The 72,089-nt window shown below is 40.2% G+C and overlaps 2 protein-coding genes across 3 annotated transcripts; one reads left to right on the top strand and one right to left on the bottom strand.

Annotated features, from left to right (window-relative positions):
• The first annotated feature begins 24,507 nt into the window (after positions 1 to 24,507).
• On the top strand, positions 24,508 to 25,421 carry LOC131218819 (protein MIZU-KUSSEI 1-like). Its single transcript, XM_058213651.1, has one exon. It carries the CDS (start codon positions 24,571 to 24,573, stop codon positions 25,237 to 25,239), a length of 669 nt encoding a protein of 222 aa, XP_058069634.1. The 5' UTR covers positions 24,508 to 24,570; the 3' UTR covers positions 25,240 to 25,421.
• A 6,038-nt stretch (positions 25,422 to 31,459) lies between these two features.
• On the bottom strand, positions 31,460 to 66,928 carry LOC131218807 (protein DETOXIFICATION 33-like). Of its 2 annotated transcripts, none has more exons than XM_058213638.1 (10): positions 66,582 to 66,928; positions 57,694 to 58,235; positions 56,267 to 56,353; positions 51,619 to 51,675; positions 41,338 to 41,576; positions 34,000 to 34,118; positions 33,717 to 33,807; positions 33,512 to 33,574; positions 33,008 to 33,073; positions 31,460 to 31,736 (listed from the first exon to the last, which is right to left on the bottom strand). In XM_058213638.1, exons 1-9 carry the CDS (start codon positions 66,834 to 66,836, stop codon positions 33,054 to 33,056), a joined length of 1,473 nt encoding a protein of 490 aa, XP_058069621.1. In that variant the 5' UTR covers positions 66,837 to 66,928; the 3' UTR covers positions 31,460 to 31,736; positions 33,008 to 33,053. The 2 variants fall into 2 exon arrangements, with proteins under 2 accessions (XP_058069621.1, XP_058069611.1); XM_058213628.1 differs by lacking the exon at positions 31,460 to 31,736 and adding an exon at positions 32,388 to 32,880 and having other exon boundaries at positions 66,582 to 66,927.
• Between the last annotated feature and the right edge of the window lie 5,161 nt (positions 66,929 to 72,089).

Here is a 72,089-nt window from a genome sequence, read left to right as displayed (position 1 = left end):
GAGCTAACCGAACTCGCTCGGTTCGTGTACACCACTATGTAAAAGTGATTTTACGATGGACACTGATCCATTGCAAAAACAAATAAAATCCGTTGTTAAATGGTTTCAAGTTTGATTTTGGGTGGTATTTTGTGACGGACCAAATCCGTCTCAAATCTCGTTTTAGCAACTCTTTCTACCACAACCACCATAATTTCCAATAAAAGATACATGTTACGGACTTTTCTGTTAGAGACAGACCAAGTCCATCATAAATTTACGATTTTCATGAGCAACATATCTTAAGAGGAGCGGTTGAAATGAGGATTTTAAGAAGCATTGAGTGGAAGATGACGAAAGACAAAATAAGAAATGAATTCAATGGAGGGAACATAGAAGTTTTACCAATAGGAATAACATGCTGGAATGTTGGCTTAGTGTGCATTTAGTAAAACTTAATTTTATAATTTATCATTGAAAAATGCTATTTTCAATTATTTTGGTAATTAGAACTATTTGATAACCAAAAGACATTCAATACTTAATTGGAAAAACCACTTAAAATTTAAGAATTTTTTTTCATCCATCACAACATGACTTCAAACTTACTGCGGGAGTGCGGTAAGTCATTGCCCTTTAAATTTTTTATTAAATTTTGACCAAAATATCCTTGTGAACTTTTCAAAATGATAAAAATACCCTTTAGATAGAGTGGTGTCACATCTCATTGGTCCACGTCATGGCCAATGACTCAAGCTACCAAGATACGCCGGATTTCTCTCCCAAATCATTAGCGTGCTACACAACATGACTTTTAATGTGTGAAACTTCTTTAGCTATAATGATTTGTGTTTTACATCCACTCTCCAATGATTTATGTTTTAGATCCATACCGGCCATCAAATTTTTACATGTCATTATAGAGCATGATCCCAAAAATGAGGCACATCGAAAGTTCAAGTGGGCCACACCATAAAGTAGTGGAGATTGAACAACTACCATTGAAACCTTCCTAGGGTCCACTATGAGGTTTATTTGCCATCTAACCTCTTCATAAGGTCACATAACCCAAACGAAGGGAAAACACAAATATCAACTTAATCAAAGTCTTTTGTGGCCTAAAGAAATTTTCAACAATAGGCATCTAATTCTTACTATTTCTATATTGTGGCCGATTTGAGTCTTGGATCTTCATCATTTTTTGTCTCTTTCATAAAATGGTATAGAAAAATAGATGGACTATGTGGATCTGATACACATTATGATGGGTCCTATGGAAGTTCCACATGTTAACACTTCTAGTTTTCTTCCCTCGACCTATAATGTGCCACCCCTGAGGGTGCAGGCACCCTTACCGTGGTGCTCAACTTGACTTGTGTATTCTATATCCACTCCATTCATCTGAATTTTTAGATGACTTTAGGGCATTATCCAAAATTGAAGTGGATCCAATTATCAGGTGGACCATACCATAGGAAATAGTGGTGATTGACCATTAATGGGCCACAAAAGTTATGGATCAAGCTTATATTTGTTTTTACTCTTCATCCAGGCTTACATGATCTTATAAACAGATTGGATGGCAAATAAAAACCACCTAATTAAACATTAAGGTGAGCCCTAAGAGTTTTAATGGTAGGGTGTTCAATCACCACTGTTTCTTGTTTCCTGGAGTATGGTCCACCTGATAATTGGATTTTCTTAATTTTTTGGTATCATGCTATAAAATGATCCGAAAAAATGGATGGATAGAGTAGATACAAATACACACATCAAGGTGAGCCCCATGGTATGCGCTGCACCGTCTTAGGTGAGGCTAGGGTCTCACCTAATCTGCTCCCTGCACCACACGGCCAGCAATGATTTACATTGGCGCTGCTACGCTGATGTATTTCTTAGATCCACACCTTCCATCCATTTCAAAAAAAATCATTGTAGGATAATGTGAACCCAAAAACAACATAGATCAACTACCGTATTAATACAAAACTTCTGTCTCACCCAAGGCGTTCAATCCCCATTGTTTCTGTGTGGTATGGCTCACACGAGTTTTGGATCTACCTGAATTTTAGACTCATGTCCTGTTATAGACTTGCAAATCAGATGCACGGAGTGGATTTTCCATGTACATCTCTATAGGCCGCACACAACCTCGGGCACCAGAATATCTATTTCGAGGTCATGGGTAATCCGCGGAATGGGTGGCTAAAGATGGATGGCTTTGTCACGGGATCTTTGGAGCCACTGTAATGTATATGTTTTATCCACGATGATGTCCGTCCATTTTGACAAATCATTTTAGGGCATGAGCAAAAAATGAGGCAAATTAAAGCCTTATGTGGACCACACCTCAGGAAGTAGTGGGGATTAAAAGCTTACCATTGAAAACTTCTTTGGGGGCTCAGAAGTTTTGGATCAAGCTGATATTTTTCACTAATCCAAGTCTGTATGATCATATGAATAAGTTGGATGGAAAATAAAATTTACGGTAGACATTAGGAAGTTTTCAACCATAGGAACTCAATCTCCACTACCTCATGTGGTGTGGTCCATTTGAACCTTCAATCTACCTCCTTAGGCTCATGCCATTAAATAATCCGATGATCCAAAAGTTTTGTGGCCCACGAAAAGTTTTTTTTAGTCCATGACCATTGTTTCCTGTGGTGGCCTACATGTAATAAGAGATACCATATAATATTGGGCGAAGATAACATTGCCATTTGTACAAGTGAGACGACCCATGATCTAATGATGAGAAGCATTTGTTTGATAGGACATTCACCGGTGTGCCTAAGAACTTCGCATTCAACACTTCCATTCTTATAAATGTGTCAATTTAGAGAATATCCCAAGGATGCAAAAAAAATAAATATATATATAAATAAATAAATAAATATTTTTTAAAGATGGTGCAATTTTTTGTTTAATTCATATATTTATTTAATTCAATAGTACTTGGTGCTTGATATCATCAAAGGGTTATAATTATTCTATCAAGACGAGGACAGCACATAGTCTATTAATTGAGAGGCTATGATTGAGAGATATGTGGATGGAGCATAGGTGTGCCAAATTTGGTGGCAAAGCAATAGCATGTTTTGTTTCATATTCTCCAAAAGAAAGAAATTGAAACAATAGAAGCAAATATGATAAGTTGTCATTTATAAACATTTGTAGTTTGGTAAAAGGTTTTTGTGAAAATAATACTTATTTTTAGATATCATAGGTTTTTTAAACAAATTACCAAACAGATTTTTCAGTACTTCTAAGTACATAAATTCAACAGTTTAAGCTTTTAACAGGTAAATTAATTTTTAAACCTTATTTTTCAGTTTACCAAACAACACCTTATATGGTTTGATCATGTGTAACAAAGACTATACTAAAAGGACAATGGAAAGTAGGGCTGAAAGTTGGGCGGGTTCAACCCGACCGACCCGACATTGGGTTGGGCTCAGGCAGGATGTATCGAGTCCGATCTCAAGCTTGGGCTATACAAACACCAACCCGATAAAACTTGGGTCGGGCTTGGGTTGAGGTCTCGGGTTGCCCGACCCAACCCGAACCCGATCAATATGTAAGTTACTTATAAATTATAATTGAGTGTGGATCATCGGTGTTGAAGGCACGAGAAATTCTAGTGCCGTCGAGTTTCATTGGTACATATAGATTGCGTGCCACACAACACGTCTTTTAAAGGGGTAGTTGTCTTATATTTTAGCTTGTTTGTTTAGAAAAAAAAATGAAATTCTTTACAATAAATAACTACATATATAATTAATAAAATCATATATACAAAAAATAAGTGTGTATTGAAATATAATAGACGAATGTAATAATGAAAATACTAGCATATATCCACCCGACCAACCCAACTAACCTAACCGAGCCCGCTTAGGTTGGGCTTGGGTTGAGAATTTCCAACCCGAAGTTGGGTTGAGTTGGGTTGAGGTACAGGATCCTTGGGTTGGGCTAGGGTTGAGCACCAACCCACCCGAGTTTCAGCCCTAATGGAAAGGCCCAAAAAGATATGAATAGAGATAATAACAAGACTTGATGACATATAGTCTTAACTGAACATTTGACCCTTGATAGAGTAGAATGGTTAAATTATAGGATTCAAATAGAGTTAATTAAGATAAGGTTTAAATGAGTATATTATATATTCCCTTACAAGAATAAGTTTTGTTTGGCCATGTATGCATGCCAAGGAGCCCTTCACGCACCACATGCAGCAAAGTGGCACGTGTGTGATCTAACCTGTCCATTAATGGGCCCAGCCTTGTAAATGCCCTTGTTGGACCCACGCCCGATCACGTACAAGTTCAATTCCTAAAGGCTGAGACCTGAACCCAAATGAAACGGACACAGCAAGACCCTGATTAAACAGAACACAACCCATTGACAGCCCTACTTGTCAGGTGGGCCATAGTTTACAAAACAAATGTACGGCTGAAGTTTTCTTATTCATCCAACTATACCTACCCTCATGGCCCACCCACAGTGGACGACGTTGTTATTATTATTATTATTATTATTATTATTATCATTTCGGCTGAAGAAACGTACACCCAGCCATGCACCCGCCATTAATAAAACATTCATAATCATTTGTTCAGCCCACTGAGAACTGGTTCACAAATCCAGCCCATCCATTATGTGTGTGCCACTTGGATGAGAGGTCAGACCAAGTTTCAGACTCATCCAAATTTCAGGTGGGCCCCACCAAGTGATTTTATATGTTTTAGCCATGTCTTCACATGATTTTAGATGGTATTGCCCACCTGATATGCTGGCAGGTGGTGGCATATACATGGTATTCTATGTACACGTGAGCTAATCAAAGCTCGAGTATAGGACCTTAAATTTTAGCATTTAGCCACATTACAAATCCCTCCGGCCGGGCCCACATTCGCCCACACGTTTGAGCACATTGCATCAATGGCATATAAAATTATTTTAATTAGTTAATTAATGATATGATGATATATGGTTTAACCGAAGAAATGATCTTTGATGGAGTGGAATGCCGAACTGGGTTCGTATATCCAACCCGAATTAGCTGACATAAGGCTGAGATGATAATGAAGAATCAATGACATGATGAGGCATGATTAGGATGTATCCCTATTCAATGATTTAAAGCTCTGAATATTAATTTTAATGTTATCTCATCTCCTCAACTAAAACATGTTGATTCGTAATACCATTTTCAACTCATGTATTCCTTCGACAAGGACGCTCTCAAAAACGTGTGCCTATAAAACCCACGTGTGAGGCTTCTCACCCTATCGTGTGCCCTTGGATCCATCAGATCCATCGGCAACCTAACTCAGATCAGACAAGTCACGGTCCACTCATCGTCGATCATTGATTGATGAATTCCAACTTGTCAAAAAAGATTAAGTGGAAGCTTTTGACCATTGAATACTAATAAATAGTGGTCCAAGCATATCTTAATGTAATCATAGGGATTACCCACATAAAACTACTCATTAAGAGATTTAAATAATCAGAGTAGGCTCTACGGTTCCTAGCAAAGGGAAGAACAGAAAAACTTTGATACTCTGGCAGAGAATGATGGTTGATACTCAGGCACTTAAAAAACTCTACAAATGAGATATAAATCACTTCAGATTAAACGATTCAATTTGGTGCCCCCAATCTAGATGGATCATAAACCAAAACTAATTCCATTTTTATTTGGTGGACATATAGTGGACAACTGTAATAAAAGTAAGTCGGTTACTCACGGTTGATGATCTATCTATTGTGATGCAGAGCGGGTCATGGACAGTTTCATGGCCAAGATAGATCAGAAAATGCCGGTCGACGAAGTGATCTGGACTGTCAGACCTTATATTGGGCCTATCACGCAATCCGGAATGAGTTATCGGACATAAAATAAATGATTTTGAGGTAGAACAAGCTACTTTAACCACTCAACCTGCTATGTCAAGTTGCACAAGCCGGATTTGCGAAATACCACCAGATTGATGATCGTTTCCTTATTTTATTTCTATTTTTACTATAAATAGTAAGTTTTAGTTTAATTATAACTCTTTATCCGATGGGCTTTAGGAGTTGCGCCCAACGTGAAAGTGCTTAGAATAATTAGGAGAACAGCTTGGTGAAGCCAAATAGGATACTTACTATTATTGGGCGAAAACCTTGCTCACTAGTAGACATTACGACCGTTTATAAATAGTAGGTTACGAATTTTAGGTGTCTTAATTGTAGTATGATTCTGAAATTTTAATTCATTTATCAATTAAATTACGAATTTATTAGAATTTATTTCTATTCTTCTTGCTTTCTTTCCTTGTGGATTCGAAAAGTCTCTATGAGGAGTTTAGAGAAGTTCCGTGGATTCAGAATAGTCCCCTGCGGAAGACGGTGCTTGACCTCACGTCCTTTCCTGCATCACATTGGTAGTCCCATGTGTCCAATTTGAGTGTCTACGTCTCAACAGTTACACCATGCTATAGAGTAACAACTCCCAAACAAAAAATGTTACAGTGACATTAGTATTTTATCTGAAAAATCATGAGAGAAAGGTTAGAGAATAGTTGGATCATATGTGGCTTTTGAATACTATGTGAAAAAGGAGAAGTCCCTTTTGATAAGAAAAGGTTACAAAGGTTTTCTTTTTAAGGGAGGTGAGATTAGTGAAAGATATGTTGATGGCACATACCTACTGTTACGAGATCATGCCCAATACCTATCAATAGCTGTGTATTCTCGTGTGCTCATGTCATTCTCCTTCATTGGACCATGGCATGATTGCACCCATTAAACTCGTATATTTCTATTGCAATAGAAACATTAGAATAAGGAATTTCTCTTTTAAAAGTAAGTGGGTGGAGAGAGAGAGAGAGAGAGAGAGAGAGAGAGACTTGTATTTTGTTTCTTTCTTACAATGAGTAGACAAAAAAGCACACGTCTTGGGGCAGGAGAAGATGCATGAAAGAGGAACCTAAGTGGGTGACATGAATTATTAAATCAGAGACAAAGGAGAGGGCGTGCAAAACCTAGGTTTGATAATCAGTACAAAGGGTCCCACCCACAGAATTTTATGATTAGAGCTCATTCACACCCTTCTATTTTTAAGGGCTGGAATCTTCTGTACCACCTGTTTAACGCTGCGCCTGTTGGGCTTACCCTGTTGTATATGTAAAATCCACTCCGTCTATCAGGTTCTTTTCTCGATTCAAGGCCCCGTGACAAAAATCAGGGAGAACCCACAAACCACAGGGAACAATGATGGTGGGATGTCAACCGTAGGTTATATCTTTCATCAAACTCATCAATCAGGTGTAACTTACTAGAGTAAAGTGAAAATACAAAACCAGCCTGAGCCACATATCAGGTGGCCCCACACAGCATGAATTAGAAGTTTTATGAGCAAATTTACATGGTTCTCATTGTTATGGCCCATAAGAAAAAAATAATAATCTTGGGCTGATCTTTTGTATTATGGTTCACATAGGGTTTCTCACCTGATGAACGGAGTGGATTTAATATAAACATAGCAGACCCCACAGAGCGTGGGTGTTATATGCAGCTGTCTAAAGCAGGTGTTGTAGACTATTTGAGTTCTACCTTTTCCATGCATGCTCACCTGTAGAACCAATTTTTTGCAGTGCACCAGTACATTCAAGGAACTGATCTACTTGCAAAAGCATGAGAAAGGGGTGTTTGATTGATAAGTGAGGGTGTAAAAATCAGTTCTCTTTTGCTCATCCTCCTCTGTCAATGATGATACGTTGGAGACCCGAATCCCAAGCCTACAGTGGAAAAAATATGCTTAGTGTTCACATTCATGCCCAACAGACATGAATTAATACAAGAGACTGTTTCCTCTGCAAGTACCTATAAATAAGCTTATTCTATCAGGTGGGGCCCACTGTGGTGTGTGCACAACATCCAACCTGTACAGCAAGGTCATCCCGCCTTGAATGTTGGATGCCTAAATATTAGACCGATCGAACTATCATGTGAATTTGAAAGCTTTTATATATAGATGATTGTCACTTGTTTCCTATGGTCTTCCTATGGTGTGGCCGCGTAACGAATGAACAGGTGTCACTCACTTAATACACAGGCTGAATGGAATGCGTATAATTCAATTGCCCCGGCCCCTCCCATGCAATATAGTGTATGAATATAAGCAGATGAATAGACAGTTGAATAACCTTTTACACATAGTTGAATAACTTCTAGAATACGATTATTCTACAAGGACTCGTAGATGAAAAGCATTCACAATCAAGAGGCTAGGAATCTGACCAAGATTGATAAATTTAAATTTTAGAAAAAAAAAAAGGTTAGCATGTGTACTAGCTCCCGTGATGGAAATGAGGAACACTTTACAAGAATGAGGCAGTCGTGGGATGATTCTCATCGTTTAAATGTTATATCTTCATATATAATAAGCTGATAATTTGATTACACTGAGGACTAAACATATATATAAAAATTCATATATATATATATATATATATATATATTCATAACTTGATGTATTTCTTTATCCATTAATATATTTTGTACACATGTGGCCCACCTTATGACCATGTCAGCTTACTTTTGAGACATGGCAGTGATCACTTGATGAGTGGCTCCAATCTGGTACGAATTGTTCCTTGCTTTCACATGTCAGGATGTGCATTTCTCCTGCAGCCACTAACCAGCTCCAATCTTGTACTACGTGTTCCTTGTTTTCATGTTTCAGGCAAGTGCACTTTTCAGGCAGAGATTAGAGTTATTTGATACTCAAGCAGAGCATTAGGTTTGACATGCAAGTACTTAGAATTATACCCATTAACTAGTCCTGGTTAATATGAGTCGACTCAGACTCAGATGGACACTGGTACAAGTATTGTGGAATTGAGTCAACTTAGGTGAGTTTTCTATTGGTTGATTTGATTAATTGTATTTTGTATAGGAAGAGGAAAGCCTTTACAACAAGCCTGGACTGTAACAGTGAATAGTTTGCCTTGTACGTGAGCATTCTAATTATCAATATAGACCAGCTTTTTTTTACAGACTCACTTTTGCCAGCCAAATGGACAAAAATCAACCTCACAATGTTTCTCAGCTTTAGATGAAGGGCTTGCAAAATGAATGGTCCAGTTCAATTATTATACACGAGTGAGTATGGCACGTGTGGCACGTGGGAAGAGGAAGGGAGAGAGGATGACGAAAGAGATTAAAGGAAAAAAGGTTTGGAAAATAGAGAGAGAGAGAGAGAGAGAGAGGGTAACGAGAAGAGAGAGAGAGAGAGAGAAAGTAAGGTACAGACATGCAAGACAGGTGCAGGCTACTTTGCATCAAAAAGTCGTCAACACCGCACGCCGATTGCTTACTAACTCAGGCGTGCCGAGTAAAACTGTGTGGGGCCCACGGGACATATGTTACTGTCCATAAGTTCTTCCACCTCAGTTTCAAAGCATGACCCAAAAATTGATGCATATACAAATCTCAATTGGGCCGCGCCATGGAAAATAGTGAGAATTGATTGCCTAACATTGAAAACTTCATGGGACTGAAGAAGGGGAAGGGGCTTGCGTAGTAACTCACTAAGTTAGCATACCGAGTAAACTCTATGAGGCCTACATGATTTATGTATTCTATCCGTTCCGTAAATCCATTTTCTTAGATAATTTTAGGGGTTCGGGACGCGGATTGTGTCCTACCTCTGCCCAGACGGTAATCCGTCCGGCAGGGCTCTGTGGGGCCATCGTGATGTAAGTGTTTTATCCACGCCATTTATCGCTTTTCTCGTATCATTTTAAGTATGCATGTAAAATTGAAGCAAGTTCACAGCTCCAGTGTACCACGCCAGACGAAGCTGCGGTGATAATGTCACCAACAGTTGAAACCTTTCTAAGGGCCACCGTGATTTTTTTTATCATCCAACTTATTGATAAGGTCATGTACACATGGATGAAGTGAAAAAACAAATGTTAGCTTGATCCTAAACTTCTCCAGCTCACTTGATCTTTGGATATGCTTCTTTTTTTCTTTTTTTTAAAACACACGCACCTGACACACACCCACGCGCACACCCGTGTTGAAATTCCTGAGAGTCTACCACCGAGGACTCAAACCCTCTTTGGATATGCTTCAATTTTCGGTTCAACCCCTTAAATTAGATGGAAAAACGGATGGATGGCATGGATAGACCACATACATTCAAGGTGGGCCCAACTGAGTTTACTCAGTAGCTAAAGAGCCTACTGTGTTTGAATCGAAATCGGATTGAACTCAGTACGTGCTTATCGTACTGAGTCAACTCTGTTGGGCCCACTGTGAATGTATCTAGTCTATCCACATCATCTATCTATTTTTTCATCTTATTTTAGGGATTAAGACCAAAATTTAAGCACACCCAAAGATCAAGTGGACCATACAATAAGAAACAGTTGGAATAATGACTTCCACAGTTGAAACCTTTCTAGGGCATACAGTGATGTTTATTTCTCATCCAACCTGTTCATAAGATCACATAGACATGGATGAAGTGAAAACACAAATATAAGCTTTATCCGAAACTTATGTGGCCCCCAAGAAATTTTCAACGGTAGATGTTCAATTCACACTGTTTCCTATGGTGTGGTCCACTTGAGCTTTGGATACACTTCATTTTTAGGTTCAAGCCCTAAAATTATTTTATAAAATGGATGGACAGAGTGGATAAAATACATAAATTACAATGGACCCCACAAAGTTTACTCGGTACGCTTAGCGTGCACGCAATCCACTTCCCTTTGAATCAAGCTGATATTTCTATTTTATCTTCGTCCATGTTTGTGTGACCTTATGTGCAAGGCGACGACAAATAAACAAACACTGTAACCCGAAAGGTTTCAACAATGGACGTCATCATTCCCATTATTTCTAGTGGTGCGGTCTACTATTTTTCAATTTTAAGCTTATGGACTCATGCCGTAAAATGAACTGGAAAAATGGATGGACAGATGCCCTAAAATGAACTGAAAAAATGGATGGACAACGTAGATAAGACACATATATCATAGTGGGCTCCACATGCTTATATGGTGATGAGTTACACACAATTCCACATCCATCTACACCACTCTTCACGTGAGCGAATAAAATCTAAGTCATGCTTTCATGAGCACGTACAATTTACATATTCCCTAAATACCCTAACCTACATTGGAAACCGGCCCCTTCTAATGGTATTTAAATTTTCAAAGTGTAATTAGCTTATTTAGGGTAATAAAAGTAATATAGACAATTCAAATCATCATCTCAGCATATGGTCCCACATAGAGAGGTTTAAGATGCATGTATTGGTCAATCTTTGCACTCAGAGGAGATAAATGCGTTTTGTTCTTTGTGTTTGTCAATACAGGATTAGTAGATACATGCATTTTATGCTTGATCAATCCTATGAAATTAGTTTATATTAAGATGCATCTACTCTCCAATCCTAGACTGTCCAACATAAAGATCCAAAATGGGCCCTTAGTGTTATGTTGGTTGGGGGAACATGTCACTGAGTTGTCGCTCGGTGGCGGCCCCGCCATAGCAAAACCCCAACAAGAAGCCAACAAGGGAATTTCTTCACATCAAAGAAAATTCCATTTCTCCTGTAATTTCATTTCAGTTTCGCGAGCAGGCACTGCTAGATGATAATTCGATCGCCAGGTTGTTATCGGTGATATGCATCGTATGTGTTATGCAAGTAGGCATATCTACTACCAACAGACAGAAGCTGGTATTTTTTTATATATAAAATGTAAATTTTGAAACATAATCAAAGTGATTTGTAATCAATTTTCATGCAATTTCTCTTCCAAAACTACACCTAAAGTTCTTCTAATGCAGCTGACAATGGGCTAGTGACACAGGGAGGGACATGATGAGTTCGATCACCGTCTTCCTCAGGGATTAACTACTCCGAATATATGGAGCTTTCTGGATTCCTCACAGATCAGATTCCTCAATCCATGGGAGATTTTTAAAAAAATAATAATAATTTAAAAATAATTTCTAATAAATTCAAAATAAACTAATTGATGAATAAAAATGAAATTACAATCCTTCAAATAATGAGCTCAAATCTAAGACGAAGTTTTAGACTCAAACTCTCCCTAAAAACGTATTAAACTTGCTATTTATATACTGTCACCGTTTCTATTAGACTTCATGGTTTTTGGCCAAAAATAATAAATGTCTAATTTAGCCTAATCATATTGTTCTCCCAACTTTTCTAAGCTATTTTCATATTGGGCACGAGTCTTATGACTCAAAGAATTAAAAGTTATATGCCAACTAAAGCTTACTATTTATTGTCAAAATAAAAATAAAATGGACTTTTGACCGTCGATCTGATGGAATCTCACAAATCCGGCACAGACAACCCAACTCCTACCCCCAAAGTCATATATGATAGGTTGAAAAACTAATGCTGGTCTATGAGATACAATTGTTTTAAGGTTTTGACGATCTTGATCATTTTTGCCTCTGATTGGGCCTTCTCTAGTCCATCTTCACATGAAAGTTCCCGCGCCGTGCTTTACATCAGCTATGCTCATGAGCTGCATGTCAGGCCTTTTGGGTCCATATCAAGTTCTATAGTCATCATTTGTTGTCTAAGCTTCAAGGTTTTAAGAAGTCCAATTCAATTCGTCCTACTTTACTCACATTTACTACCCGGTCCGGTTACAAATTACGACTTACGAGTCACCCCAAACTCAGTCGAGTTGTGACTCGATTCAGGGCCGGACTCGTCGAGTCTTAGCCATTCTCAGTTTTGACACCTCTATTGAGACCCAAACGGGTTCCCGAATCTGAGCCCGGTTAGAGCTATCTTTCATTGGGCTTGGGCCCGAATTCAGAGCCATCAATAACTGGGCCGAGCTTGAGCTACACGTGACCCCGTGCTATCGTTTGGCGAGTGACGCTGCCAACAGCCAAGAGGCTGGAGGTCGGTGCTATGTGGACCCATCATGGTGTTGTGTTTTATCCACGCCGTCCATCCATTTTTAAAGATAATTTTAGCGCTTGATAACAAAAATGAGATATATCTAAATCTCAGTTGGACCACACCATGGGAAAACAGTAGTGATTGAATGTCCACCATTAAAAACCTCCTAGGGCCCACTCTAATGGTTATTTGACATCTAACCTGTTTATTAGGTCATACAGACTTGGATGAACTGAAAAAATTTATATTATCTTGATCCAAAGCTTTTGTGGCACCCAAGAAATTTTTAATGGTAGCAGTTCAATCAACACTGTGCGGTCCACTTGAGATTTGGATCAACCTCATTTTTGGTTTTAAATCATAAAATGATCGGGAAGAATTGTTGGACGGCATGGATGAAACACATATATCATGGTAGGGCCCACAGAGCACCGACCACTAGCCACTGGCTAGTGGCAGGGTCAGTACCCAATCAAAGAAATAATGGACAGTTTACAAACATCACCGACGGTCCCAATCTAAGCGTACACGTGTTGCGGCCCGGAGATTCCCTTCTTCTCTAGCAAATTGACTTAATTAAAAGCAAATTCGACTTTTTGTAATTTGGGTGTCTGCTATTTTGATTGTATGCGTCCATTTCATGTCCATCAATCAGACAATTACGCTCATCCGTTCAGTGCAAAGTCCCGATCAGGTCACACGTACAACAGCCAACACTATTTCAACGGTTTCGATTGAGGTACAAATATGCCACGCGTCCGTTGGCTGTATGCATGCGTATGGACAATCATACTCTTTCAGCCTATCAAATAAATCCTCTCATTAAATATCAATCGTACAAATCACGAGAAAAATCAATATCATCTGCATAATCTATAATCATTCCCCCCAGGACTTGGGCCACGGTGCGTGGACCATCAAATCATGGGCTAGTAGTAAAAATGACAACACACCTACATTTACGGAAAATTACATATTAACCACTTGGAATTAATCCCTGGTTTAAACGTTTGTATCTAAATCAGTAATCAAGCACCCAACCTTGGTACTTATGGAATTTATGTAAGAGGTACGAACCCTTTATTTGTTGGGCCCCACAGTCGATGGACCTTGTGCTGAAAACCACATGGGTCAGATGATCCAATGTGCTGATTGAAGGACTTTTGCACACCAACACACGAACGGTCCCGATCCTGTATACGTGGCACATGTACAGAGATTATGTTCCCAAGATACTTTTCTTGCTAATTACTACATAAACATATAGGTCGACTGCTTGAGATTGAGGTTTCCCAAGCAGCACACGTGCAAAAGTAACATAATTGCGCTGTCCACTCATCTAGTGGGCCCCATGTGGATATAGAGATGGAGCATTCGTTGTAGTTTCTTAACCGTTCGATCAAATCGTATGTGTTTCAGCCCCACCTGATGAGCGAACAACCATTTAATTACCATCTTATTTTTTTGGCCAGAGCATATAAACAACGGTCACTACCTAATGGATGTCCCCGATCTCTCACACGTGCATAAAGTGAGCCAGTGCTTCATGAAGAAAATAGTTCAAAACTAGCGAGAGAGTCCCCATCGTGTGACGCGTGGTTGCTTAAAAAGCAAGAACAAGACCCATCTCTGTTCACGTGATTGATGGATGCCCATCGTTTGTGGTGAAAGGCTAAGAGAAATCCATAAAAGACGAAGGGGATGAAAGAGAGGCATCAGATGGAGGGTGATGGGTTGGTAACCACACAGTCCAACATTAATAGACCACTCAGGATATCCAGATAAATCCTAGCTAAGAATCTTATTTGCTCATAGACTAGTAATTGTGATTTGAAATTAAGAGGCCAGACAACCAAACCATAGGTCCCACTTATGCACCCAAATCAGGTACAACTCATCTACACTGCTACACTTCAAAAATCACATTATTGGTCACCGACATGTCCAGCCCTAAATCTGGATGGTCCATTCCATGGCCTAACCTTCGCCTGCCCAATATCATGTAACATATTTTAGAAAAGTCTATTACAAGAAAAAGGTTTATAAATCATTTTACAGCTCTTTTTCACATTTAATGTGGATTAAGATTCCTATCATAAACAAGACAAATTGTAAGGTTTTTTTTTTTTTTTTTTGAAATATCTCTAATAGTATGGACTATTTTGATCATTCTCAGTCATCTGCCTTTGGGTGTAACTTTGGATTCCATGTCCTGCAAAAGATAAGGTAGCTGGATGATCATTAATAGTGCACTTTTGGCCATTGAACATGGATTGGATCTCATTTCGGTTAGCTTTTGTGGTCTTGATAGGCCTGTAGGATTGCATGAACAAAGTAGATTTCAGGCCATGGCCAAGCCAAGACAGTGCTAACTAGGTAGACGGTCTATATTGGTCATGGCCGTAGGAATTATGGTCACGAAGACCTGTCAGAAAATAATATTGATGATTAAAACCATTTATGGGCTTTTACTGTAAATAAGAGTTTTGGGAACTTAAAAATCTGACTTTCCTTGTATATTGTCACAGTTAGGGGCCATCAATCTTATGACACCAATCTCCGCCTTTGGGCAGGCGACCTATATCAAAACAGGTGCACCGGATAAATAGCACACTTCGGAAATTCCACGGTGATGAGATGCTGAACTCCATTCGCGGGTTGCTGTTGGACTAGAAGTCCTAATATTAAAAAAAATATTTAAAAAATAAAATAATAAAATAAAAATAGGCCTCATAAGAAAATAAAAACTAAAATTTATTTACATTTTATAGAAAATAGGCCAAAGATGGAAGTATTAGAATACTCAAGCCTAGTTTTTTTTTTTTTTTTTTTTAATCCCTAACCCATAGCCATATCAAATCAATGGTCTGGATGATCCCATCACCTTGTAAATCCCTTTTATTTATATCTATATTTAAAGAATATATAATGCTAACGGTGTTTAGCCAATTTTACACTTGCAATTATTCACGAAAAGATTAGTGAATAAGTTGTTTTGGGTTGTGGCTAGCCCTTTAACTTGGGAGTAGAGGTGGGCACCAGACAACCCGAACTGACTAACTTGAGTCGTCCGACTCGTACAGATCCTACTCAACCCAAATCGAATGGGTGAGTCGGTCTGAACCGAGTAGGCTTCGCCTAATCTAAACTCGAACCGAGTCAAGTTCGAGTTACCCAGTAACTCGACCTGAAACTCGATCCGGTTAGGCTCAAACTGATTCAAAACCGAACTCGACTTGACTCTCTAACCCTACCCGCTGCACCCTATCCGACCCGATTCCAAATTCTCTCTCTCCCTCCCTCATCCTCCTCCTCTTCCAAGCCCAGCAACCACCCACTACCATCACCCTCCTCCACCTCCTCCTTCTCTCTCTCCTCTCCACTCCCTCCCTCCCTCCCTCATCCTCCTCCTCTTCCAAGCCTAGCACCCACCTACCACTATCACCCTCCTCCTCCTCCTCCTCCTCTCCCCTCCCTCCCTCATCTCTCAATCTGACTCGATGTCAACTCATCCCGACTCGGTCTTTCTAACCGGATCGGACTCGTTCCGAATCAATCCAAGCAAGACCGAACTCGGATCGAGTCAGGCATGCTAGATTCGGTATCGAGTCGGATCAAGTTCGGGTCAGGCTTATTTCAAAACCGGATCAAGTTGAGTCAGCCTTAACTCGGTCCGACTCGACTCGATGCTCGGCTCTACTTGGGGGTACTTTGTCTTTTGAATTTATTGATGACGTAGTCTGCCCTCACTGCTCTTCTATTTTCTATGTAACTTGTATTTTTAAGAATGTGTAATTACAGATGCTCTTTGAAGATCACTATATAGACCGCCCTACATCTACACCATACATTTACTCCACAGCCTATGCTAGAACATAGGCTCAAAAATGAGCTAAATATAGAATTTTGGTGAGCAATAACACTAAACAAAGTAGAGATAGGTTGCTTATCATTGAAAGATGCACCTGTTAGCTTCTTGATTTTTCTCATAGTGTAATGTCATACGGGCATGTGGCTGCACCTTTTTCCCCCATCTCTTATCTTCTCTTCCCTATTCTCTCCACGTGGGTTGCAAGTGACATAACCCCTGCTAATATATGCATTCGAAAGAGAGAGGTCCCCGTTTGCTTTTCCTTTCCCCTCGTTTGGTAGCACAAAGGGGGTTTCCAGCTTTGACTCCACCCTTGTCGCAGCTTGGATTCCCACGCTCCAACTGGGCCCATCATTGCCCTTGCATGGGTAGTGTCCCTGTCCTGGGACCCATTCTCACTTCTCACCATCTCATCTCTTCTACTCATTTTTCTCTCTCGAATCTGTAATATTCCTCCATAAAACCCAATAAAATAATAAATTTTTAAAAAAATAAATAAATAAATAAATAATAAAATAAAATTCAATTGCTACACCTAAATGATATGCGTACAGTAGTACCCATTGGGAGTGGGCCATGTGGTGCTCTACTTTACAAACCTAGACAATCTAATATTTAAAAACCACAGCGTGACACGTGCCACTAATTAATCATGGACCATCTAGATGCCAGTTTATATGCCTAGAAACAACTGATGCTCTGTCAGGGTGTGATGGTTGATAAGCAGGCACTGGGGCTTGCACACATGTCATCCTCTACATTGAACCGTCAAAATCGTGTGTCCCAGTTTACATGGATTGCAAATAAAATTTTTCATTGATTTTTAGTCTCCAGAACAGTAATTTACTGGTGGACATAAATGGGCGCTCTGAAAAAACATCCAACGGTCTGTATTCAACAATGCCCATTAATCATAGGATCGGATGGTTTAATTGATTTCAGCTTTTGAAGATGACCTACTCTACAATGGGTCCCAGAATTTGGGCGGTTTAAATTTAATTAATCTATGATACATGTACGAACTCTGACTGCCTGCGTATCAAACACTACACTGCTGAAGTATCGAATGACTCCCCACGTGTAATCCCTTGTTTTGCAAGGCCAAACACGCGTGTATAAAGCAGTTCATGAACACGCCACCATACGTGACAGCGTACATGCGTGCATGAGATCGTAATCATCCATCACTCCGAACTCGTAATTTACATCCGCTTTCCGGAAAATCAAGCAATTCCATTGCCAGCTATGCCACAATTTTAGAAACAGGTAAACAGTTAAAATAGCTTGCTTTATATTTCGTCATTCACCCATTTTTTTTCTGCTAGAATATTTAAATAATGTGATAAATCTGATGGACGGCTTGGATCTCATTCCCAACTGCTATTTTGGCACAGAAGGTGGCGTGCACATGAACTGGTTTATACACGCGTGTGGGCTTAGCGAATGCCGTTAGGCCGACAGAGTGGAGTTAAATGATACTACGGCCGCGTATGATGCTTGATGCGCAGGCACCAGGATTTTGTAGACGTGGCATGTATTAACTCAAATCAGATTAGTTGAACATAAAAATCAGATTAGTTGAACCATCCTGACCCTTGATTCGTGGATACTTCTTTTTTTAAGAGAATAAGACCAGTGGATTTTTTTTTCATTTTTGACCGTCAAATAAATGTCCACCAATCTGATAATGAGATAATCAAATAAACATAATTTTTAGTCCATGATACATCTAAAATGGTACTCCTAATTTGATTAGTTTATTCCATTACTTGAGTCTACTTCTGCAATTCGCAAGTGCATGTGTATCATTCTTCACACTCTGCCAGAGCATCAAAGTTTTTCTCGCCGGGCAAAGATCTTTCTCGATGGACACTCATCCGAGCCATGCCCCACATCGTTCGCCCGTACGATTCAGCACAGAATGGAGTATGTCGTGTTGCAACAGGCAATATATGACCCCCAGTGAGAATACGCACAGTGTAATCTAGGCCATTGATCTGCTCGGTCCACCATCAATGGACCAGAACCCAAGGACAATCCTATGAACCTGAAAATAGACGGTCTGGCCTGTCCACGTGGGAGCTTAATAGAACAATGGTCTGTGTCGCTAAACCGCGGGCCCCACCTTTTCAAGTTGAAAACGCCAGCAGAAGGTGCATATCCTCGTGTGGAAGATCATGTATACATGAGTAGGTCTCACACGCACACAACTAATTGTAGATTGAAAAACATGCAACTCACTGTGTGGGGGTCCCACCATGCTGTATTCATATTATCCAATCCATTCAACAGGGTGGCCCCATTAAATGCAATGGCCAAAAAATTATGCTGATCAAATCATCATGTGATCCACACCATTGGAAGCTTTTCGGTGGTTGCCTATTATATATTTTCAATCGTGTAGACCACGTAATGTAATGATCGGATCTACATGATTTTTGGGACTTGCCTAACGAGTAACCCCATTAGAGCCGTTGGATGCCATACCTAATCGACTTTATCCGCACATCACATGAAACATGTGTTGCGTACGGTCGTTTCTTTAAAAAGTGCAATGTGGCATGCATGGAATGCGGCATGCGTCATGACAGAGTCTACACGTTGGGAGCGGGTTAGGTGTTACTCGGGAAACATGTTAACGGGTGTTTCCCTGAACTTGGGACCTACTTTGATGTATATGTTGTATATCCATGCCTTCAATCAGTTTTTCCAGATTATTTTATAGCTTGAGACAAAAAATGAAGAAAATCCAAATATCAAGTGGACCACACCATAGGAAACAGCGTTCATTGAACGCCCACTAGTAAAAACTTTCTAGGGGCCACCACAATTATTATTTTCCATATAACCTTTTGATAAGGTCACATAGATCTTTATGACAGGAAAACAGTAATAGAAATTTGATCGAAAACTTTTTTAACCCCCAAGAAGTTTTTAATGGTGGTAATTCAATCCATACTATGCGATCCACCTGATATTTGGATCTCCCTCATTTTTGAAACCATATTATAAAATAATCTGTAAAAATGGATGGACGGCGTGGATATAGACATAAATCGAGGTGGGCCCCAGGTTCATGACCTCGCCGACTATGCTGTTTCCCTGTCTCACCTAATCCGCGGCCGGAGAAATACCATTGGCACCCGCCTAACTGCTAAATACACCCATCCTTTCCACTTTTGGGTATACACACCCGTACAAAAATAGGTGCATCTGGCAGTTAAAATGGGTATAGACACATGGCATGAATGTGTTAGTTGATCTGAGCCGTCCATCAGAATTACCACTTGCTACTGTCTAGAACTTAATATACGAGTCATCGGTAAAGTGGCCCACAGTCTCCATTGACGGTTATTATAATCTTTCCCAAAAAATCCAATCAATGGACACAATATGCTAGCTTTCGCATGTATAAGACCACTCACTCAATTTGGGCCTTAGATGGTGGCCTACTTGAGAGGTGGCCGTTCAATGGATGGTCCACATCAATCATGAATCAGCACGTTCGCAGTGGGGTTTACGGAAGCGGAAGGTTACCAAAACCTGATATGATGTTTGGGAGGTCTCGAGTTCAACTGGGTTGGACCACAGTTAAAGATCCACCCAGCAAAAAAATTCATTATATCATGTGTGTGCAAAATCCAACCCTTCTAATATGTTGGTCCAATCACAGGGATCAACTTGGGTAAAAATCAGGCCCGTCAACGAGTCAAATGAGCTATACTACGGAAAAAAATATTTGACCATTGATATGTAATAAAATATAATTATAGTTCACTCGATTAGTGGATGTAGATGATATTTGCCAAAGGTGGTCTCCATGATGCAGACGACCTGTTTCACGGGTTGGATGTCGCGCGCATACGAAAGGTTGGAAGTTATTGTCTCATTGGACGGTTACTTTTGTTCTTTTGAACTTATGCTAGGATTCCCTTCCGTTTCTTTCTTTCATAGATAGAGCTGCATGAAGAAAATCTGATGTTGTATACGGCGCGCGTGCACACATCCACCATACATGGACACCACTTTCTTCAATCTAAATCGTCCGAATCCTTGTTTCACTTCACATGAGGCATATCCTTAAAAGTGGATTGATTGGATGTGTTGGTCTGGATTTCTGACACGTGATGGATTTGCAGACAGGACCAATTTATGGTTTGATTTAAACCAAATGCCATTAATTTCTCATATTAAGATAGAGTGGTACTTGATTGAATGGTCAGGAGACTGACCATATATTAAATTAACTATCCTTTGCATTAATAAGGCCAAGGGAGGAAGTTGGAGCTAAACTCTAAGGGGTCGTTTGGCACCTTGGATTGGAGGGGATTGGAGAGGATTAGAGGGGGTTTCAAATCCCCATGGTTGTTTGGCAGCATAAAGCAACTGGGGATTGCCAATCCAGGGGGTTTCCAATCCCCTCTTTGAGGGGATTTGTAATCCAAGGTGAGAGCTTGAATTACACCTAAAATCATTTAAATAGTTGTAGGTATAAATGTATGTTACTGTACACTATCATTCTACTGGGCACATGGCCCACTAACGACGATCAGCACCGTCCAAACATTGTTCATGTAGATTAGCACCGTCCAAATATTGTCCAACACCGTCCAAACATTGTCCATATCAATCAATGATTAAAAATCGTTGGTTAGTCACTCAGACATGATCTTGTGCTTGCGGTCCATCTGAGACTTGGAATTTCATCACTTTTAGGCAAAACATATATTTTAGCAGGCTTATTACAACCATAGTGTCAAAAATTATATATCTCACTAATTGGGGATATTAAAGTTGATTTAGTAATTAAATTCAAACCCCTGTGAATATACCATGTATAGGTATTTTTGAATTAAAGTTGATTCACACTCAAGGGTACCAAACACACCGAGAGGATTGCCAATCCAAGGGGTTTCCAATCCCGGGGGTTGCGAATCCAGGGGGGTTCCAAATCCACGCTCCCAAACAGGCCCTAATGAACTTTTTTTTTACCTAAAAGCGAACAAAAGATAGAAAAGCAAGTAGAAAAGTGAGACTGACTGGACATAATGTATTAGTATAGGTGGACAATTTATAAGACTGCCGTCTTTCTTTAAATCCAGCATGAAAGTATAAATGAAAAGAAATTATAACTACCAGTTACCGCCATTATTTATTACTACGTTGGTACACCTCATTGTCAGTTCACACTTCATTGTTAGTTACCCCCAATAGGGAATTGGTGCTAAAACCTCAATGTTGAAATGAGGTATCTTTCACTCAATCTACCACTTAAGCTATAGATTAGGGTGTACTAAGTTGGTCTGATTTTAAGTAGGAACAAACTAAGCTAATCCTAGAAACTACGGGCCCCACAGCTAATAAGCGATGGAGAAAAATAAGTCTCCTAAAGAATTGGATAAATGCACTAAATTAATTAATTGATTGCAGTTAAGCTTTAAATTGATGCCGAAAACTTCTCATGAAATTCTTTTTTGCTGTTTATAAACTCCCAGGCAATGTTTTAAAAATAACAATTGCCTAGGTGATGATACTAAATACCACAATTTGTAAAGTAGCGGTTACGTTCTCCTAATTTAAGTATGCCTTGCTGTTATCGAATGCAATCTTACCATGACGTAGTCCCAACGATGTCCTTATTAGGAGGCTGCTTCTAGGCCGTTAATATGGTGCTGCCAGTTCTTATCTAAGCAGAATGTTTTTGACATTTGGATTAACACACACTTGTATCTTGAAGACCGACCGTTGATGCCTTTTCATTTAGGCCGTACATTTGTTGGCCAGAAATCCAACATCAAGGATCCTCCACTCATTGAAAAGTTTGGATTATGCCCCATAATGACAGGCCCATGATCTGGATGGTATGGATTTACCTTCATGAATGCCAGTGCACTCATAGCTGCTGCCTATTATGAGTGCAGTGTACGCTAAGATTAAAAGCCCGTATCTCGCGCACGTATGCAGCTCGAGTGCTGGACAGCCTACTTAAATCTGCTTTATATATATATATATATATGGGGTACAAAAGCTACTAGGCTAATCTCGTGATTAGAAGCAAGGAAGACAGCGGCCAACAAACAATCTGGACGGTTTATCCAAAAGGTCCAAAAATGGATTGACGGTGCCCTGAAAATCACATTGATCAGACGTACCTAACTATCCTACATCGATGGCCCGTAAATGGACGTTTAAGAAAAATGAAACCAAAGACGCACCTTTTCAACGAGCACAAGTGCTTAATTTGGGACGCGTCGATCATCGTGCCGTGCCACATGTGCGTGACAAGGAGTGAGATTCCAGGTCAAAAGGGTTTAGTCCCCGGACTCGAATTCGGTAGTCACTCACTAGTGCCGACAGTGTTGGAAAAGCCTTGTGGACCCACCATGATGTTTGTGTTTTATCCACGCCGTTCATCTATTTTTCAGATCATTTTAGGGATGAGCCCAAAAAATTAAAGTAGATACAAGGCTCAAGTGGACAACACCACCACATGAAGCAGGGGAGATAATGACGCCCACCTATTGGAAGGGGCCCACCCAGATGTTTATTTGCAATCATACTTACTCATAAAGTCACACAAATTTAAATTAAGGGAAAACACAAAAATCAGCCTGGTTAAAAACTTCTTCGGCCCTCAAGGAGTTTTTAATGGTGGGCGTTCAATCTCCATTTTGTGGGCCACCTAAGGTTTGGATATGTCTTATTGTTGAAGTACTATTCTAAAATGATCTGGAAACATGGATGGACCGAGTGGATAAAAAATTTAAATGATGGTGGGCCCGCAGAGCTTTTCCAGCACCTACTTGGATTAGGTGCGGCGCCGGCCTCAACCGCAACGGTGCGGCCATTACCTCGGGGCCACCTTTTATGTATGTATTCTACGTCCACGCCGTCCATCCGTTTTTTCAGATTACTGTAGTGCATGATTCAGAAAACGAAGCAGATCCAATTCTCAGGTGGACCATACCTTAAGAAACAGTGGTGATTGACCATTAATGGCTCAAAAACGTTCTGTCTGGGACCTTATCAATAGGTTGGATAACAAATAAACATTACGGTGGGCTCTAGGAAGTTTTTAATGGTAAGGCGTTCAATCACCATTGTTTCCATAGTATGGTCCACCTGAGATTTAAATATTCTTAATTTTTGGTCTCATGCCTTAAAATGATCTGAAAAACGGATGGACGGCGTGGATATAGATCACAGAAATCAAGGTGGGCCCCTAATCCGCTCCCGTGTGTCAAACGACGTGCTGGACGCAATCCCTCTCACTTAATTCGGATAGTTAGGATAACTCTGGCTAGATTAAAAATAAAATAAATAAATAAAACCTTTGGGCGATTGCTGATCTAAAATGGGGCCCATTAATGAACGGTCAGTTCACATGGATTTTTATCCAGGAAAAATCCAGGATCCTGTAGCATTTTGCCTTTCTCTGTTCTTAAACAAAAAAAAAAAAAAAAAAAAAAAAAAAAAAAAAGCCGAGAGAAAGTGAGAAATGACACAAGAGACCCTCCCACCCTCATGCGTGATGTGGGACCCACAGCCCCTCGTGGGCAGAATTATTGCTCGTGATTCCTCGGCCCACTCACAAAAAAACCCTTCAGGACAATCCTATCCCTTTATTTTATTCATTTTCAGTGCCCCATCATTTCATTTTCTTCGCCTATTTAAACCCTCCTCCTTCCCTCCCTCCTTAACTTCAACTGTTCCTCTCTCTCTTTCTCTCTCTCTCTCTCTCTCCAACCCTCCAACCAACATGAGGATGATCGACCTGGGCAACCAACGTGTCCCACTCCACATCATCGACACGGCGACTTCCGTCGACTGCAGCAAGGACGTCAGATTCCGGCGTTCGTTCCGTTCGTTAGTCGAGTGCATGGTCCCATGCTGTGGCTTCCAACCCTCCACAGAATCACCCTCAGGCGACACCGAGTCGACTCATGGCTCGACCGTGACCGGCACCTTCTTCGGCTACCGCAAGGGCCGAGTCAGCTTCTGCCTCCAGGACGATTCCAGAGCCTCCCCTCTCCTCCTCCTCGAATTCGCCGTTCCTACCGCCTACCTCGCTCGAGAAATGCAGTACGGCCTCCTACGTATCGCCCTCGAGTGCGCCCGCCCCACCTCATCTCCCTGCTCGCTCTTCGCTGTTCCTGTCTGGTCCATGTACTGCAACGGCCGTAAGGTTGGGTTCGCCGTTCGTCGACAGATGACGAAGAGCGACGTGGCAGTCTTCAAGCTCATGCAGTCGGTGTCAGTTGGTGCCGGCGTCCTTCCAAGCGAGTCCAAGTCAGAGGATGGGGAGCTCATGTACCTACGTGCCAATTTCGAGCGAGTCACTGGGTCACCTGACTCAGAGTCGTTTCACATGATTAACCCAGTTGGGAGTTCTGGTCAGGAGCTGAGTATATTCCTGTTGAGAGCATGACTATACACCGGAGTTTAAGTGTATATCAGTGAGAGTTGGATGTGATGAATACCACAGAAAGGAGATGGTGCCGCAATATCTGGCTTTCTACTTATTACAAAAATACCCTTGTATCATATTCTTTATTAAAAAAAAAAAAAAAAAAACCTTAATTTTAATGAGTCTTTATCTTTTTCTCTTCTGGTGTAAAGATAATCCTCCCACTTCACCTTTTCTTTTTCTTTTTTTCTTTCTTCTTTTTTTTTTTTAACATGGCTTTAGGATAATCATTCGTCTTGAGCTTTTGGTAGTACGAGGGACTATGTGAAACTGTAGTACTCGGGACCTCGAATGGATCAAGGTGTGAATATCACACGTTGAAGGTCGGCCAGGGCTCATGTCGTTGGTAGGTGTTGCGTCCAACTTCCATTATAAGAGCCGAAAGTTAGGTAATTGAGGGTCGGCATTCGGCACCTTATAGAATTAGGGGTGCTAATGGCTCTGATAGCCTGAGCCTAAGGGCTTGGGTCCTACACTTGGCTCGAGGGCTTGGCTTGGGCTTGTAATACAGGGTCAGCATTTTGGCCGGGCCAGTACCTACAATGAATGGCCATCACGGTATGTGGGTCCAGCCCAATCATCAAGTGGTTACCGTTATAGAAAAGAATGGACGGCTTAAAACATTTGTAAGAGTCTCATCCAACATTCAAGTGTAGTTTAAACTTTTAGATCTAGAGTAATCACAAAAAGATTGTTAGATCTTAACTATTTCTTTAAGAATACCTGTATTAAATGGAAATTTTCTTCTATATTTTTTAGTGAAATGCGTTAATGCAGAAATCTGGTTAACCCTCGTTGGAGTTTGAATACCTGCACACGAAGAAGACAAATGAAACCCTGGCTGTAATAGGGGACCCTCCGATGCCAAAGTCAGACAGGAAAGCTGGATCTAGTGGAACATATGATTTTTGGGTGAGATTTGTGTCTTAGGTTGTGTGTACCTTTCACCAATAGAGGAGCTCTTATTTATAACCTTACGGGTGTGGTTGCGTAGATGGCAATATAATTTTCCTATTTAGCAGGTGCATATCATATAAGGAACTGTATCTCAATCATGTCGTGATTGTCTTCCGAGATCTTCGGCTGAGATCTTGAACAAATCTGTGTTGCAGTTATCTTCCAAGATCTTCAATTAAGACCTTAGATAGATTTCTTCAATAAGACCTGAATAGTCGGAACCAGTAGAAACATGTAGTAAAAGGCTAAGGTCAAACATTCAAGGTGACCAACATTAGCCATCCCGAGGAGTAATCTTCCGACCTGGATTCTTTGGTGAGCCATGGTCGAGTTTTCCCCTTATCGTTGAATGGATCACCGACCTACCAACCTTCTCTCGAATGTCGTTTCCGAGAATTGAGACCGAACTTCCTTCCTTTGTAGAATATAGATGAAATTGGGAATGATCATCCTCTTCATCTTATCGTATGGTGCAGGGCTTCCCTGAGTGTAGAATCTCGGAGTTTTGTTCCGTGTGGAGTCACACCTCGGGAACTCTTATCAAGAGATATCGAGCAACAGCTCAAAAATGGATGGGACAGTGAAAGAGCTCGGCATCTGATGGAAGTGGAAATACTTCGTCTTCTGATAGCCAAGCTCGAGGAATAGATGATTTCCCCAGCAGTGGATTACAATTCTGGTCGTTGAGGAGCTCCTTAGTCACGTCTGGCCCTGACTAATCACACGATGGGAACATATGTCCAAGCTGACCCCTTCTCCTTAGTCAATTTATTTTTACTCATAACAAAATGTATTCCAAAACACATTGATTTACAAATATGATTTTGGGATGATTTGCACAATTAAGAAGAGAATTTTTTTTTGCAATTATCTTGTTGTACATTATTATTTGTTATACAAGGTTTTTAAGATTGAGGTTGTTAGAGAAAGATTTACTTGAGTCGTGAGTAGTGGGAGAGTTGAACGAACCTTGTGTGGAAGATGGTCTAATATCCTCTCACAAATTGATAGGGTATTGAGCTTGGTTCGCAAGAGTGGAGCTGTGATGAAGATAGCCATTTAATAAAAATACCAGCTATTTGAACATGAGGATATATATAATCCAGATCCTTTTGATTAATCAACCTCAATGTGTTTTGTGGTAGCGTGAAAAGCTAAATTCCACCCTAATGAAATGGAACTAATATCATCATGCCATGTAATTGGTGGAGAGTGAAGATAATCTTTAAAGATCTTTTAGTAGAGTGGTAAGATGGTATAATATTTCAAACCTTTAATCATGCAACTCTTTTTCTTATGAGATTATATTAGCCCTCGCAAGGCTAATACTTCTTTAGCTTAAATAAGGCAAAAGCTAGGTAGAGCCAAGGCTCAGGGAAGTAATTAGGCCACCCATTGCCACCCTACTGGAATAGAGTCAACATACATGATGAGGACTATAGTTTCATGTGGTCCTCCAATTTACACAAAGATTTATAAACCCTTTAGTAAGATTTTAGGGGAATTTGAACAGGGACTTTGTTTGTCTTTAGTTAGGGCTCATGTATTGACCATTGACCACCTCTCTTTAATAATGAGTGCACACAACCATGGTTGGTGCCATCCAGCTAGACATTGTTTTTTTTTTGTCCCCCAACAAAGAGGTCCATTTCATCCTTCAATAGGACATCTTAACTTTCTAAAATTAAAGGTTTTCGGGTCATGATTCCAGATGTGGACATGCACACGAGCAACTGGACCAACCCAGTGGGCCCCACCCATCCCCCAAAAGCATTGCCTACGGGAGGCATGATTAGAAACCTAGGTATTTCATGCGTAAATGGGTCGTGGTTATCCGGTATTAGCTGTTTTGGTTATTTTGGAAGATTCCATGGCAAGAGCAAGTGCTATTGGATTCGGGACAAAAGAGATCAAAGGTGGGCCCCCCATAAAATACAGCAGGTGGGGTCCACCATAAGCATGCCCTGTCCTGAAAAGCAAGGCCCAAGTGGGCACACCTTGCATAACAAAAAAGATCAATCAAAAGAACGGTTTATGTCCGTCCAGACCCACTTGATGAGTGGACCAGCCTATTTTTTGTACCACATCACATTCGCCGTGAGTCCCACCTGATGAATTGCCTGAATGTTATACGTGCGCGCCATTTTGGCACATGTGACACGAATCAGAATAACTTGGGGACATGTCATCATATATATATTTTTTTTAAAAAAAAGGAGCAACCGACAGGGTGTCGCCGAACACCTTGTGGGGGGACGTGAGAGTGTTGTAATTTTGTGGTGCGGTTGGAGTTAGGACCACTGCACTGTGTCGCTAAGCGGAGAAATGGTTCAAGTCCTATCCCTTTCAATAATAGACCCATCAATGGACCACTTCATTTTGGCTAAGCAAACCTAACCTCAAGTTATGCCAACCTCATAAGAGAAAAAAGACCAAGAATTCGATGGTTAGGACCTCAAATCTGGAAGATTTTTGAGTCATGATCAAACCACTGTGCGACCCATCAGATTGACTGTATGGACCTCAACCATACAAGTACATAAACAGCGCCGAAGAATTCTCATTAACTCACCAGTTACGGGGTTTTCTTTAACTTCAAACAAGCTTAGATTAAGCAATGAAGAATCCGGGCCACAAAGCGATGTGATGGAACGGAGCAGCTGGCACTGGTCCCATGTGTCCATATGAAAAATGGTAGCTTCACTCCAATGGATCTTAGGATTTTTGGTATTGTAGCGAAGCGAGGAACACATCTTTCATGTGTGAGGCAGTGTTGTAGAAGCTTCAATTGAGCTTACCTACCCTTGGATCAATCAAAGCCAATGGCCCATTATTCATGAATGAGAGAGAATGAGAATTCAGGAATCAAAAGATGATTTGTTTTTTGCTTCCAAATTAATGTTGAAATTCAGTACATGGGCCTAAGAAGGCAGAAACAAGGAAAAGGACATGAATGGCTACGCATCTCCGAGCGGTTGTGCGTATTTAGGATATTTTTGTACGGTGGATATGCGTCCTCGGGCAGATATTAGAGCAATGTGTAATCTAGATTTACATCATGAGTAAGAAGAAATAAGAAAGAAGCATCATTGTGTTTTGTCATGGATGAAGAAATGATAAGATGATGAAGATTGGATGATAATGACGAGAGGTAATTTGCTAATTCCACACGCATCCACATGTGGGCACACGTGAAAATATAAAAATATGACTGTTAGAGCTAAAGCTTTAGATAAGGTTGGAGATAATGCTTACAACTTCTGCCTACAAAATAAAACAATTTCACTCTTTAGGTAGGCCATAATGTATAAATTAATTTGACTGTTAATCTTTTTCCAGCCATTCATCATTTGTTTTGATTATCGTATGTCCCACCTGAGGTGTGAAATGGCCTTAATTTTTTTTAATACCAGAAGATCTAAACAGTGTATTACACCTTATGAAAAGCTCAAATCTAACACACGCAACCAAGTGTGTGGATGTGTAGGATTCCTATGCACGTGTGGAATTCGCAAACCTCTAATGGTGAATTTACTTGTATATAATACTTATATGAATGTTAGGGCTGTCAAAGGGCTGGACTAGACAACCCAATGCAAAATTTTGAATAAGCCCAGCCCAAATAGTTAAAATATGGGCCTAAGACAAAAAACCTAGGCCCAGCTTGTTGATGGGAGAAGGGATAAGAAAATGAACGTGGATTCGGTGAGGCCGGGGATATATATATAAGCAGTTTATTAGCTATGTCTGTTCCAAGAGTTCTGCTAGGCTCACACGTGCATGCAAACATGGCTGACATCTAAGCTCTGCAACAAATGAATGCGGATTTGGTGAGGTCGTAACTGTGGGGCCCACCTTGATGTACGTATTGTATATCCATGCTGTCCATCCGTTTTGCCATCTCTTTTTAGAGCATAGGCCCAAAAATGAAACCGATCCAAATCTCAAGTGGACCACACCACAGTAAACAGTGGTGATTCAATGTCCACCATTAACAAAAGTTTTGAATCAAGCTAAGATTTGTGTTTTCCCTTCGTCCAGGTCTTTGTGACCTTGTCAATAGGTTTATGGCAAATAAACATTACAGTAGACGGTAGGATGTTTTTAACGGTGGGCGTTTGTTTAATCAATGCTGCTTCGTGGAGCGGTCGTCCACCTGAGATTTGGATCTGCTTCATTTTTGGTCTCATGCCCTAAAAATGAACTGAAAAAACGGTAAATACATCAAGGTGGGCCCCACAGTCACGGCCTCACCGAATCTGTTTCACGGAGCGATCATCCACATGAGATTTGGATATGCTTCATTTTATCGCATGACCTAAAATGAGCTGGAAAAACGAATGGCGTGGATATACAACAAATACATCAAGGTAGGCCCCACAGTCAAATCCGCATTTGCATCAAAAGGCCACACATGTACCAAAACAATGGACAATGTAAAAGAGATGATTTCCAACTGTCCCCGGTCAATGTATGAGTGCGGCCATGACAATGGATGGATTGGCCACATCATCTAACCAGTGGCCCCATCTGTTGCACGGTTTGGATGACCCCTGTAACTCTAAAGCCGGCACGTATGGCCACCTTTAGAGGTGCACGTTGGCTTAGCAAAACAATGCCATAGAAGGAAACAAGTGGGGGGAAGGAGAAAAGGGGCATGATTCAACGTAGCCATCTCTAGTCCATGTTACATGCAACCTACATTCCACCGTACATGAAGAAAGGACAGTGGATCACTACCATCCATCTATCCGCCCGTACTGTTGATGGTCCCACGGTTCAAAAAAATGCACCAACTAGTGTTGACTGCTCGGTCTGTTTTTAATGTTTTTAATTATGCAGGCGTGCCAGAATCGATACAGCGGCTCAATCCGAAGTGATCAACTTTAACCCCAACCGCCGAAATAAGCCGATACCTACCTCCAATATGAACATATATGATCAGATTTTGAAAAGATGAGTCACTTAATCAACCATTTGCAGAAGTTTATAACGATTATAAAATAATCAAAAGGATAGGATTCTTCATCCGAAGATGGGTTACTTTGTGCCTTCCACTTAAAAAAAAAAAAAAAAAAAAAAACTTTCAGAATATCAGTGCAGATCAAACAAAAAAAAAAAACTCACAATTAGTCACTAGCATTATAAGAACGCGTCTCTTGAAAGAACTGCTCGATACTGGATAAAAAACAAATCTAGCACATGAGCGTAGACTTGAATTACAACTAAAAATTACCGCTTCTTAATTACTTTTATTCCTAGGAAAAGCTATGATTAAAAATACAAAATAAAAATAAAAATAAAAAGATAAGATAAGTTTGTTTGTTATGTTGGACTGGGTATGTTGGTCATTTTTGTCCGTTGAGATGCTTCTTTTGAGACCATTCCTCTTCCAAATGCCTCTCAGACACTTGCTTCACTTTTGCTGACTAAGGTTTTGTTTCGATTGCCCTCAGTTGTAAACAGCTCGACCACGCTTCTTGCACAACGACCATAATATTCTGTCAAACATAAAAAATTAAACTTAGGCCTGCTGTACACCCACAAATAGTGCTCCAAATCTTTGAAGATCTTTTTATCCACTTCCTATTTATCATACAATGCCACATGTAACTCTCCCATTGGCTTTCTCAAAATTTGCCATAATTAGGGTACAACAACTAGACAATCATATCCATCAGATCTCTACCCTTACAAATGGAGAGCAAAAACTGAATGGCAAGCAGCCAAGGAAAGTGGGAGAGTAACCAATGATTAGAATTTCATATTCTCAAGACATTTCATCCAAATGCAAACTTAAATTTGGAAATAATCACCCAAACTAGAAAAAAAAAAAGGTTCGAACTAGCTCTCTCATTCGGTCCAGCCCGAAAATCAACCTGATTCGTAATCTTGGGTCGATAGTTCGACCTCAGATTATTTTGCGTCCATCATAATCTTGGGTCCATCGTAATCAACCAACATGTTCAGTAGACACCTAAAAATTAGTTCATCTCATTTTAGTCAACAGTAATTATAGATATCTAATATATAATTACTTCTAACATGAACTCTTATGTATCTAATACAGAATATTGTTGACTAAAATGAGATGGAACTCATTTTTAGGCGTATTCCTAATAGGGCCTAAGCCTGTTCACAAATCCAGACTCTTTCAATCAAGCAAAAGCATTTGTTTTTAGGCAAAAATATGCGAGGGATACTCTAAAACCATTTCTCAGGGTTTATTTCTACATAAACACGCATGTTACTTGAAATGAAGAAATTGGGAGATTGCTCACAACATAAAATCAACAAGAACAACAACAACATTTATCACCTATAACTCTATAGCAATCAACCGAACAAGATATTTTGTAATTCTCCTTATCAAGTTTAGCTTGAATGCTCTCTCCATGATGACAACATCCTTGCCTCAGCTGTAGCTAGAACTAACAATAGCCACCGCCATTGGTTAACTCATAGTGCATTTCAGAACAAACCCATGCCAACTCATGAAATGGTGAGTCTAGTGAGAGATGATCCCCTCACTCCCACGGAAGCTTAAAGGTTTTCACTCTACGCCTACTGCCATCCATTCCAGTCAACTTGAGAAGTTTGAAACACATGAACACCCATGTGCATGCAAAAGTGCCATGTGCCCACCTACAAAATGCATGAATCTAATCTTAACCATGATAAAATGTGTGGATTTTTTTCTCTTTTTATTTTTCCTTTTTCTTTGTGCTTTTTTCCCGATGGGTAAGAAGATTGGACCCATGACCCTGCTCACCTGAATTAGAGTCAGTTATTGCCCTCCCGATAGAGGTTCAGAGGTCCTATTGCTGCTCGCCTAGTTCTGCCATTCATTAAAGACAATTAAAGTTAGAAGCAGGCATGCACACCCACCCATATGCAGAAGAAAATGCAAAGAGTCACACACACACACACACACATGCACATATCTAAACATAGGAGGATGACAGGATTTTTCATCTACATACACACATGCATACACACACATGCGTATGTATTTCTTCTTTCCAAATGTAAGCTGGGAGCAGATCCCTGACTTCCTCAACATTGCAAGTGTGGCCACAATAACAAAGGTACAGAGCTCAAACAAGGACTTTAGGCAGCCTTCGTCATCCCATGAATTTTCAATTGTTTAATGGCTGTGCAGAGTTGGATGGATCCATCAGCACATTGCACACTATGCTAAGTTAATATACATACATACAAACATGCATACATGCGTATATACATATAAATAGCTGCAAAGTGAAAGAAACCTAACCACTTCCAATTGCAGGGACATTAGAAGAACTTCCCCAAACTAAAAGCCTTTCTTTGGATAATTCTACCTGCCGCATGGGAATGCATTTCCTCAAGTCAATTTCATTAACGTCTAGCTATGCTGATACAGTAAAGCTTAAGGAAAATTAAATCATTAAGAAGAAAGACGACTAACAAAGCATATAGAAATGTGTTGCAATATACACTTGCCTCTTTCTGCCAGTCAGTACGCCACGTGATTACTATAAGGATGAGGGTCTGTAGAGCAATCCCAGTAATCATTCCACTCCAAATTCCCTTAATACCAAAGACAAATAAATAAAATTTCACATACAGAAATACAGAATTGTAACAGAGAATCAAGCCTTACCATAAATGACAACTATAATACCACTTACTACAAAATTACAGGAAAACCCCTAATTATCCAAATCAATTTTCCAATATCTATGTGATTGCTAAGAAAGATAAGCAGTCATTCCAACTTACCTCCAACCCGAAATTGAATTTGAATCCCAAAAGAAAAGCAGTAGGCAATCCCACAATGTAATAACACCCAATATTTATATAAGCGACAGTTGTTTGCCAACCAGCTCCAATGGCCACCCCTGCAAATTCACACATAAGTGGAAAGTTCAGATGAAACTTGCAAGCTAGGAGATTTTTAATTGAAGCTTCAAACCATCTAAATCTTGCATAAGACATGCTAGCAAGTTCCATTATGTTTTCATTCAATGAACTTACTAAGAGGTTTGCATTAAAAACAATTTAACAGACAGGTTGCGGAATTCAGGTTGTTATGAATTTTGTATTTTCTCGGTCCCTTCAAGTAGTGCTGTTCGGAACAAGAGCCTTGCGATCAGTCTTGGTCCCTTCAAGTAGTGCTGTTCGAAACAAGAGCCTTGTGATCAGTCTCGGTCCCTTAAAGTAGTGCTGGTCAGAACGAGAGCCTTGTGGACAGAATGGTCTGCCTTGTAGTGGTTCTCTTTGCGGGAGCTGTGTCCAGTTTTGGGGAGTGTTGGATCTTTTATTCTTTTTTGTATTCTTTTCCCACTCAGTCTTTCTGGCAGGCTTCTTAATAAAATTCCTCACTTTAAAAATAAATAAATAAATAAAACGAATCTTGTATTCTGTTCTGATGACGGCATCTAGATCCTCAAACCAATTACGTACTTGACCTTCTTGTACCATTTGATATTACACTGAGGGTAACCTCCCTGGCCAATTTTAGATTGACTCTTTGTAGCTTGAGTGTCCTCTCTAATAGCTGTAGAGATAATGTATTTAAATTCTTTCCATGTATAGGGTAATAATAGATAGATGTCATATTTATTATCCTCATTGTATATGATGATATATCTGTATAAGAAGCTGTTGATTGGGGTACTATAATTGACAGAAAACAATTCAAGAATTCTTCAAATTCTCTGAAGTTATCATGGTATCCAAACGGACCATCTGGGTCATTGATCATTGAGCCCATTCTAACCACAATCTCCAGATCTTTTCGACATCATCATCATCTCCATCCAGGCAAGCCCCCCGATCCAAGGCTTCTAATTTCTTTGTCATCGCCACAACAGGACACTACTACTGCCTGCAGCCCGAATCCATCCATTGTTGTTGTTCAACCCTGTCCATCTGGCTCATCATCATTGTCGCAACCCCATTGCTTCCATGAAACCACAACACCCATCTGCCAACCCATCATGAAACATGTCCGGCAAATCACCTCTGGCAGATCCTTTCTGCATATTCTTCATCCTGCTGCTGCAAACTGTGAAACTGCAGAACTCATTCCAACCCCATCCCCATCCCCATCCCGCAAACCTAGCACCAACCCACCCATCATTAGTTAGTCGCTTGCACTAATCCCTTTCCTTGACTAACCAGTTCTCTCTATCAAAGCACCATAGGTGGGCTTAGCTGACTAACGAGCATCAAAGACCTGAGCTTACCGCTACGAGTAGATTCGTAGAGTAGACTGAATCACCCAGCAAACTTCGGTTTGGCGACCCCCTAACCTAGGTTTGGCGCTAGCACGCCCAGCTGAAAAACTATTGCTAAAGCTATAGCGCAACGGCTTGACTTTACATAGACGAAGTGCTTGCTTCAAAATGACTTCAATGAACACATCTCGGGCCGGATTGACTAACCTAACCACTAAGGAGCCATAGTTGGGTGCTCTGCTTTTGTGTGATTGACGAAGGCTAGGCTAGGTTTGGTAATACCCAACAAATAAAAAGAGATCAGGATCGGGGTCAATAGTTAGCAAGGAACGTCGATCTCCCCCCCAACCCATCCAACCCATCTCGGCCCTTTTTTGCCTATTGCTGATCACCAAACTCATCTTCAATTAAAACCCCATCCTGTTGCCAACCCCATCGCATCCCTGTAATCCCGCTGCCCTACAGCCTCTAAATCTCCGACACCTGATCGGAATCATCTTCACAGTGGCGTCCTCTCTGTCCCGTGTTAGACAGGCTCACATGTCTTGTATATCTTGTACACCTTGTATAGCTAGTACACCTTGTATAGAGGATTCTGAGTTTATTATTTTCCTTGTATAGATGACTGTAATCTCTATATATTCAACCCCTTTGAGTTGTCTCATATATAGAAAATCTTTCAGCTCCTCTCGGTTTACATGGTATCAGAGCATCACTAATCCAAAACCGACACTACCTGTCAAATCCGACCATCCTTGCGTCCGGTCATCATCTCTGCAGCGTCCGGCCCCCATCCCTGCTGCGTCCAGCCACTATTCCTGCTCGTCCGACCGCCCCTGCGTCGTCCGGTCACCCCTACTGCGTCGTCCGACCATCACTACGTCATCCGACCACCCCTACAGTGCCGTCCCTCCCCGTCCGACTACCCCTATTGCACGCCCCTCTGCTCTCCGATCTGTTGTTGTTGTCGAACTTCGTTCCAGATCCAGCGCCCCTGTTGCTGTTGCTCCAGATCTAGACTTTCCAGATCCAACGCCCCTATTGCCCCTGTTGTTGTTGCTATTCCGCCAGATCCAGAAACTGCAATCCCTTGGGTATCTCCTGCTGTACGGTACATCTAAAACCTTCTTCTTTTGCAACTCTTTGCGTGCTTTACATTACTTCGGATCAATGGACAAGGACTCATCACGTACAGAGGCCCCACGTTGTAGTTTTGATGGTACCAACTATTCTCTATGGGCTATCTATTTTCAGAACTTCCTCAAGGGTCGTGGTTTGTGGGGACTAATTGATGGATCTGTTACTATCCCAACTTTCACAGATGCTGACAAATTAGCTAATTGGGAAATGAACAATGGACAGATTATCACCTGGATTCTCGATTCGGTCGATCGGTCCATTGTTGTTGGCCTCACACCTCATCGCACTGCTAAGGCGATGTGGGAGCATCTCCAGACAATTTATCAACAAAGTAATGCGGCCCGATTATACTGCCTGAAACAGGATCTCATTAACCTTACTCAGGGTGACGACAGTATTCAATCATTTTACTCCAAATTTGTCATAATTTGGATAGAGATTGCTATGATGGATCCAACATTTCCTCATGACTTTAAAATATTCCAAACTATGCACGAGAGTGCGCAAGTTCGACAATTTCTTATGAAGCTGCGTCCGGAATTTGAGCATTGTCGAGCTGCTCTCTTAAACCGTAGTCATACTCCTTCATTAAATTCGGTTATTAATGATTTATTAGCTGAAGAACAACGACTGAAAGTTCTCTCTCTTCCTTTCTCAACTCCGGGATCATCTGATGTGGTGCTTGTTGTGTCCACCACTACACCAACACGTGGTTCCACTCCTTTGACTTGTCACGACTACAACAAGGTGGGTCATGTCGTCGCTCAATGCAAAGAATGGTGCGCTTATTGTTGACGGACTGGTCATGATATTCAGGATTGCCGTACACGTGCCTATGCATCTTCTTTCGGCCGTAGACGTGGTGGTCGTGTTCGTAGTCGTGATCGTGTTCTTTCTGCTATTGCTGCCACTATTTCTTCCAAGTCGTCTGTTAGTGATACTGCATCAATTGTTTCTGCTGAAGGTCTTCCATCACCTTTGACTCCTGCAATGCTCCAGCAAATCGTTCAGGCCCTTTCTGCGGCTCGTATATCAGGTATATCCCCATCTTTTAAATGGTTTTTTGATTCGAGTGCTTCCAAACATATGACTAGTGATGTATCCCATCTTCGTGACATTCATCCCTACACCGGAAATCAGGCTATTTCTACTGCGGATGACACTAGACTACCCATTCAGTCCATTGGATCATTGACTTTCACTCCCTCTATCCATCGCCAGTTCACCCTTCGTGATGTGTTTCATGTCCCTAACCTCTCCTCCAATTTAATTTCAGTTGGTCAACTCACATCCAATAACTGTTTAATCATATTTCTTCCCAACTGTTGTTTTGTGCAGGATCTGGCAACAGGAAAGGTACTTGGGATGGGTAGGCGGCATGGTCGTCTGTACATGCTGGACTTTGATTCATCTGTCACTCCGGCTCGTTGTTTCTTCTCTCCATCTTCATCAAATATTTGTTCGGCAAATAAATTGTGGAAACTGTGACACTTTCGCCTGGGTCATCCACATTTCGATCGGTTAATTCAGTCATTTTCTTCTAGCATGTTAGGGAACGTTTCTCTTAATAAAAAAGATTTAGATTATTCTTGTTCATCTTGTTGTCTTTCAAAAAGTAAGTGTATTCTTTTTCCTCTAAATACTACAAAATCATCTTCTATGTTTGAATTAGTACATACAGATATCTGGGGTCCTTCACCAATTATGTCTCTCTCTGGGTTACAATACTATATTATATTCATTGATGATTTCACACGTTACACCTAGATTTACTTTCTGCACTCGAAGTCACAGGTTTTGAAAAATTCAAGATATTTCACTCTATGGTGGAGACTCAATTTTGGGTTCCAATTCAAACTCTCCGCTCTGACTTAAGGGGGGAGTATCCCTCAACAGATTTTCGTACATTTCTTCAGGGTCATGGGATTACTCATCAAACCACCTGTTCTGATACTCCACAACAGAATGGGGTGGCTGAACGAAAAAATCATCATATTGTTGAAACTGCCAACATCCTGATGACAGCTATAGATGTTCCTCGTTCTTTCTGGGCAGAAGCAATGTTACATTCAGTCTACTTGACTAACCGGATGCCAACCAACGCTCTGAACAGTAAATCTCCATACTTTGTTCTCAACGGCTTACCTCTTGCATATTTCACATTTCGTGTTTTTGGTTGTGTCTGTTATGTTCACCTGGCTTCACGTGAGCATAACAAACTCTCTTCAAAATCGATCAAATGTATGTATTTGGAATTTGGAGAAACTCAGAAAGATTTTCGATGTTATGATCCAGTTTCTCGTCGTGTTCGGGTTTCACGACATATTGTTTTTTTTTAACATATTGTCTTTCATTCATCTCTTCCTCCTCCCCATGCCCCAAAATCTCCTGGTCTAACCATCTTTCCTGATATTCCTTTTGCTTCGAGTACTCTCCCTCGTCCGTTGCAGGTTTACTCGCGTCGACCGCGTACATCTCCACCACCTATTACTCAACCCGAACCTACTGTACCTGTTGCAGATCCTGAACCTACCTCGATACATCGTTCTGCTCGTGTACATTGAGCGTCTGATCGCTTGATATGTTCTATGTCTGCCATAAATGCGACTCTAGATATTGTCTCTATTCCTACTTCCTATACTCAGGAAGCCACTCATGATTGTTGGAAGAAGGCTATAGCAGAAGAACTTGCGTCATTGGATGATAATCATACATGGGACATTGTCACTCGACCCGCTGACTAACAACTAATTGGTAGCGAATGGATTTATTCTGTCAAGCTCAAGTCTGATAGATCATTGGATCAATACAAGGCTCGACTTGTCGCTCAGGGATACAAACAGGAATACGAAATTGATTATGATGAGACATTCGCTCCCGTGGCCAAGGTGAAAACTATTCTTACTCTTCTTGTCATATCTTCCGTTTGCTCTTGGCCACTTGCTCAGATGGATGTGAAAAATGCTTTTCTTCATGGAGACCTCCAAGAAACAGTATATTTGAAACCTCCTCCTGGCTCTTTAATCCCTAACAATAAGGTATGTTGCCTAAAGAAAGCCCTGTATAGCCTCAAACAGGCACCTCGGGCATGCTTCCAACGCTTTCACGATATTGTTACAGGTGCTGGCTTTACTCAAAGTAGTCATGACCCATCCTTATTTTTGCGCACCACTGCTCACGAAATTTTTATTGTTCTTGTCTATGTTGATGACCTACTTTTGACTGGTAGCGATACTACTAGCATCTCGGCTTTAAAGGATGTTCTGCAATCATCCTTCAAGATGAAAGACCTCGGCCATTTAGCATACTTTCTTGGGCTTGAAATTTCACGTTCTAAACGTGGGATCTTGGTCAGCCAGCGTAAATATACCAAGGATTTTCTCGCCTTGGCATCATTAACGAATCAGAAGACAGTTCAGACTCCCTTAAAACTTAACGTTCAATATGGTCGTAACGATGGTGATCTCCTTGCACAGCCCGATTTATACTGTCGTTTGGTTGGAAGTCTGGTTTACTTAACTATGACTCGCCCTGATATTGCCTACGCTGTCCAAGTCATCAGTCAATTTGTTTCAGCTCATTTCTCTTCCACATGTTGCATCCCATGATCAAATTGCTGACATTCTCACCAAGTCCCTCACTTCTGCACGTCACTCATTTCTAGTTGGCCAACTATTACTTGTCGATGACCAGCATTAGTATGAGGGGGGATGTTAAACAGGCTCACATGCCTTGTATATCTTGTATACCTTGTATAGCTAGTATACCTTGCATAGAGGATTCTGAGTTTATTATTTTCCTTATATAGATGACTGTAATCTCTATATATTCAACCCCTTTGGGTTGTCTCAAATACAGAAAATCTTTCAACTCCTCTCGGTTTACATCCCGCACCTACTCTATTGTCGGGCCATCACCGAGACCCAAACCCATTTCCTCCCCTCTCTGCTCACTCATAGGGGTCCGGACTCCCACAGAAGGGGAGCGAGTCAACTGAACATCTCAGCCATTGGCAGTAATTTTGCCCACATCCGATCCCCGGTTCTTGTTTAGTACGGATGATCGTGTTGGGTGAATTGTGACCTCGTATGATCGTGTCGGGTGAGCAACATCCGCTTCATCACAGTACTAACTTATGGGTTAACAGGTCACACTTTTAAGTTCCAAACCCATCTCCACCCAAACCCATCTCACACCTTGACCCAGATCTGCCCAAACCCATCACACAGGATAAATTGCCAGCCGGCTGATTCGCTGCCACCCGCTGCCGACATCCTCAACCAGGACCCACCACCTCTCTCGATACAAATCTAAGTTCAAATCTGTGTAAGGTATACACAGATGTGAGTTCATTTCATATCGACACAAAACATATGCAAGTGTCGAATGGCAAACCTGGAAATTCCGATATGCTAGAACATCCTTACATTTATAAGAAAATGCTACAGATACGAGTATAAGATATTGAAGAAGTATGTCTAGGTTTCTATGATGCACTCCAACTGTATAAATAGCTTATAAACAATAACGACCAACAAGGAAAAAATATATAGATTGAGGTTTTCTTCTAATAGCTATGTCTAATAGTCTGACACATGTCCAACCCAATTGTTTAAATTGGTGTATTGAAAGTTGAGTATCTCCCTGAAAATAATAACGGATGTTTTTCTGTATGATAAAGATTCATGTAATTCTTAGTACTTTTTTTCCAGAATGATTCAAAATTTCATAGGCCAACCTGATAGAACTGGTTGTATGCTGCTGAGAATGATTGTAGCTGATAGAAAGAGTGTGAGTTTACTAACTTCTTCCATGACCAACTTATTTTCTGTAAAGATGACTGGGAAATCCTTCCTTGTTATCATTAACACGAGCACAATTATACTTTGAATGATCACCGACATCATCACCACAATCACCACTGAAAACTTTGCTGCTCTTGCCCGCCCAGCTCCCAGCTCATTTGAGACCCTCACACTAGCAAACAAAAAAGTGAAAGAGAAATGTAGCTAATTGAGTAGTTAGAAATGAACAAACTTATATTAACTGGACATGATGTTCTTAAAATTAAATTGGACCGTAACATTGTAAGAATGGGATCAAATCAAATGGTAAAAGTAGATCACCAAATTTGTTTTTTTTTTTCTTTTTCTATTTCTTTTATAGAAGTGTGCAAATATTAAAAAGTATATATATATGTGTGTGTGTGAGTGTGTGTGTGTGTGTGTGTGTGGGAAAAGATATTATTAATAATTTTTTAAAAAAAATGTGATCAAATTTACCATATTCTAACATCCCATTCCAAAATTCAGTTGATTTGGTACCGTTCCCTGGAATTTATATGTATCTTTGAACTATTAGAAAAATCAAAACTAATCAGAAATGGGGAAAAGATCAGTTTTAACATTGTCTACAGCAATGTTTTCCGTATCGTTATCGTGAAATGCATTGCACCCTTGGGATAAGGATATATATCGGTTATCGCATGATATATATTGGTTGATGTATCGCTGTTATTGGGAAACAGGGGAAACATTAGGAAATTGGTCGAAATTTTCAATGAAATTTTAGGGATTGTTAAAAAAGACATCAGTACACACTTAGAAATCAAAACATCAGAAAAAACAAATGGACATAATAGGTTTCCTTTGTATAGGGTTCTAATCTATTTGGTGTCTAACTGAACTAATGCAAGTATATTCAAAGTCAATTCATATAATTTACAAGTGCAAGACAACATGTATAAGCAATGCATTTAAAAGAAGAAGAAAAAAACTAGAAATATACTTGTGAACAACGTGCATGGCTGTCGCTCAGTCCCACATAGAGTTCCACATATATTCAACGTGGAATTATGAAAAAAAAATAATAATAATAATACTCTAAAATGGGGGCCAATTGATCACTGAACGAAGTGGAATTTTGAAAGAAAAAAATTTATTAAAAAATTAACTTTTTTAGAAAAATCTCCAAATTACCAAGATTCACTAGATCAAGTTACATACATGTTTGATTTCATGTTTGGACACCAAGATTGCAATCAATTTAGGAAATTTTGGAAAAATCTCCCCAATTTTCGGCAAATCCGTCAATCTTCCCCAAATCCCAAAATTAGAGTGTATGTGATGATGGTTTCATCAAACGCTCTTCAATTCTCTGAAATGAGGTCCAATTGACCATTGATTGAAGTGAAATTTTGAAAAAAGAAATTATTTTTTAAATATTTTTAATCAAAATTATTTTTTCTGAAAAAATCCCAAATTACTGAGAATAAATGAATTAGGTTACATACATGTTTGATTTCTTATTTGGACAATAATATTGCAACTGATTTGAGAGAAATTGAGAAAATTTTAACCTTTTTTCCAATTTTCCGAAAATCGGCCCATCTCCCCCAAATCTCAAAATCAGAACCCCGAATCCATGATTTTTCATGCATAACATGAAGAATCATGGATTTTTAACCCATTTGACACTGATTTCACATGATTTTGCAGCAAAAAAATAAATTGATCGAAACTTGAAAATGCTCACCGGATCGAAAACAGCCCCAAATTGGCTAGGATCTTGATTCCAGGTCGAAATTTATATTTTTCTTCGAAGGGATTCAAGCAGACTGGTTGAAATCCACAATTGATCTAGTAAGAAGTGGAGAGGAATTTAAATAAATAAAAGAGAGAGAGGGAGAGAGATTTAGAATGGGTTTTTTCAAATTTTATGAAGAAAGCCTTGGACTTCTCACATTTCTATGCGATATCCGTCAATATCGACCAATGTTGTCAACATCGAGAATTTTATAAAAGGGATTGGCTGTGATATCTCACGATATTTTACAATATTTACGATATCATATAATATCTTTTATGATACAAAGAATTTCATATCCCACCTTGGGGTTTCATATCGCCTAGGTGGAATACACGATGTTATATAATAAAATATAAAGGTGAGAGATACGCTTTTTATTATTGCAAACGCCATGCCAACAAGTAAGGTTTTGACATACAGACAATGTAACTCTACTGCTTTAGCTGCCCAAGCCATTCGAGAGGCTGCTGTTGGGAATATGCAGAACCCTTTCCCTCTATCTAAATCACTTAAGAATTTCCACAAACATATAGGGTGCATTGTTTGTGTAAACCAACCCACGAAACCATAACAAGCATAACAATAAGTGTAATATGGAAAGAAAATTAGAGGATAGAGAGAGAGATATGCACACTGATTTTACATGGAAAACCTCCTCAATTCAAGAAGGAAAAACCACAGGGCCATCAAAGAAGAATCCACAATGTAATATTTGGGGATTATAAACGTTCTCTCAAACCTAGCTTGATGATCTTCTTCTCATGTGTACCAAACCCCCTTCTTGAGTCTCTCTTGATGCAAGAGTTAAAACAAATATCTTTAGGGCTTTTTTCACCCACACCTCTCTACACCTCTATCACCCTTCTTATGCAACCATAGGCTACCCCACTCGAGCCTGGTGTGAAACTACCCCTACATTAATCACCCCCGGTGAGGAGTCTCAAACACGAGACCTCCCGCTCTGATACCGATTTGATGCAGGACAATTAACCACTTGCACTAAAAGCTCGAACTGTTAGAGCATGGTGAATCAATCCCTTTATCTCATAGCTCAGGCCCCACATCTCATGAGTTAAGACCTAGGCCGAACCCCCCTCGTGGGCCCCAAATCACATAGGTACTGCCTCACACGAGCCCCCCACCTCACACAGGTGGGGCCCGCCTCACACGAGCCACCCGCCTCACATGGGCCGCCCACCCCGAGTATGTCCCCGCATCCCATGGGCTACCCCACTCGAGCTCGGTGTGAAAATATCCCTGCATTAGATACACATATATAGAGACACACACATGCGAAAAACATAAGACACGTGACTCATGTGCTCCACCCATCTAAAGGTGGGTGGCTGACATATGAGGATGGACCATACACAACAGCTGCAAGGACAGAACCTTGCACCACTATCAATATTCTAGGCACTGGTTCCTAGGTAGGAAGAAAGAGACCAATTCTCCTTTTCACCTCCTCCTTTGCATGGCTAACACACCTTCTATCTATGGGCGAAGAAGTGATTAACTATCTTTGTGTTCCAAGGGGTCCCCAACGATGTGTATCGGCCGATACGTAACGGTAACGGTACGCACCGTTACCCGATTCGGGGCCGTATCGGCCGATACTAATTTTTGTACCCGTATCGGCCGATACGGGCCCGATACGGGCGTAACGGCCGATACGGGCGTAACGGTCACCCGTAACGGTCAGCCCCGTAACGGTCGAAAAACGGCCATTTTTTTTTGCATTTTAAGGTCCGTTTTTGATGTTTTTTCGAAACTTCTTGCTTCCAAACTCCTTCTCACTCCTTCTACTGCTAATTTCGACCAACCTTGGCTGGATATTTGAGTAAAAAACACATTATATTGGCGGATTTTGTTGAATCAAAGCTTGGTGGGCCATTTTTCATAAATTTATCAAAAATAGGTATTTATACTTTTTTTAATATGTTTTGCTGTTTTAATTATCTCATATGATGTGTTAATCATAGTAGAACATGTTAATATCCATTTTACAGATTTGGGGTGCCATTTAATATTTTTTTAATATTTTTTTCTATTTACGCATGAATTTTGCCCCTTTTTTTTAAAATTCAAAAAATCAATTTTTAATTATTGTTTTGCTGTTTTAATCACTCCATATGATGTGTTAATCATAGTAGAACATGTTAATGTGCATTTTACAGATTTGGGGTCCCATTTTATATTTTTTAAATATTTTTTTCTATTTACGCATGAATTTTGCCCCTTTTTTTAAAAATTCGAAAAATCAATTTTTAATGATTGTTTTGCTGTTTTAATCACTCCATATGATGTGTTAATCATAGTAGAACATGTTAATGTGCATTTTACAGATTTGGGGTCCCATTTTATATTTTTTAAATATTTTTTTCTATTTACGCATGAATTTTGCCCCTTTTTTTTAAAATTCGAAAAATCAATTTTTAATGATTGTTTTGCTGTTTTAATCACTCCATATGATGTGTTAATCATAGTAGAACATGTTAATGTGCATTTTACAGATTTGGGGTCCCATTTTATATTTTTTAATATTTTTTTCTATTTACGCATGAATTTTGCCCCTTTTTTTAAAATTCGAAAAATCAATTTTTAATGATTGTTTTGCTGTTTTAATCACTCCATATGATGTGTTAATCATAGTAGAACATGTTAATGTGCATTTTACAGATTTGGGGTCCCATTTTATATTTTTTAAATATTTTTTTCTATTTACGCATGAATTTTGCCCCTTTTTTTTAAAATTCGAAAAATCAATTTTTAATGGTTGTATTACTGTTTTAATCATGCCATATGATGTGTTAATCATGGTAGAATATGTTAATGTGCATTTTACAGATTTGGGGTGTCATTTTATAATTTTTTTCTATTTTCGAATTAGTGACTTTATGTTTTTATTTGCTTATATTGGACAGGTTTTGCCTTGGAGCTTCTTAGGGTTTAGTTAGAATATAAAATCATCTTTATTAACATAGGTCATACACAGATACACTCATACTCAAATCTAATTATCTAGTGTCTACCTAAGCCTAAAGAAATGTCTGGATCTGGCCAACAACAAGTAAGTGATGATATTGGATGGCAACATTGTGAGAGGGTTGGTGGTACTAGGCACCAAATGAAGTGCAAGTATTGTGATAGACTAGTGACTGGTGGAATTACCCGTCTCAAACAACATTTGGCACATCGAAAGGGTCAAGTTGCGCCATGTAGTAGAGTACCGAAAGAGATAATGCTTTTAATGCAAGCTAGTCTAGATGAGTCGAAGGGTAAACGTGCTGTTGTACAAAAGAAAGATGATATTTTGGATGCAGCTCGACAGGAAGTGTTTGGTCCTGAATATATGGGCATTCGTGATGAAGATATTATTGATTCTGACGAAGATTCAGATCGAGAACTTACTATAGCTAGGAGAGAGAGCTTGCGTCTAGCTCGTGAAGAGGAAGAACGTCGCCGCATGTTTGGCACGCATGGGTCAGTGCGTGATACAGGGGGGGGGAGTGGGAGTGGGAGTGGGAGTGCAACTGGAAGTGCAACTGCTTCTGCAGGTGGGGGTGGGGGTGGGAGTGGGGGGGGTAGGTTTGGTGGGTTACGACGTATGTTTGGGAGCCGACGACAGACATCTTCACATGATGCCCCTATACGTTTGGATGAAGAAGTAAATGAGCCTAGAAGACCCTCTATTGATCCAATCCTATTTAGGAAAGAATCAACTAAACAAAAGAAGATAAAACAAATGTGGAGTAGAACTTCCGTTGAGAAATTAGGTAGAGCAGCAGCAAAGTTATTTATACATGCCAACATACCTCCTAACGCAGCCAATTCTCCATATTGGCAGGTGGTAATTGATGCAGCAGCAGAAGCAGGTGAAGGAATAAAAGCTCCCACGGCTAAGGAGATTAGGGGGAAATGGACAGATGCAGAGTATGCGGATGTGAAAGCATACGTGGCTACCTTTAAACCTGTATGGCAAGCCAGAGGATGCACAATCATGTGTGATGGTTGGACTGGCCCAACCAGACGCAGCATGATCAACTTCATGGTATACTGCCACTTAGGAACTATATACCACAAGTCAATTGATGCCTCAGAGGCAACCAAAAATTCTACTTATATTAATGAACTAATGGATAAAGTTGTGGACGAGATTGGAGAGGAGAATATAGTGCAGATTGTGACAGATAATGAAGCAACATATAAGCTTGCAGGACATATGTTGATGGATAAGAGAAAACATCTTTTTTGGTCACCATGTGCTGCCCATTGTATTGATCTTATATTGGAAGATATTGGGAAGAAGAAGAATGTTAAGGAAATGGTTGAAAGGGCAAGGGAAGTGACGACGTTTATTTACAACCATAATCAAGTAGTTGCAATAATGAGAAAGTTTACGAAAGGACGAGAATTGTTGAGGCCTGCGGCGACTAGATTCGCAACAAACTTTATAGCATTAGAGAGTTTATTCCAGCATAGAGAAGAGTTGAGTGAGATGTTCGCTTCCCGAGAATGGCTCAACACAAAACATGGGAAGAAGACATCAGGAATACCGGTCGAAGTTGTGAACACCATACGGGACAACAAATATTGGAAAAAGGTCAAGTCGATCCTAAAAGTGATGGAGCAACTAATGAGGGTACTCCGTCTTGTTGAAACCGATGAAGCACCTACCATGGGCTTCCTATACGATGTCATGGATAAGGCAAAGTTGGCAATTCAACGTGATTGTAGAAGTTGGGAGTCTTATTGGAAGATGATCGACAAGAGATGGACAAGACAACTCCATCCTGATCTTCATGCAGTAGGTTATTATCTAAATCCTAGGTATAGATATGTCCAATCATTTGTTGAGGATGATGGAGTTCGTGTCGGGCTAAAAAATGTGATAAAGAGATTAGAGCCTGACTTAGATGTGTAAATAAAGGCGTTGAATGAATTAGATACATTTGAAAATCGCCTTGTTAGCTTTGGAGATGCTCTTGCACAGCATGCAGTATTTACGTTGCAACTGGCCAAATGATGGATTTATTTCGGAGAGAGTACAAAGGCTCTCTAAAAAATTGCATTAAAAGTTTTAAGCCTGACAACATCTTCATCTAGCTGCCAAAGGAATGGAATTATTTTGCGCTTATTCATTCAAAGAATAGGAATAGATTGCAGACTAGAACATTAGATAGACTTATCTTCATGCACTACAATATAAAACTAAGAATGTGCCGACATCATAGGATCATTGCAGCTGTCGATGATGGAGACTACTATCCAATAAACTTGGATAATATTTATGATGAGGATGACCCACTTCTACCTTGGTTGGAAACAAGGGAAAAACAAATTAAAGAAAATAGTGAAGAATTGGAAATTGATGACCTAGAAATACGTAGAGCGCAACAAGAGAGTCGTGCAGATGTGTTGGACCCAGTAAGAGGGGCAGCGTTTATGCCAAGTACGGGTATGGCTCAAGATCAATAAAAGAGTACGAGCAGTGGTAGCGTGACCGTGTCGGATGAAGACGATGACCCCCCTGCCCCTGGTGCTGGCACTTCTGGTGTTGGTCAGTGCCCTATACAGCCGTCTACAGATCATGATGTCGATGAACAGCGACGAGGTGGTACACGAGGTCGGACTTATGAGTGTACCGAGTCACGATACAGCCAGCAGGAGGTGGGTACATCTAGTGGTGCACCGGGTCCGAGAGGTTCGGAACATCAGCAAGCTCATGGTCTTGGTTATTATGATGGATATTCTTATGGTGAATTGAATTATGATGGTTATACTGAGCCTGTTCCATCACATTCATGTTGGAGTTGTCCTCCCGATTCATATCCATATGATTATAGATATCTAGATCTAAATCCAAGTTACTCATCACAGACACACTCTCAATCTCAAGATTCTCAACAGCCTGAGTATGGGCACCAGTATGGCTATTCGACGGGCACTGGTAGATATCCTTATTCCGGGTCAGAGTCGTTGCCTAGTCAGGATCAGTCATCCTCTAGTTTCGTTGATCTAGTATTTCCTTCTGGCACTGGATATTATGGATATGTAGCACCTACACCTATCGGACAGCCTCAGCCTGATGGTGACGATGACGATGATGTGGAGGTCGAGCAACCACAAAAAAGCAGATTTTCATTTTGGTGGTGACTTGTGATTGTGACTTGTGAGTATATATTTGTGTTAAGGTAAGTATTTGTTGCAGCAGACAGCTCACAACAGTATTATTACAAGAAGCCATGCACACACTTGACACTGCCGAACTTGTATTTAAAATAGCTCCCCTGACAACCAATCAAGTAATCCTTAATCAAGTTGCAGGGGAGTATATCAGACACTACTAATTATTTTTTTTAATATTCTTGACTTGAGGATGGATGACAGGTCATAGACAGGAATTACACTATCACAGTCACGTGCATGGTGCACCACACTGCACAGGACCACAGGTATGTTCGAGAAATTCCTCAAAAATAATTGCAAACACCTGATGTAAGATATTTTCATTTTACATTCATTCTAATATATCTATCATTGATAGTAGATAGTTAGAAAATTAAATATATGATCAAATTCAGGTTATCTGGTTCATAAATTCATCAGACAGTCCGATACAACTTCTCACCAAAGAGTGGACCGTTACACCACCATAAACATGTTCCAAATTATAAATGAATGCATATTTGGAATGCTTAGAATATTCTGGATTTAATCCATATTTTTTCATATTTTTTTGGCAAAAAAAAAATTTTGCGCCGTTACGGGCCGTTACGCCCCCGTATCACCGTTACGCCCCCGTATCCGTATCGGTTTTGGAGGACACCGTTACGCCAACCGATACCGATACGGGATACCTTGTGTTCCAAGGGGTCCCCAACGATGTGTCCATAGCCATCTTTCACAATAAAAATAAAATAAAATAACAAAAAAATGAGTCTATACCCCGCCTGTCAGGACGCCGAACCTTTGGCAAGTAGTTAACACTATTGTGCCACAGTCTGCTCATATTAATGGCTACGCTCAGATAGTACTGTCAGATCTCATATCCATGCACAAGGTCCAAGGTCACATGAACCATTGGCGAGGGCAAGGTCTTCTCTCATCATGGACTTGATCCTCTTTCCAAGTTAATCTCAGAAGTACCTGACCATTTTCTGTCCCATCAATGCACTCTATCTGCACCATGCCGATTGAATGGCTCTGCCGAGCAACAGTTCATTTCTCTAACTTGACATCACCATTGCTCATCTCTGCTGAATGCACGACTGGTAAGGCAAGGCATGTGCCAAAGTGTTCTGTTAACTAACATATTACTTGCTAATCCATTTTATCAGCCTTCAATTTGCCTGAAGAGTACTTCCACCACTCATAATAAGAACAGGATGACAATGAGTCCAACCCATTATCACTCCTCATTTTAGTTGGCGTTTTGCAGACAAGAGAATTCAGCACGTCCCATTATCTACATTCGGCACGACATTTGTACAATCAGAACTTGCTACATATTTTGATCTTTCAGAAAAAGTACAATAAATGCCTTAATTGGAGCGAAGGACCCATCAAAGTTACTCCAAGCAGAAAAATACCCAATGACTAGAGGCAAACAACTCCAAATCTCTATTTGAAATGTTACAGAACAGAATATTTAAATAGTACCCTAAACTATAAAATCATAGATATCTTACCAGTTACATCATGCAACATATTTATAAAGATGGGGAAAAAAATTAGATAAATGTGGCTGCTACTCATGAGAGTAGCATGTCAAACTCTACTCTCAAGTCTCATCACATGTTAATGTGAGATCTGGGCCATTCATCAGGCGGGCTCAACTGTGTATTTGCCATGATGCAAAATCAGGCAGTCCAACCATAAGGTGGGTCACCTGCGTACGAAAAAATGTGCAGTTAAAAAGAAGTGACCAGCTGTCAACATTTGATGCACACAATACAGCCCACAAGTGACTAGGCTGGACAAGTTTTCAACAGCACATATACAGAAGGTCCCAACTGATGAACAGCATAGACATCATAGGCACATGCCATGTTGGCACATGTAGCAGGGTACAATTTGATATCCAACTCTCACAACCAGCCACAGCAGCTGTAAAGATGTTACAACAGCTTTTCTTTCCTCCAACAATTCAAAGGTAAAGAAATACTCAACAGCAATGACGGATGAGTTACGCTCCCTATTTCTCATAATCAAAGGATTTGATGGAAGTCTTTATTTAAATAGTGGATGAAATTTACTATAACATTGCCAATCATCATGAAGGAAAAAAGATTAAGCAGATGCTTCAGAAAATAATAAGCTTCATTTCTACGTTTCTTCATAACAACCATGAGTTAGCAGATAGAACCAAATACAATCATAGTAAATGGCAAAAAAAAAAAAAAAACATTTTTAAAAAGTCCTTGCGCACCTTATGGCTGCGGTGAAGCCAAATGGAATCATCATACACCATGCTTCCACATTCATGCTGTAAACCCACAAAAAAAAAAGTCCAATAATCATTGCCTTTCTATAATAGCATATTAATGCAATTTAATCACAAGGAATCAATTGTATTTAAGAGAGTGCCTTGGATCCTGTTGTTAATGGGCAGAAATATCACTGATTTACATAGAGAAAGCCTAAAAAGAACAATAGATAAGCATTTTTTATACTATTCATATTTAAAAAAGATTGTGGTATTCTCTAAGTCATTGATCCATTTCAGTTGTATGTCGAACCACGTTTTGTTTAAGAACCATACTCCATCCAAAGCTATGTCTTCAGTAAATTATATTACGTAGGTAGTGATACGAGTGCCACACAACATAAACACCATACTTACACATTACACCAGCCCCTGAAAAGGAGAATATGTGAGTGCAGCTAAGGTAAGCGATTTTCTGAGTAATGTTCAATGGGTTTACAAAGTTCAATTATTTAAAAAAATAAAAATAAAAATAAAAAAATGTTAAAATAAATAGAACCAGTGCTCATATTATCGGCGAGAAATCGATAATATCGCCAATAATACTGGTGTCGCCGGAATTGCGACATCGAAACTCACTTCTTTCGTTTCTCTTCCTAATATCGGCGAATTTTTGGCGATTTTATTGTTTTTTCATGAAAAATACAGTTGTCGGTGAGAAATTGTTGTATCTACCTACCCTGCCACGAGATAGCTGTCACAAACAACCCCTTTTTGACGCCGATAATATCGGGAGACTGCGTAAATACCCAAAAATAGAAAGAAAAAAGAAAAAAAAAAGAAGAAAAGGGGAAACTTTTTGGATTTCGTACCTGTACAAGAGGAATGCTAATCGTTTTTTTGAATAGATCATAAATTTCACATGGAATGACAGTTTAGCGAAGAATCTGCGAAATCTCAAAGATCTTGGAGAGGTTTTTTTGGGATTTTAGGGTTTTAAGGGTTCCCTTCTGTAACCCTCTTCTGTTTTCAGAAATGGCAGGGAGTGGATTAGTTGGTAGTGTGGTGTGCGGGCTAATCTTGATGGCGTCTGGACATCATTAAGTTCCGTGGGCCCCACCATGATGTATGTGTTATATACATGCAGATCATTTTAGGTAATAAGCCCAAAAATAGGCAGATCTAAAGCTCAAGTGGACCACACTACAATAAGCAGTAGGAACAATGATTCCTGCAGTTGAAACCTTACTAGGGCCCACGGTGATTTTTATTTGTCATCCATGTTGTTCATAAGATCACACGTACATGGATGAAGGTAAAACACAAAAATGACACCAATCCAAAACGTTTGTGGCCCCTAAGAATTTTTCAATGGTAGATGCTCAATTCACACTAGTTCCTATGGTGTGGTCCACTTGACCATTGGATATACTTCATCTTTGGGATCAAGCCCTAAAATTATCTGTTAAAATGGATGTACATAGTGGATAAAATACATAAATCATGGTGGCCCCACAGAGTTGACTAAGTACGCTCAGTGCGTATTGAGTGTGCAATCCACTTCCTTGCAAGGTCGTGGGCATGTGACTTGTTTAAGTTGGTAGCTTGGTGCTCCGTGGGTCCATCATGATGTGTTATATTTTATCAATACCGTCCATTTATTTGCCAGATATAATTTTAGGGCATGGGCCAAAAAAATGAGGCAAATCCGCATCTCAGGTGTACCACACCAAAGGAAACAATGGTGATTAAATGCCCACCATTAAAAACTTCGTAGGGCCCATTATAAACTTCCTAGAGCTATTGTAACATTTTTTTGCCATCCAACCTATTGCTTAAGTCACACGAACTGGGATGAAGCGAAAACACAATTATTAGCTTGATCAAAAACTTTCAGTGGGCCCCTAAGAAGTTTTTAATGGCAAGATTCAATCAGTATTGTTTCCCTTGGTGTGTTCCAGTTGAGAATTGGATCTACTTCATTTTTGAGACTGTCCTAAAATGATATGGTGAAACAGATAAATGGAGTGGATTTCCCAAAAGAATGACAGTGGGCCCCACATGGTAAGGATAACATCCACGTGTATCCAGGTAACATCTAATCCGCTCCCACGAAAGACACATTGCCTACTGATGCTTATAGCCAGTAGCTAGTGGACGGTGCTTTGTGGGACCCACCATGATGTTTGTGTTTATCCATGCCGTTCAATCATGTTTTTAGATCATTTTAGGACATGAGCCAAAAAATTAGGCAGATCCAAATCTCATGTGGAGCACACCACATAAATAAGTGGTGATTGAATGCCCACCATTAAAAAAAATTTTGGGGGTCACAAAAGTTTTAGATGAAGCTGATACTTGTTTTTTACTTTCATCTAGGACTTTATGAGCTTATCAACGGGATTGATGGAAAATAAACATTACAGTGGGCCTTGGGAAGTATTTAATGGTGGGCTTTCGGTCACCACTGTTTCTTATGGTGTGGTCCAGTTGAGATGTGGATCAGTCTTATCTTTTGGCAAAGCCATAAATTAATATTTAAAAACATATGAACAGTGTATATAAAACACATATATCTTGGTATTGGTGAGACAGATCAAATGCTCAAGTGGAGCACAACATAGGAAACAATGAGGACTGACTGTGTACAATTGAAAATCTCCTGGGGCTATAAAAGTTTTGGATCAAACTGATATTGATATGTATGTTTTTCTTGCGGTGTGGTCCACTTGACATTTGGATATGCTTCATAATTGGGCTTATGTGCTCAAACGAGTTGGCAAAAAGGATGGACCGTGTGGATATACAACGCATACATTAAGGTGGGCCCATGGTCAGGTGCCCCCACATTCCTATCCCTAGGAAACTTGCCAAGGTCCACCATATTGTTTTATTGATCATCCCAATGGTTGATAAGGTGTCACAAACCATTGATCAAGGCCAAATCCTGTTGGGTGAAACCATGGCCACACCTAATATGTTCTCTTTGCTTAGATAAGGTGTCATTATTGGAGTGATTTCTTACGGCAGTGCATGCTTTTTGGGTCCCCGTTAAATGATAACTTTTTATGTAATGTATTCTTTTTACAATTTTTTATTCCTAAATATCCATATATGTGTATTTAGGCATGTCCTGAAGTTTCAGTGAAAAATTATACAATTTTTCCCATGTTTCCCTATTTTCCCTCGTATTTCCGGTTATCTCCGATATTATCGGCGATAACGATATTATATCTTTATCTCCGGCCAGCGAAACTTATAGTGATACGGACAACTTGAACACTGAATAGAACAGAGTATGTATACGTGTAAAAAACTTCAGGACTTTCGACATGGATATCAATGCATCCAAATAGACACATCGTCAAGCAAGAGACTCCTGCAATCCATTACCTCATTAGCCTCCTAGAATGTGCCTAAGAAAGAGAAATGATCAGGGAAAAGCACAAATCTAAAATTCCACCAATGGGATCATAAGGCTCCATGGAAACTGCTATGTTTCTCACACATCTAATGACGAACTTCAAGTAGTTCCTAAGAAGGATCATAAATGAATCCAAGCCTAGATGTAATCCATGTATAGAATCAAAACTTAGTACTGGAGTGTAAGGTTTGTTTCTTTCTCCATAGAAATTTAGACAACTGAGAACTGGATGATGATTGAATCCATGACCCACATAGAAAACGGACTCCAGATTCAATTGAGGCCTTAGGGCTGATTGGCCTGAAAAGTGCAAGATTAACCTCACATTGGCATCTTTGATCAAAGATTCAAAATCCCAACTCTCTCTGGACCCAATTGATGGAACAAACTCCCATCAAAATTGAGCATGAGAGATCCCATCAGAGGAGACTTTGACTTCTTGGTCGGATTATTCTCACATCCTTGCTAGCAACCACTTCTTTTCGAAATCTATGAGTTTAACAAAGCATAAATCCTTTTCAACTAACACCCAAATAATCCAATTTCTAATCAATTCTCTTGCTCTAACAAAACCTTCCACTTAAGCTTTGAAGTTCTAATGTTATATTTTTCCAAAAAGCTCCAAATAATGGCCACTGAGCAGAATTTTCAAAGAGCCCATACTTCGCACAACTACCAACTTCTATTTATATCACCGAGTTTTCTCCTTCATCTGTGCAAATTCCAAGAGAGCTATCTCAGGTAGTACATTGAGCTAAAATCTCCCAGTTAAATCTGCCTAACAATTTTTCACCACTTTTGTTTATTTTAATTAATTTGCTTTTTTGTACATATTTTTCTCTACAAATTGTGACCAACACTTCCATTCTGAATGCTCCAAAAGCCTTTGATCCTTTCCTATTGTATGACACTCCCCTACATCTGTTTCTTTCAAAACTAAAATTTCTAGCAAAGTCAATTTTTCATATGCAATAATCATTTTTACAAACACCTATATGTTACTTAATTCTGTTTGTAGCCCATATAACTTAAAGAATCATATACACAACCTTAACACTCTTATTTATCTTTGTGGAACTGATCATGCACACAATGAAAGCTATTGCAGCATTGAATATATAAGAGAAATATGTAGACATCATTACATAGACAAAACTACAAACAGTTCAAACCAGAGAATATAAACAATAGAAATGAGATTTAAGCCATTTCAAAGATTCTACTTACCAAATGGTGGCAGCACCAACTGCTATTTCCGGGCTTTTCAGAAGCCCAGCTAACAAGATCATTACCATCAAATTCCAATACTCCAAGCTGCAAGAATTTAGAAAATTAGAAGGAAAGAAATGGAAATCTTCCAACCTGTGAGAAAGGTGAATGAGTGCTCTGCACATAAAAATACACTAATTGAAAGAGGTAGAAGTCATACAAATTTCCTTCTTGTAGCCAATGCATCAAAATGCCTAATATAGAACAGGTGGCCAGCCTATCTCAGCACCTAGATGACCAGCAAATAGGAGAGGGAGAAATTTGACCAAAGAAAAGGTTTTTTCAAAATAAAAGGGGGGATTTTTAAAAGAGCTGTCATACTTTCTCTAAAGCCTCACTCGATTCAAATACACTCAAATAACTTTCTGACTTAGTTTGAACAGGCAGAAAAGGAAACATCACCAAGACCAAAAATCAACTTCTCCAACTTCCCAAAGAAAAGAAGGAAAGAAACAAGATCGAAGGGTTTCAGTTTGTGAGAATTATTATGAAATTTAGGGGATTCAAAGAGGCCAGGAACCAAGCGCCAGTCTCTTTTGAGAGAGAGAGAGAGGGGGGGGCGCGGGTGGTAACGGGTCGCAAGACATTGCTTAAGATTTCTGCATCTAAGCTAAAAATTCAAGAATTCAAACTCATAACAGGATCAAGACAACAACAAAGCTTCCTGACTTTATGAACATCTTTAGGTAGAAACTTGGAAATAGGGCTCTGGCAAACTGGGCTGATTCAGTGAAGTTCCTAGTAAATCTGCTGGTTCTCAATCAGTAATCAAATTAACAATGTTTCAATGAAATCAAACAAATGTCTCCCCTGAACCATTCCCAAGAATATCTTGGAAGTTTCAGGGGAAATACAATCATTTTACGCCTCACCCAGACCCTATGTAACATAAACATGGACAAAAATGCTGGCAACTTAAGGGGCAAAACAGCCTCCACCTCCGTTGGTGAACCTTTGAACAAGGGTATTTCCAGAAAATAACAGACTTCCTCTGTTCCACCTAACAAAAGCTCATCTTACTTTCAAAAAACAAAGAATGAAACAGACATTTTATATGAAATTATATGCTAAGCTCCCACAATTTATGACCAATTTCACATAGCCAAAAACTCAGTAAAGGATAAGAAAACACGCATGCATGGGTGCACGCGCTGCACTTGCAGGAAGCATGAAGCGAAGTGCCAACTCATTCTGGTTCAACAGCCAAGAAGCATCTATTTCAAAATGTTAGTAGTTATAAATAGCTAGGAAGCGTGAGCAGATGTGCAAGTCCGGATCGTGATTCAAAGATGGAGAGGCACCCAGTTAGAAGGATTGTGAAACTTAGAGACAAAAGTTAACAAAGTGAAATGAAAAGAAAAGAAAATGATTAAAAGGATACTGACCACAACATAACAGCTGAAGCCACAGATAACCTCACAAAGCCTGCCAAATTAGTAAAAGCCAGCCATGAAAAACCAGTCCATGCCTCCTTGCAGCTTCCTGCTAGAATATAGGCCAACTGTGCAAGTACCAGGGTGATCCAAGAGAAATTCAGAGTAATTGCAGCCCCTACCAAACCCATTTCCAGCTTCATAATGAAGACCCAACTCAACAACACATGAAGAACCAAAGAAGCAAACGACATCCAGGCCATGGCCATGACCTTGCTCTGTGCCTGAAGGAATTTCTGTATGGGGAAATTAATTGCAAAGCCAAACAGCTCTGGAATCATCCATATCGAGTACTTTCCAGCCATATCTGCAATCTCATCATTCTGTCCCAATAGCTTGAGGATGGGTGCCGTAAAAATGTACACGAGGCTTATGAGCAGTCCTGTGACAAATAGAATTACCCATGATCTCTGCATGTAGATGCCTAACATGTCGAGCTTCCCTGCACCATAGGCTTGCCCACATAAAGTTTCCAAGGCGCTTCCCATCCCCATCTGGACAAACAAATTGATGAAGCAGTAAATCCTACGCATGTAGGATAGATATGTGCAACATAAAAGATGAAAGCAAATGAACTGTACAAAAGAATCCAAGAACTGGTAGAGAAGATCAACATGGGCGCAGGAAAGAGATTAAGGGAGTGTTTGGACACTATCAAACTGAACTGCAATTGCTAGTTGAATAATGCGGAAAGGCTAGAATAATTCAAGAAAATATGTAGGCTGGCATGCAGGCTGAAAGATCCAGGCAATTGGCTGCACAAAGGATTCAAGAAAAGATGGAGAACATTGACAATCAATTTTAGGCTGGCAAGTTGTAACTGGATCTAACAAAGGTGCCCAAGAGACAGAGCAGGGATGGATTAGCAAACATAGGTTAGATAAAAGTCAAATATGAAACAAAAACAAATCAAACAAAGAAGAGATCATGGCCTCAATATGGCCAGAAACCAATGAAAGGATTTACGGCAACAGAAGAGAAAAATTTGTGCAGGTGAAAGAGAAGATTAGGCCAGTTATAACAGGGGAATAGACAGAGTTAGAGGTGCAAGTGAAAGAGAAGATAAAACTATAGCATACTGATGGGACTTTAAATTCTTAAAAAGCTTTGCTTCATGAATGCTAATGATTCAAGAAGAACTGAAGAAGTTGCGACATGACAGTTAAGAATAGGAAAGCTTTCTAAACTTAATTGTGATCATTTTTCAATTCAAAATCCAATACAGACCAGTGGGAGGTACACTGACTCTTGAAAGATCAACTAGGTGAAGTAAAAGCTGTGTATTCTTGCCCGTTATGTATTGAGGATGTTAGACAGGCTCACATACCTTATATAGCTAGTATACCTTGTATAGTTCGTTTCCATAGGTAGAGGATTCTGATTTTATTATTTTCCTTGTATAGATGACTGTAATCTCTATATATTCAACCCCTTTGCGTTGTCTCAAATACAGAAAAGCTTTCAAGTCCTCTCTGTTTTCATGGTATTAGAGCGTCACTGATCCAAAACCGGTACCACCTGTCAGATCCAACCATCCCTGCGTCCGGTCACCACCCTTGCTGCATCCGGCCCCCATCCTTGCTGCGTCCGGCCGCCCCCGCGTCGTCCGGCCACCCCTGCTGCGTCGTCCGACCACCCTACAGCGTCACCCCTATTCCTCCGACCACCCCTCTGCTCGTCCAGCGCCCCTGCGTCGTCCGGCCACCCCTATTGCACGCCCCTTTGCTCTCCGATCTATTCCAGATCTAGCAACCCCTGTTGCTGTTCCAGGTCTAGCTTTTCCCGATCCAGCTCCCCTGTTACTGTTGCTCCAGATCTAGATTTTCCAGATCCAGATCCCCTGTTGCTGTTGCTATTCCGCCAGATCTAGAAACTGCAATCCCTTGGGTATCTCATGTTGTACGGTACATCTAAAACCTTCTTCTGCTGCAACTCTTTGCGTGCTTTACATTACTTCAGATCAATGGATAAGGACTCATCACGTACAGAGGCCCCACGTAGTTTTGATGGTACCAACTATTCTCTATGGGCCATCTATTTTCAGAACTTCCTCAAGGGTCGTAGTTTGTGAGGACTAATTGATGGATCTGTTACTATCCCCACTTCCACGGATGCCGACAAATTAGCTGATTGGGAAATGAATAATGGACGAATTATTACATGGATTCTCGATTCGGTCGATCGGTCCATTGTTGTTGGCCTCACACCTCATTGCACTGCTAAGGCAATGTGGGAGCATCTCCAGATAATTTATCAACAGAGTATTACGACCCGGTTATACTGCCTCGAATAGGATCTCGTTAACCTTACTCAGGGTGGCGACGGTATTCAATCATTTTACTCCAAATTTGTCACAATTTGGACAAAGATGGCTATGATGGATCCAACATTTCCTCATGACTTTAAGATATTCCAAACTATGCGCGAGAGTGCGCAAGTTCGACAATTTCTTATGAAGCTACGTCCGGAATTTAAGCATTGTTGGGCTGCTCTCTTGAACCGTAACCCTATTCATTCATTGAATTCGGTTATTAATGATTTATTGGCTGAGGAACAACAACTGAAAGTTCTCTCTTCCTTCCTCAACTCCGGGATCATCTGATATGATGCTTATTGTGCCACTACCATACCAAAACGTGGTTCCCTTCCTTTGACTTGTCGCGGCTGCAACAAGGTGGGTCATGTCGTCGCTCAATGCAAAGAATGGTGCGCTTATTGTCGACGGACTGGTCATGGTATTCAGGACTACCGTACACGTGCCTATGCATCTTCTTTCGGTCGTGGACGTGGTGGTCGTGGTCGTGCTCTTTCTGCTACTACTGCCACTATTTCTTCCGAGCCGTCTGTTAGTGATACTGCATCAACTGTTTCTGCTGAAGGTCTTTCATCACCTTTGACTCCTACGATGCTCTAGCAAATTGTTCAGGCCCCTTTCTGCGGCTCGTATGTTAGGTATATCCCCATCTTCTATATGGTTCTTCAATTCGGGTGCTTCCAATTATATGACTGGTACTGTATCCCATCTTCATAACATTCGTCCTTACACCGGAAATCAGGCTATTTTTACTGCGGATCGCACTAAACTACCCATTCAGTCCGTTGGATCATTGACTTTCTCTCCTTCTGTCCATCGCCAGTTCACCCTTCGTGATGTGTTTCATGTCCCTAACCTCTCCTCCAAGTTAATTTCAGTTGGTTAACTCACATCCAATAACTGTTTAGTCATATTTCTTCCCAACTGTTGTTTTGTGCAGGATCTGGCAACGGGGAAGGTACTTGGGATGGGTAAGCGGCATGGTCGTCTGTACGTGCTGGACTTTGATCCATCTGTCACTCCGGCTCGTTGTTTCTTTTCTCCATCTTCATTAGATATTTGTTCGGCAAATAAATTGTGGAAACTGTGACACTTTCGCCTGAGTCATCCACATTTTGATCGGTTAATTCAGTTATTTTCTTCTGGCATGTTAGGGAACGTTTCTCTTAATAAAAAAAGATTTGGATTATTCTTGTTCATCTTGTTGTCTTTCAAAAAGTAAGTGTATTCTTTTTCCTCTAAGTACTACAAAATCATCTTCTATGTTTGAACTAGTGCATACAGATATCTGGGGTCCTTCACCAATTATGTCTCTCTCTAGGTTACGATACTATATTATGTTCATTCATGATTTCACACGTTACACCTAGATTTACTTTCTGCACTCAAAGTTATAGGTTTATGAAAAATTCAAGATATTTCACTCTATGGTGGAGACTCAATTTCGGGTTCCAATTCAAACTCTCCGCTCTTACTCAGGGGGGGAATATCTCTCAACAAATTTTCGTACATTTCTTCAGAGTCCTGGGATTATTCATCAGACCATCTGTTCTGATACTCCACAACAGAATGGGGTGGCTGAATAAAAAAATCGTCATATTGTTGAAACTGCCAACACCCTGATGACAGCTATGAGTGTTCCTCGTTCTTTCTGGGCGGAAGCAATGTTACATTCAGTCTACTTGATTAACCGAATGTCAACGTTCTAAACAGTAAATCTCCATACTTTGTTCTCAACGGCTTACCTCCTGCATATTCCACATTTCGTGTTTTTGGTTGTGTCTATTATGTTCATCTAGCTTCACATGAGCATACCAAGCTATCTCCAAAATCGATCAAATGTATGTACTTGGGATTTGGAGAGACTCAGAAGGGTTTTCGATGTTATGATCTGGTTTCTCGTCGTGTTCGGGTTTCACGACATGTTGTTTTTATTGAACATATTACCTTTCATTCATCTCTTCCTCCTCCGCACACCCCAGAATCTCCTGATCTAACCACCTTTCCTGATATTCCTTTTGCCTTGAGTACTCTCCCTCGTCCATTGAAGGTTTACTCGCGTCAACCACGTACAGCTCCACCGCCTATTACTTAACCCGAACCTACTGTACCTGTTGCAGATCCTGAACCCACCTCAATACGTCGTTCCGATCGTGTACATCGAGCGTCTGATCGCTTGATATGCTCTATGTCTACCATGAATGCTACTCTGGATACTGTTTTTATTCCTACTTCATACTCTCAGGCAGCCACTCATGATTGTTGGAAGAAGGCTATGGCAGAAGAACTTGCGGCATTGGATGATAATCATATGTGGGACATTGTCACTCGACCCGCTGACCAACAGCTAATTGGTAACAAATAGATTTATTCTGTCAAACTCAAGTCTGATGGATCATTAGATCGATACAAGGCTCGACTTGTCGCTCAGGGATATAAACAGGAATACAGAATTGATTATGATGAGACATTTGCTCCCGTGGCCAAGATGAAAACTGTTCGTACTCTTCTGGCAATATCTTCCGTTCGCTTTTAGCCACTTGCTCAGATGGATGTGAAAAATGCTTTTCTTCATGGAGACCTCCAAGAAATCGTATATTTGAAACCTCCTCCTGACTCTTTAATCCCTGACAATAAGATATGTCGCCGACAGAGAGCCCTGTAGGGCCTCAAACAGGCACCTCGGGCATGATTCCAACGCTTTCACGACGTTTTTACAGGTGCTTGCTTTACTCAAAGTAGTCATGACCCATCCTTATTTTTGCGCACCACTGCTCGCGGAATTGTCATTGTTCTCGTCTATGTTGATGACCTACTTTTAACTAGTAGCGATGCTACTGGCATCTCGGCTTTAAAAGAAGTTCTGCAATCATCCTTCAAGATGAAAGACCTCGGCCATCTCACATACTTTCTTGGGCTTGAAATTTCACGTTCTAAACGTGGGATCCTGGTCAGCCAGCGTAAATATACCAAGGATCTTCTCGCATTGGCATCATTGACGGATCAGAAGACAATTCAGACTCCCTTAGAACTTAACGTTCAATATGGTCGTGACGATGGTGATCTATTTGCATAGCCTGACTTATACCGTTGTTTGGTTGGGAGTCTGGTTTACTTAACTATGACTTGTCCTAATATTGCCTACGTTGTCCAAGTCGTCAGTCAGTTTGTTTCTGCTCCTCGGACTCTTCATATGACTGCGGTATTGCGCATCTTGCGGTACCTACGTGGAACTTTAGATCAATTATTGTTCTTCTCCTCCACGGCGACTCTGGACCTTCGTACTTATTCGGATGCTAATTGGGCCAGTTGCGCTCTCACACGAAAATCTACCACTGGCTACTGTGTTTTTCTCGGCACTTCTCTCATCTCTTAGAAGTGGAAGAAGCAGGCCACTGTTTCTAAATCGAGCACAGAAGCGGAGTATCGGGCGATGTCCGCTGCGTGTAGTGAGCTTGTCTGGTTACGTGGACTTCTTTCCGAGTTGGGCATTCCTCTACAGTATCCTACTCTACTCCATGTCGATAATCTAAGTGCTATTCAAATTGTCTCTAACCCGGTTTTTCATGAACGGACGAAGCATATTGAAGTTGACTATCACTTTATCCGCGAGAAATTTCAGTCTGGGCTCATTTCTCTTCCACATGTTGCATCCCATAATCAAATTGCCGACATTCTCACCAAGTCCCTCACTTCTGCACGTCACTCATTTTTAGTTGACAAACTATTACTTGTCGATGACTAGCATTAGTTTGAGGGGGGATGTTAGACAGGCTCACATACCTTGTATAGCTAGTATACCTTGTATAGTTCGTTTCCATAGGTAGAGGATTCTGATTTTATTATTTTTCTTGTATAGGTGACTGTAATCTCTATATATTCAACCCCTTTGGGTTGTCTCAAATACAGAAAAGCTTTCAGCTCCTCTCTGTTTTCAGAGGATTCTAAAGCAGAAGTGAGATACTATCGGTTCTACAAGGCATTAAAGCTTGCTTGATGCATTTCTGAGAACAATAGGAGGTGTAGGAAGTTTTGTTATGTAATGAAGAATTACAAGGTCCCAAGTCCTAACATGTATAGAGTCCTCGGATATCCATAAAAGGCCCATGTAAACATGCTGCTAATCTGATGAACTTCACCATTGATCTACCATGCTACAGTAGGAAATCTCCTCAACAGTACAATCTTAACCTCTCAATTCATGGTGTGCAAATAGATGGTTAAGAACAAGAAAATGCAGCAATGTCCACATTGAATTATGGAAGAGACCAAAGTTAAAGATCTTCCAAATTGGGTGACTCTTGCGCCCACCAGATTGACTACTTGAACAATGTGCCCCACCAAACATACAATTCATCAGAATTTCCTTAGTCTATGAATAGAGAACTCCATCAAATCAATGGGACCCACTTTTACAGACTCCAAGCTTGAGTATGTGTAACCTCAGGCCATCCATCAAACATATAATTCCCCAAGATTTCCATGGAGGTTGACAACAAACAGGTGGGAACAATGATCCAATGATCCATCGAACATATAATTCCCCAAGATTTCCATGGAGGTTGACAACAAACAAGTGGGAACAATGATCCAGTGATCCAGACTATTGATGTGGTGGGGCCACCAGTGATAAAGAATCACTCCAACAATCTCCCAGATTGGAGTATCCATCCCTTACTCTTTGGTCATTGTCATGCAGATTTAGACTGTTGCCACATTCTTTCTTAACTATCTACTCATAGGCCACTGATGAAAGAGTTAGGATCTTCCACTAGGGGAGATATTTTTATGCATCTCACATCCACGGTGGGCCCATCCACTAAACGGCCCAGACCACCGAACCACAGTCTACACATGTACAGATTGGGTATCATAGAACACAAGATGGTACATACATCGTGTGGGCTATATCTTATAAGCACATTCGCAGGAAATCAAACCCTTTTGTGAACGGTAGTTGATTTTATTACTCCATTTCATCATTCAGATTTTGTTACAAATAGAAAGCAAAGTTAGGCCATATTTGGATTCATAGAATCCAAGTGAAAAATATGGAAAAGTTAATAATTATCCAATGATTATAACTATGAAAACTATTTTAAAAAATAAATAAATAAATAAAAAAGACTCCATTTTTTGGGGGTCCTTGTCTGCATAGCAAGTGGAAATATCATATTCATTGGACAACAAATCACCTTCTTTCTTATACCAGAGAATCCTGACAATGGATATGTCTGTTAATTGCTTTGCAGAATCCACTCTTTTTGCTTAGTGGTAGACTCACAAGAGTTTCAACAGTAAGGTCATGGGTTCGAGTACCCATCATGGTGTGTGTCTGGGTGTGTGTGTAAAAATAAAAAAACAAATAATAATAATAATAATAATAATAATAATAAGAGCTAAATCAAGGGAAAAAGTTTTCTTTTCCTGTAGATTCCACCTATCCAAGAATGACTTAAAAAAAAGGTAACGAACACTTGTTCTTCTACACAGACGAGAAGTGGGAGTTTATTTAATAATCAAGCAGAGTGTGATGGTTGATACACCGACACTCCAAGATTGTACACGATGGAGCATACATTTACTCCAATTAAACTGTCCAAGTAGTGGGAACTTCCATAGATAGATCATCATCCAAAAATCAGATTGGTTAAACAATGTTAACATCTGATTCACAGACATGTGTTTGCTGAATTCAAACAGTTGGCTATTTTTCCATCTCAATCGTCCAATACATGTCTACCAATCGACCATTTAAACTATCAAGGTTAGTGTAGAATTCAGGCTACAATCTATTCTAGTGGAGCTAACCGTTTGGACGGTTTAAATTGATTTACCTGTATGCACCACATATATACTTTCTTAGTGCATGTGTATCAACCACCGTACTCTGCCAGAGTATCAAATTTCTTCTCGATTACATATTAAAAACCCTCAAGATCTATGCTTTTCCGGAAAAGGGGCTCTCCCTTTCCAATTTTCCAAAAAAATCCTTTCGGAGCATGGAATGACCAAAATGTCCTTGCCCCCTAACACTTCCATCTTCTTTTTTTCTTTTTCATTTATTTTTTCTTTTGCTTTTTTTTTTTTTTTTTTTTTTTTTGCGGTTAGTGGTTAAGCAATATGTTATACGTGTATGACATTTAAACCGTACAACAGGTGGCCCCCAAGATGATGATCAGACGACCCAAAACTTGGCCAATCCTACATGATGATTGGCCCGGCTTGATTTTTGAGTGGTGCATCTGATAATCATGGTGGGGTGTAGCTACTGTCCGGGTCAGATGTAGTACACGCACAAACACCATGTAAGCCCCACAAGGCTCGACTCCAAAGCTTACATAGGAGGAGGGAAATTTTTAAAAAAAGAAAAAAAGATGAAGGGTATTTTGGTCATTTCCACTTTCCTTTTTTCTGGAAAATCAGAAATCCAGGAGATAATTTGCGGAAAATGCAAAAAAAAAAAAGAAGAAGAAGAAGAAGAAGAAGAAGAAGATTCCAATCAAAAGGAGTGAGGAATTGGTACCATGATCCCGAACGCGATACCCGTGATAACGAGGTTTTGGATACCAACAGCAGCGAGCTCGACGGTCCCAATGTGGCCGGCGAACGTCTGAGTGACGGAGGACAATGAGTACTGGAAAACCGTCGTCAGGACCGCAGGTCCCGCCACATACCACAGCATCTTGCACTCGACCCAAGCATCTCTCATAAATGACGAACTTGCCCCTTCCTCCTCTTCCTTCCTGGTCAACAGTGGAGCAGTTGAACTCTTCTCCATGGCTTCTGCAAGCAAACGCTCAGCTCAAAGAGAGAGATACTCCAGACTCTAGATTGAGAAGATCGGAGGACTTGTATATTAGAATAGAATACGTTAGAATAATGGAGAAGACCTCGGCCTCTCGGTACAGCGCGGGAGCGATAAGGTGTTACCCGGGTAACACTTGTTTCCCTGACCGTGGGGCCCACCTTGATGTATATGTTCTGTATCCATGCCGTCCATAGGTTTTTTCCAGATCATTTTAGGGCATTATCACAAAATTACGTAGATCCAAATCTCAAATGGGCCACACCACAAGAAACAGTGTTCATTGAATACCCACCATTGAAAACTTCCTACGACCCACAGTAATTTTTATTTTCCATCCAACATGTTGGTAAGGTCACACGGACCTGGATGAAGGTAAAAGTCAAATATCAGTTTGATTCAAAACTTGTGGCCCATAAGAAGTTTTAACGGTCAGCAACCATTTTTACCTGTAATGTGGCCCAGTTATATTTGTATCTGCTTCGTTTTTGGAATCATGTCCTGGATATACATTACATACACAAAGGTCGGCATCACCAGGCAATATCTACTCCCGGCTATAGCTATCACAGGGTTTCTTTAACAGATGTCCGAGAAACGACTCCACGTGGATCGACCATGCACCGTTTCCATCACGTGCACCATACCTTGTTTGGACGTTATCAAACAACGGGACGATTTCAAACATCCAGATGGCCTGCTCAAAAAATAAAATTCCTACAACGCCTAAATCCACGTGGTATGGCTCACATAAGTTTAAAATACTGGATTTTGGTAATTATTTCGCAAGGATTGACCACTTCTTTTGGATGGCATTAGAACACGACGGGGAAGCTGACTCACCCAACACGGTGCGGCCCTTACCATGGGGCCCACTTTGATATGTGTATTCTATAGCCATCCCATCCATCCGTTTTTCCGAATCATTTTAGGGCATGATCCCAAAATTGAAAAAGATTCAAATATCAAATAGATCATACTCTACCACTAAAAACTACTCAAGGGGTGTATTAACGATTTTCATAGTGTGTATTTGCCATCCAATTTGTTGACAAGGTCACGTAAGTCTGCATAAAAGGAGAAAAAAATAATATCTAACTTGATCTAAAACTTCTATGGCTCATTAATGGTCCGTCACCACTCTTTCTTGAATTTACTTCATTTTTTAAATAATGTCACAAAATGTTTTGAAAAAACCGATGGACAAAGTGTATTCAAAATATACACCTCAAGGTAGCCCATGGTAAGGGCCACACCCTTTTGGGTGAAGCGACCCATGGACAAAGTGTATACAAAATATACACGTCAAGGTACCGCACGGTAAGGGCCCCACCCTTTTGGATGAGGCTACCCACTCCCAGGCTAAGGTATGTCTGAAAAAATAATGATACCCGTTTCCTGTCAGTTGTTTCATGTAGAAGTGGATTAAGCACCACCACAACCGCGGTGTGTGGATGTCACCAAGTTTTGTAGACCTAGCTGGGATGTGTGTGTTTATAAAAATTGATGTATGTGTTATATCCACACCATTTATCCATCTTACATTATCATTTTGAAGCATGAACAAATCCAAAGCATAGGTGGACTGCATCATAGAAAGCAGTGGGCACAATAACACCCACTGTTGAAACCTTCTTAGGGTTCTTTATGATGTTCATTTGCCATACAACCTCCTCATATGGTCATTAAGGTTTAGAGTGTGGCCTGAAGGAAGGAAAAACACAAATATCAGCTGGATCCAAAACCTTTGCTGCTCCGAAAAGTTTTCAATGGTTAGCATTCAATCCACATTACTTTATGTGAAACTCTCCACTCGAGTTAACTGCTTTACTTTTGGGATCACACACTAAAATAATCTCATAAATGGGATGAATGGGTGGATATAAGACATATATGAGAGAACTTCTTTAGAGTCCACCGTCATGTTTATTTACTATTCAACTTATTCATAAGGTTAAGCATACTAAAATGAAAAGCATACTAAAATGAAAAGCATCAACTTAAATGCAGTTTGTTGACCATCCTCGGTGTGTCTGTACTAAAACTTTCAGTTTGTTGACCGGGCTGTAGATAAATAAAAATGCAGCAGCCCTCAGGCGCGCTCTAGTGGTGCCGGTATCATCTTAAGAGTAGGATGGTACATGGTAGAATGGGGCCAACGTAATGTATCAGGCCATCCGACACGTCCATCAGATGCCTCACCCTCATATTATACTATGTATAAAACATCAGTTTGTTCCAACTCTCAAGTAGTCTACGACACGGAAAAATCTGAGATGGGACGCTCAGCCTTGATTTTCAGAAGGGCCACATAAATTGCAAGACTGCCTGATTTTTGTTACGACCCTTAATCAATGCCAGATGAAGGTTTTGAATGGCATGGATTCCATATAAACAACAAGTTGGGACCTTCATCCAAATCTAGCATAGCTCTCCTAATTCATGAATTAACCTGATTATCTTATTGTGATGATCACATGCGCTAGCGCATCTAATGGGATGATTGAATTTCATACACGAATCATGTGGGCCCGACATCTGATCGGTACAACCTAGCTCCTTATGGAACCTGTACCACTGGAATATGCCCCTTCTCTCTTTAGAGATGCCCTGGCTTTGGACGAGGCTGGTTACTCTGCAAGTTATTCTACGGTTATCTGCGTGGGCCACTGCGGTGTAGGTCCCACATCCACTCCGTCCATTAGGCACGCCACTTAAGTTAGTCTTGCATCTGAAAAGAATCAGGCCGATCCAAAACACGGGTGGATCACACATTTGAAGATGGGGACACCCACCATTAAAAAATTTCAGACCGTAGGTGGTGCCCACCGTATCTTCTAATTGCCATTCAATCCACTCATAAGATGGTCCCCACCGGGATGAATGGACATTTGAAAATCAAGCCATTCCAAATCTCATATGGGACCACACCAGGTGATTTTTTTTAGAGAGTTTAAGCATGACTTTATGCGGTGTGGCCCACCTGAGCCTTGGATCTGTCTGATTTTTGGGCCCCAAGGGACCAGGAACGTATGCACGCTATTGATGGAGTGGAAATCATGCACAAATCATGTGCGCTACACGCGCGTAGTTGCCGTATAAGTCCATTTACAGAAGAGCCGCCCTAACATTCGACAGCCAGGATCTTCAAATCTTGGAGATTTGAATGAATCGTATCTGGAGTGGGCCCACCATATTAGATTGGCCTGAAAACAGACTATTGAGAAAAGAATTAAAGCAACCATACATAGTCAACTGAAAGAGAAAATAGCCTATTATTGGACAGCAGGGATCTTCCAGCATCGTATGAACGGCCTTGATCATTCTTTCTCTCATCAGGTTAAAACAATCTTTCCCGGCCATCCACTAGTTTTTGGAGCACTATCGCCAAGATGAGTGAAACTGCCTCATGTGTATAAAATCTAAACCGTCCAAAAGGTCAAGCCTGGTGATTATCACCTGGCACATGAAGTTGAGACCGATCATGTCATCAAGCAGCCCAATCCATCCAGATTAATGAAAGGCCCAATATCAGACAGTTTGGCCCATCTAATAAGTAGATTACCTGATTTTCTTGTTTTGGAACGGTACAGAGGCTTGTTTGATTTTCCCTGATATATGTAAACCCGATAAATTAGTAAATAATTATTATCATTTCACCTCATTTAAAAATGTGAGAATAATTCCACCTCAAAATCCTTACAAAAGTGTCCACTTAAATATGTGGACTCCACCTTAACATATATGATATATTTACACTGTTCATATATTTTATTATAATCTTTTAGGAAATGAACTAGTAAATGAGGCTGATCCAACTTCAAGTGGTCCTCACAGAAGGTAACAGTGGCCTTAATTTGTCTACCGTTGAAAGTTATCTCCTTCAATAGCCTGAGGTTTTTTCGTCATTTAATCCATTCATAGGGTCACACAAACATAGATAAGGGAAAATCATAAATATAAGCTTGGTTCAAAACTTTTGAGAGCTTTAAGAAGTTTTTAATGGTAGGTGTTCGATTCCACTGTTTGTTGTGGTGTGGTCCACTTGAGCTTTGGATCTGTCTCAGTTTTGGTCTCATACCCTAAATTCAACTGACATAAAAAATGAGCAATGTGGATAAGTCGCATATATTACAATAGCTCCATATTGATTTTATAAATTTCTCAATTTAAATGTTAAAAAAATAAGCTATCACAACAGGAAAGACGCGGTAATTACCTAGGTCTGCTGAGCCGAAAAATCAAACAGTCTCTTAGCTTTTGTACACACGTGTAATGTTGGGATGTCGTGGCACGTTGGCAGAACACATGCTCGAATGGGTAATCTTAGGAAGGCAGTACCTGGTCATTTCTCCGTTTAAAAAAGACCCGTCTACCTCGACGAACACGCACCATTATTTTATTCGGCCACGCATGAAATGTGATCTGTCCATTACTTTTTGTGCAGTAATTCAACAAGGCTTCGTCCGACCTCATGTGAGAAAGGCAGAACACGTGTCAGATATCCAGGTGGACGGCACACATTTGGGATATCAGACCATTCATCAGGGGCAGCGGATTGGCCGGTATATAGCTGTTATATTGACGTCAGCAAGTTCCGTGGGTCTGATCATGAAATATGTGCTATATCTAAACCATTCATCCATTTGATGAGCTTGTCTTAAGGCTTGAGGCGAAAAACAAGATAGATATAACTATCAAGTGGACCACACTTCAAAAAGAAGTGTGAGATTGAGTGTCTACCATTGAAACCCTTTTTGGGGTCATAGAAGTTTTGGATCAATATTAAATTTGTTTTTCCTCTTCATTCAAGTCTTTGTGAACTAATGAACAGATTGGATGGAAAATAAACATTACGGCGGGCCCTACCAATTGTTTAACGGTGAAAATTATTACCTCCGCTGCTATTTGTAGTGTAGTTCAGATGATCTTTAGATATGATTTATTTTTTAGGATAATAATCTTAAATTATCTCTAAAAATAAATGAACAGTATAGATATGATAAATACATCACTGTGGGGCCATGTATCTTTGATCTCCTTTGAACCGTTCGTACAACTCTGAGCTCGAGGAGCGTTAGTGCTCGTCTTCGCAGGACACGTACCAACAGCAGCTATATAGCAAGTGTGTGGTACAGCAGCCAATCTGCTTCCTTCATCAGGGTGCGGATTAGATACCGACAGCGGGACTCACCGCTGAAGTGACGTGAGCAAGTTCCATGGGCC

This window comes from Magnolia sinica, chromosome 1 (assembly GCF_029962835.1).
Source record: "Magnolia sinica isolate HGM2019 chromosome 1, MsV1, whole genome shotgun sequence".
Lineage (NCBI taxonomy): Eukaryota > Viridiplantae > Streptophyta > Magnoliopsida > Magnoliales > Magnoliaceae > Magnolia > Magnolia sinica.
The sequence above is the reverse complement of the archived record's forward strand: the minus strand, read 5'-3'. Positions and strand labels throughout refer to the sequence as shown.

Excerpts from the sequence above, each read along its gene's own strand:
- LOC131218807 (XM_058213638.1), bottom strand. The coding sequence starts at position 66,836 with ATGGAGAAGAGTTCAACTGCTCCACTGTTGACCAGGAAGGAAGAGGAG. Across the intron at positions 41,577-51,618 it reads GGCTTCACCGCAGCCATAAG|TGTGAGGGTCTCAAATGAGC; the intron begins GTGCGCAAGGAC and ends TTTGTTTGCTAG. Across the intron at positions 34,119-41,337 it reads CATACAACCAGTTCTATCAG|GGGTGGCCATTGGAGCTGGT; the intron begins GTTGGCCTATGA and ends GTGAATTTGCAG.
- LOC131218819 (XM_058213651.1), top strand. The coding sequence starts at position 24,571 with ATGAGGATGATCGACCTGGGCAACCAACGTGTCCCACTCCACATCATC.